General features: G+C 38.1%; 1 long non-coding RNA gene across 1 annotated transcript; it reads left to right on the forward strand.

The window, feature by feature from the left end:
- The first annotated feature begins 29,063 nt into the window (after nt 1-29,063).
- On the forward strand, nt 29,064-56,219 carry LOC107205303. Its single transcript, XR_001521912.3, has 4 exons — nt 29,064-29,354; nt 37,521-37,607; nt 47,815-47,891; nt 53,325-56,219. It is a non-coding gene; the product is annotated as an uncharacterized LOC107205303 (long non-coding RNA).
- Nucleotides 56,220-62,500: the final 6,281 nt, after the last annotated feature.

Below are 62,500 nucleotides of genomic sequence, written 5' to 3' on the forward strand. Positions count from 1 at the left end.
TTTTTTTTTTTTTTTTTTCCCCTGGTTGTTTTTAATCTTGGCATTCTGTTCATGGAGCGATCTTTGTTGCCAACATGTCTGCTGCTTCTCCATCTCTCACCCTTCAGGTTTCTTAAAATAGCTAAGAACACAGAGTTTCTAAGCCCGAAAAACACACTTACTGGGAAAAAGGGTATGCATGAAGTTAAAAAAAATATATATTTATACTGTAAGCCCTGCAACCTGGCTTCCTGCCCACGTTTGGGCATCTGTGCTGTCTCTGGATACCTCAACTGACACATGCCAGATCCAAAGAGGAAGAAATAAAGGGCACTGCTGGTTCAGTGCTGAGCCCATGAACACAGTGCAGTATCTTTGGGAGGAGGGGTTTGCCACCATTAGTCTGCTCATTATCACAGGCCTCTGGAGAGTAGGGTTCAGTCTTTATTATCTGAAATTAAAACTTCTTTCATAATACATACTGTCACTTCAAGCAGAATTCATTTATTCATTCTTTTCATTCTTTCACTGCAGAGTCTGGAGTATGTTTTCAGGTGAGTGCATCTTCAAGTGCAAATCCAAAGGAAGGCATACAGGGCATGGCAAAAGACAGAAGATGATAATTTAACACATCAGATAATTTAACACATTAGATGATAATTTAACACATCAAAAGTTCACATATCTAGAGTTAGTACTGAATTCATGGAAATAGAAACAAAAGTTTTAGAAGGGAGCATAGCAATTCCTCAGGTCTTGGCACAGAAGTCGAATTATCCTGTGACAAAGCGGATGGGTTTTTTGAAGGAAAAATTGAAATTGGAAGAAAAAATGCTGGCATACAGATGAAGAGGAAAGACAGAAGGAAAAATTCTTGATACATATGATAAGTTTCAGACAAGCATAGGGAGTTCAGAGGGTTGAAAGAGGAGTAACTGAATTCAGGATCCAAGATGTATGCTATTTAATTTCTCTGAACTACTTCTCTTTTCACCTTTTGAAATTTTCATGGATTTGACAAAGGATTTTATTTATGGTCAATGGAGATGAATATATGGTGAGAAGCAAAATGATGGAAGAGTATGACTAACCCTCTTTGTTGCCCTAAAAGACAGTCCTTAAGCACCCAACAGCAAATGAAACTCTGTCAAAAAGATTTCCAGTAGTACTGCTGCCCTTGGCCCATCCATTACTACCTGGAAACACTTGGCTACCAAGGTTTTTTGCCTTCACAGGGTTTATGCAACAGAGAACTGTAAAAACATAAAGACTGTCAGCTCCAAAGATATTTTTATCCTCTCTGCAGGATTCAAGGATATGCAAAGAGAAGTTGGCAGATTTATGGTACTGAGTTAGGAACTGGTTCTGCACCGGCTGAAGAGCTTGTTGAACTTGCACAACACATAGGGTACAGGCTGGGTGGGTTGTGCCATCTGCTTAGAAACAAAAGGCAAGGGAGAATTTCAACAGCTGTTTGTTGAGTCAGATACTCATCCCTGATTGTTTGTGCCACAGTGGCAGATTACTGCCAAAGAAATGCATCCCCTGTTGCTTAATACACCTGACCTGGATGTTATAAAGTTACACCTGCTGGAAACAAGCCTTATGATGTAGTGCTCATAAAATGCCAGTGATTCTGCTAGAGAAATGTTCTGAAATCAGCATGTTGAGCTCATCCTTGATTCTTTGTAGCTAATAGCGATAAAGCAGGGGGCAGTAGGGATTTATCCCAGCTATTTGTACAAGGTGATGAGCATGATGCTTATATTATATTCAGGTTTTCCCTGAGTATGCTCAGTTTTGTTGAGTATGACATACTGCATGTGAGTCACTCATATTGTGCATGAGTCATATGCTGAAGTGTGAAAGCAATGCTGTATCTCTGCCGTTGTTACCCGCTGCTCAGCTGCTGCCATACCACACAGCTCAAGCCAATTGAGCTCACCTTCCCAGTTTGAGCCAGCTCTCATCAGCTGCCTGAGCCCTATAAATGCGATCCATAGAGTTGTCCAACATATAACTAAAGCAAAAGCCATATGTGTTTGGGATTGGTCTTTGAGTTATGAGTCTGTGGGTTAGAACCTCCAAGAGTTCTTCTGAAAGGATTGTAAAGTGTCCAGAAAACATGTTGGCATCTACAAAGTGCATTCTAAAAATGGAAATAATTTATGTAGTCTTTTAAAGTGCACTCGCCTGTATTACTAAGTAGGTAAAATGTGTTTGCTTTCCTCACAAACCTGACATTTTAAAACTGCAAACCTACTGTATGTTTGATGGATTTCTTAATGATCAGGTGAACCAAGAGTGCTTTATACCTCCAAAGTCTGAGAAATTCTGGTGCAGTCACAGCCTGGAGGTCAAGCATTAGTCAAACATGGCACATCCATTGTGGACAACTGAAGTGGTTTCAGGGTTTTTTCCCAGATAAAAAAATAAGCCTTAAGTTTCAAGGTGAGCGTCAAGGAGTTACAGAATTTGTTTTGGCTGCAGCCATCAAGCTGTTCCCTGCTGTGGCTGTGGTCACCACAAAGAGCCCCTTTTTATTTGTGGCATACAGATTTTGTTCTAGTTAGGTGGTAATGTATACCTCTGGATTAAAGCTACTTAATAAAGGATATAAAGAAGAGTACAATTATATTGTACCTGTCATTTGTAAGTGTCCAGCGATTCTTCAACGCTGTGTGATTCATGGAGCTGAAAGAAATTATTTGCCTAAAAAAATATATTTGTGCTGATTCTGCCTGCAGAACCCCTTAATTCCTGTTACACATGTCAGCATATTATGACTGTGAGCTGTCAAATTCTAATGACTAAAATTTTATTTTTCTGTCTTTTCATGCTGTGTTTGAGAACTATAGGTCGGAAATAATTCCCTAGCTAAATTCTTCAAATGGTAAATTCAACTGTTTTTGTTCTCGCTTACTTTGTCTCTGTTACTTTCTAAATTTGTGTTTACATTAGTGACTTTCTCTTTTTTTATGTGTCTCTAAGAGGAAAAAAATTGATTTTCTTCCCAGAACCACTGTCCATTTTAGAAAACATAATCTTAGTTGACAGCACAAAGATTTGATGCAAAAATATATTTTTCATCCACTGATTTGATCAAAACATGGATTATTTAAAAGAAGAAGAAGAAGGAAGAGGCAAGGTTAGGAGGAAACAAAAACTTCTTACCATTTCATGTGGTTAAATAACCTTGACACTGGAAAATATTTTTGCTATCCTCCTTGAAACAGGAATTTGTTGACATAATGTTAAATAATAGAGATACAGGACTAATGCTAACATGCTTCAAATACTGCACCAAATAGCATCTATTGATCCACCTGTTATTATGCTTGTTACTGAAATGCTGTACGTAAAGCAAAGGAAACCAGTTTCCAATTTAAGTCATTAATAGATTGGTTTTGAAATTTATGTTATACATGTCCAACAAATCAAGAATAAAAGCATGTGAAAGGCTGTGTAGTCCCTATTGAATTACTTATTTTTTCCACAGTAAAAGCCTTTAGCTAGAGATTGACCAAAGAATTTAAAATATCTCATTATATATATGTCATTGTTCAAAGTGTCCCTAAATGGGATTAAACAATACTCACTCAAGAGTTTCCTGCAATGCCTATTCCCCTCCTCTTGCCCCCCTTCCCCTCCTCACCTTGACTTAAATTAAGGCTAATGATATGTTTTCAGTGTAAGGTAAAAGACGGATTTTCCTTGAATGACTTTCCAACATTTTCAAATCTAATTCATTATAAGTACTTCTATCAAATGATTACTTATTTCATCTCGTTGTCTTAGAGGGTTTAACTCTAAAACACACACGTTTGATATGGATTTAATGACCGTGTTATAAACTGAAGCAAACTGAAGGAGTATTCACCAACAAATTTCTGTTTGTGCTCAGATTAAAAATAATGCTGGGACAATTTTTCAAAGAATAATAGATTTTTTTCCTAACTGCTGCTTTTCCCCTTGTGTGTACTAGTTTGCCTTGGTTGCTGACTCTTCAATAAAAGGTAGAAGACAGCCTCATGAGCTTCCGAGGAGAGGAAGGAAAGGGCAAAGCAGAAGGAACAGTGGAGAGAGGCTATTTTTGCATAAAAGTCTACTTTGGAGTACCAACTCAATGACACCACACATTTTTAAACAAAAGACCTATTTCAAAAACCACTCTCCATTCCTAATCCTATGTTAAAAATACTTCCATAACCATAGGCATAGTAACACTAAATATCTTTATAAGGAGGGAAGAAGCAAATAGTTTTGGTTTCTCACCAAAAAAAAAAAAGTTGAGATAATTAAGGTAGCGAACATATTGCGCTGCTATATTGGTTCAGTCACCTGATCTGTCTCTCCGATCACTATTTGCACGATATACATGGTTTTGACGGGCTTGTGATAGACTGCTGTCTGAAATTCTTTAATCTGGGTCTCCTGTTTGGCAGTGCAGCAGACTTTGCTATTTTGGGTTTTTGAAACAGAGCCATACTCTGGGAGGATAAGAGATAACTGTGATTCTGTACTGACTCATCAGTATGAAGGAAAGCCAGGTAAACTCAAACCCGACTGTGGTCCTGTTTGTGCTGCTGCTTGTGCAGATGTGCAGCAGAAGTGATCCCACTGAAATCTGTGCTATTACACCTTCGTGCATGACTGGGTATACCTGAGAATCAGGCCCAAATAGTTTAAGGTTAAAAATATAACAAGAATAAAATAAGCATTAAAGCCTGCAGGAGGTGTGTGGGAAAATCCAAACTTTCTGAGGCTTTCTTCCAGGGGGTGAAACTGCTCAAGTCTGCCTTCGAGGACAGACTGTGTTTCATCCAGGAGTGGCTTTGGCACAGGAGAGTAGATTCTGCTGAGCCTGTCTTTGGCCTGTGTAGAAGGAGAGATTTATTAGCCACTTACACATAGCTGAAGTCTCTCAGCTCCCAGATTACAAAAGATAGCAAAGAAGACTGAGTTATGAAATAAAACTTATAAAAAACACCCCCAAATTTTCTGATTATGTATGAGGAACAAGGATGTGAAGAACAGTTCAATACAAAATACAAAAAACCCACTGAATCTATTTATAAACCTATGTTTTACTGTAATTGCTTGCATTTTTGCAAGCAAATTTGAATCATGTTGAATATGAATTTTGTTTTAGTGACCCTAGGTTGTGTGCAAGTCTCCAGAACTCAGTCAGGACTGAGGGATGGAAGTGCAAAAAGTGGGAGAACACAGGGCAGAATGGCCTTGACCCCTTGGCCTTTTTAGCTGGCTTTGTAGATACTTCCTCAAAACTTTTTTTTTTTTTTCTTCTTCCTATCTGGCATAAGAAAGAAAATTGAGTATCTGGCTTTTTATGCATGGGTCTGAAGAGCTGTATTGCTGAAGGCAGGTAGCATTTAGGAGGTAGGAGCTGCTGTTTTCTGGTTGCCTTCTTTTGTGGGGACTTATCAGGTCTTTCCTCTGTAGTGCAGGTGTTTTTTTCACCCAGAGCACTACAAGAGTGCTTTAAAACCTTAACTTAGCAAGGATTTATTTTTAGGAGATGAAGAATGAATCTGCAGCTAAAAGGGCAAGTGGAGTCTGCAAAGTTTATACGAATATGCTATCAGCAAGGAAGATCTCTAAAGCTGTCTGAAAATTAACTAAACACTGTTTTCCTTACTTTAGTTTGAGTCTGTTAGTAGTGGTTATCTCCTGCTTGTGTGCATAGGTCTATAAAGAGCCTCACTTCTTTTAAAGGGCAGGGTGCAACTGAAATCCTCAGGGCAGATCCTTTTCTTCAACACTAATGCTGGATCTGTCTCTGAAGTTAAGCTCATGGTGCAACAACTTGAACATTGTTTTGATGGCAAAATCCATTTATGACATTCCCCATTCGTGCTCAGTAGTTTGTTGCATTCTATATTGAACAAGACTAATTGTGACACTGTCCTGTGAAGTGTCTCTTTTGGCACAGCCTATCTTTAATCCATGTCTGCCACCAAAAAAAAGAGCATATTGTCAAGGCCTGCTTCTTGCTCACATCAGAGAAGCCTGAAAGCAATCAAAGAAAGCTTTCCTTCCCTCTTAAACAGAAATCAGAAAATTTGATGCAGGATTTTTTATACTGTTGTTATCAAACAGGAATAAAAGATTTTCAAAGGCTGTTCCTATAAAACAAGGTTACTCAACACACTTCTTTAGACTCCATGGTATTTCCCTTGCAAGTTAGGAAAGGTATAGATCCAAACTAGATTACACAGATTGTTATCAAAAAAAAACAATGGGAAAGAAAAAGCACACATGGATTTTGTACTGTATATCCTCCAAATCAACTGTGAATAAAATTGCCAATTTTCTTTTGTTGGAGACATGATTTTCTAGCAGTAAATGTGTAGGACAACAGCCTTGTGTTTCTGAAAGTGCCTGCAAAACGGAAAGATTCACAGAGTTTCCAATGAATGTTTCTCAAAATTTGCATGAAAGTGTGTAATTTGCCTCTTGCTAATAGTTATTTTCCTTCTTAAAATATTTCAGTCGAGTAACAGCAATGATAGTATGACGCAGGTTAGCTTTACAAATTTGTTTACATTTAGTATTTATATTGCAGTCAAGCGTAGCAGCTCTCCTCAGGGACTCATCTCTATTGCCAGTGCAAACTGCTGAGTGCTTTTGTCCTGCTCTGGTTCTTACAGCAGAGCTCTCTCACACTTGGATGGGAGAACAGATGACCAGGTCTGGGGCTCCTTACCTCAAAGACTTCATAAGAGCTGGTCCTCAAATGCTGCAGTGCAGCAAAGATTTACATGTGTTCTGAACAACCCATCCGAGTTCAAGTTAATCTTTTCAGGATTAAGATCCTGAAATTTAAATGGCAAACTCATGCAGCGTGAACAGCCAATAATCTATATAACCAGTCTGTAAACAACCTAAAGGCTGAAAGCTTCCTTCTGGCCTATGGAAGAAGAGAAGAGAGAAGAAGATTTGCTTCACTTAACAAAGAATGATCCACTAATCGTAAACAAAATGGGGGCAAGAGAGGACAGGATGGTGATCAGGGCAAGGAGAAACAAATCCTTAGTAAACAGTTTCATTTGCTCCAGTATTTCTTTGTTGTCAGGATGCAATTTATCTGCATGGCACTCAAAGTTGTCGAGAGGACGTGCTACAGAGGAAAATACATGCATGTGAGCTCTGAGGGAAGGACGCAAATCTATGAAGAAATCATAGCCCTAATGCAAAATTTATAGGATCTTATTTCCAAATGTACAAATTTGTCACAACCAAAGATGAGTTAAAGGAAGATGTCATGCAGGAGCAAACTGCAGAAAACCCATCAGCTGCTATCCCACGTGACAGACCCAGAGGCAGCTCCAGAGCCATTAACACAACTGCCTAGGGAGTTTGACAAGGAAAAAGATTCTGACACTGGAATAATATCTGCCACCACTTGGCTTCTGTGTCCTGTGATGCCAACCATCCTACATGGGTACTGACTATGCATATTTGCAATATTTATTCAGACAAAAAAGAAAGAATCAAAAATATGTATTTGAAAAATACTCTGAGAACATCTGATTTTATAGATATGACATAGTGAGTAACAATATTTCAATACATTGAAATAGTACTTTTGTGGGTCCCAGGCTTCCCAAAGCCTTTGGGAAGCTGACCCTCGGTTAGCACTAGTTGCTGAATTCTAGGGTGAAAATCATTCTTACTTAACCCAAGTGTTTGGTTTTCTTAGACATTTTTTCCTGTTTGCAACCAAATCAATAATCTGAAGATCAGAAAAAAAAAAAGTAGTAGTAAATAAGAATTAAATCTGGCAGTTACTATGTAAACATCACCAGTACGGTGGCTACTCGAAACCTTGGTCCTGCGCTTAATTGCAAGGGCAAATCTTCTCTGAACATTTTTTTTTACTGCTAACAAATTAAGCCCTATGGACTCCCTGTGGGCTAGCACCCATGGTTTCCAGCACCTGAGAGACAGACTGGTCTAGCAGGTCCAGCCCCTACAGACATTCCATTGAGTCTGTACTTTTGTAACCTTACTGCACTGTTTGTGAGAAAAGGCAAAAATGCCTGCAAATATCCTTTGAGCCAATCTGCAGTTTTTATCTGAACTCACATATGAATGCCTCAGCCACAGCAGCAGCATTTGTCCACCTCTCATCATCCCGGCAGGGAACATCCTGAAGGAAGGGACGGTATCTGTCTTCACTTCAACCAGTGTCTTCTTTGCACCTTTTGTGTTGAAAATGGCCCCTGCCTCTGCTCCCAAACCATTTGTTTTATTTGTTGCTCTGGTGACACTGAAAGAGCTCCCCGCTCGTCATGGCTGCAATTATGGTTACGGCTGAACCCCCGGTACTGGAAGTAAGAGTCTGGCCCTGGAGAATAGAAGGCTATAGCCTCTAGCATGTTGTTCCAGTCCACTGGCATCTTAACTAGACAGCATTAGGTTTAGCATAAAATCCATATTCCTAGCCTTGTGGAGAAGCGAGGCAGGTTCTGTTTTGTTTTTCCTTTTACCACAAACATCAAGCAGCCCGACACAAAGTTCAGGAGACAAAAGACTGTTTTTCTGTCGCTTTTTGTCTCTGCATATCTGTCGGTTACCTGTACCCTGCGAAGGGCGTGGTTCACTCTGTAACAGCAAGAGGTAGTGAGAGAATAACCCTATCCTGAGAATAATCTGAATAATTTATTATTTAAATGAGATTTTGTGAGGTAAAACGATGAATCCAGTACAGCCCCCTTCTGAGTTTTAGGCATTGTTTCTTCGAAGGAATAAATTTGCTTTGCAAAGGTTTCTTGATCTGCTGTAGATGGTATTCCTACTTATGCTACATAGTGACAAAACCTAAAGAGGGAGTCAGATGTGTGCTCTACAGTACTTGAGAATTTAAGTTAAATCTGTAATTTTCCCCCCTGCATTTCCTCAGAGAAATTAGCTATTCTATTCACTGCATAAATTTTCAGGTTTTGCTAGCACGACACTCAGGGTGTTGAATTTTTTATGACAAAAATGCTGTAATAATTGTTGAACAGATGTAAGTGTTGGAGAGTGGGCTCTGGCAGACCTCATGAAACCTCTATTAGCAATTTAACCCTGTCGTTACTTGAGTAAAATGGAAGTGGAAAAGGACAGAGTTTTGAACTGTTTCATTCAGACGTGCACAAGGGGCTCCCAGGTGGGGGGTAAATGACCTTTAATTAGATGTATTCCTAATGAAAGTAGGGATTTAAAAAATATCAGAATGAGCACTAGCTCTATACAACAGCACTATGAGGACTTTCTGCTGTGATGTGTGGAGCGAAGAACAATTCTGGATGGAGATATCCCAGTCCAGTGATCTGCGCTGCCTGAAATATTCATAGGACCTAATCCTCCAATTTTAGGTCAGTCTATGTAATAACCTCTCCTTCACTGCAGCTGAGTTAGCAAATGATGACAAGACAAAAACTTTATGTCCAAGAAACCAGAGGTGCTTTAGATTTTCCACACCTGCCATATTAAATACTTGGCTTTTGAAACCTCCAAGGCTTCAGGAAGGGAACTGAAAGAAAACGGCAGCCCAACAGCAGTGTAACTGAATACTCAAGGGAACTGCCTCTATATGTAGGTGATGTCAAAAGGTGGTGTTTTTCTGTAGCTTTGTACCTGAAACAGAGATTTTGTGTATTGTAGAATACACAGAAATTAGACATGTGCAGATCAACAGTCATACAGGCATAAACATAAACTCATACACATAAACACGCCCATCCTAAAAATATGCCTGCATTTGAAACTGGTATGTATAGAAGTATTACCTTGAAATAATAACCTGTTTTTGATGGAAGACAGTAATTAATAAACAATTACTTATGGAGTCCTAAGACCTTGTTAGGTGCTTGGTGGGGAGAGCCATACATACATATATACAACTGCACCACACAAGGGCAATGTAGAAGTATAGGATTGTTTTGAGATACTTTGATACCTAGATATATTCTGATTTTTTCAAGTGAGTGAAAAGGTTTGCTATGGTGAGTATCTGCTATTGCAGTTTCAGTAAGGAAAAGAGCTTAAGGAAAGCAATAATATATTTGACTCTAGAACAGCAGTAAAGATCAAGAAGACTATCTGTCCTGGTAGACATCCTTTGCTATCTCATAAATTAAGTTACTTTTCTTGGTTTTGGCTTGGTGTACTAAAGGCCAAAACTTAGTTGGGGTTTCTTTTATGTGTTATTATATGTAAAATCTGTGTTTGTGCTTCCTCCATCTGCTTTTGTTTTATATGCCCCTGCAGTGCTTAGGGAGGCATGGCGAACTTTAGTGCAGTGGCTCAGAAGTTTTGTGGATAAAAGCAGGTAAATTCTAGCTCCAACTTATGACACACACAATAGTATGCATTCATAGCACAAGCTACTAAAAAAATTAAAAATATGTAATTTTTTCCAAATCTGTGTATGTATGAGATGTGCTAACTGAACTCTAGGATGGCAATGTTTTCAAAAGCTGGAAAGATGTTTGAAAAGTGGGCTATTTCTTTATGCACCTTTATCCAACCAGCTATGTTAGTGAGTTAAAACAGAGGTATTTCCAGTGTACCTATGTATTCAGGAACATACTCAAACATTTGTAGATGGACTGCTTCAGAGACATGTTTTCACAGCCCTTCCCTGTAGCTTATTTGCAACCTGGCATTTTTTTCTGCTTCTCTTTTGTTGTTCTTCCATATGCTGTGCTCTTAGAGACATGTACAGTAAGTGATGTCCAGTACAAGTGCAGCAGAAAATAAAGTAATAGTCTAGAGAAAATGTCACTTATGGATTTGATTATCATTTAAACTTTTCTGCTATTACCTATATAGATGTAGCAACTCGAGTTTGTTTTGAATTATTTATTCTTATTCCTAGAACACAGTATTTATAGTTACATCTTCATTTCAGATTTCATTAAAGAATGGCTGTATTTTGCAAGGTGCTCAAAGTCTAAATGGGGGCTGTCTGTAGAGTGTCACTCTGTAAAACTGATGTGATGATGTCATAATTCATGAAAAAACACATGCAAAATTTGCTCCACCATTGAGTTCTCCTCCCTTGAAACAAAACTCAACTCCAAAATGTGACTTCTGACATTGCAAGATATCTTGTGGCTTCTGCAAATTTGGATGCTCAGATCTTATTAGAAAGTGCACATTTGGTTTTTTATCATTTCATTGGTCAGTGCTGAAATCTGGTCTCATTTCCCAAGCTTTGAGAGAACATTATTTCACCCAGGCTTTGCACATATTACAGCTATTTACATTATTTGTTTGAATGGGAAGAATATTTGAGAAAGCACGAAATGGATAAAGCTGGAAAGAAGTAGGATACCTGAATAATGGTCTCGCAAGTTTGAAGTTAAAAAACACAGTATCACTTTCACACACATTCCAGCCATGTAAAAAAGAGATGCCTTTGGTAGTCATCCTGACAGTAGAGGGTATTGCCCTTTAGAAGCCTATATATGTATATATATATGGTTTTTATTACTTAAGAAGAGATAGAAGAAATTAACTTTACGGATATATTTAAATAAATTTTGCTGTCAATAGTCAAATGTAAACAATGTATATTGATAGGAAAGAGCTGAAAAAATAGAATTAATCTGATATTTACTACTTGTATATTAAGGTCCCCCTACAATCACAGTTAGAAACTGAAAAACTAGAGGAAAGCTAGTGAGTAAATGTACTTGCCACTGTGGCAAGGGCTGTATAAAGATACTACAGATTCTGTATGAGCTTCTGGTATGAACAGATGAAGAATGACTTAGTTTTACTCAGAACAATAGTGTCACACAAGTGCAAGCCCAAAACTCTACCCCATGCTTCCTAAAGAGGCTTCCAGATAATTTCTGTTCCTTAAAGTGCAATACTGTGCTTGGACACCTGGATGCCAAAGCAGCTTGTTTACTGTGGGTTGGCACTCTGGAAATGAATCTTTAGTTAGCAGCAGTGTGAAGTGATGGGTAACATGACCTCTGTAAGGAAAGGTACTAAAAGGTACAAGGAGGTAGTAAAAGCTGGATGAAACTTTTCACCACAGATGCTGAAACCTGAAGTCTTGTAAGCAGCCAAGAGGACTGCAGCTATGGATTCACCATAATGAACTCTCAGTAACAAAATTCAATATCTTATGTGCTCATAAACTGGATGCCAAAGTGAGGCAGACCCTTTTCTTTTTCAAAAGCCTGTATGTCCCTCGCTTGAGGACTGAGGGAAAGGAAATATAGTATAATAGGTTCCTGAGACCAGGTCATTACAGAACTGTAGATTAGAAACTGTAAAAATAAGAGTCCTAAGGAAATGGCACTTAAGTTAATGAAAACCAGAAGGCTCTTGTCATAAGTCAGAGAATTAATTTACAGAAAATGTTCAAACTTCATTTTAATCATGTCATCTGCTTATAAAGGTTGACTGAGTGTTTAATACAAAAAAAGAATATATTCCCAGAATTTCAGCTGCAATTCAGTCCAGCCTAACTGGAAACTGATCTGCATTTTGAAAGCAGTCACTGATTTTCAGCGTTTATCTTTGACCTAGAGGAACCAAATCCAAGTGGGATTCTCATATGCAAAAATAAAGGAGGGTAAAATAAAAGGACTTCAAAATGAAGCCCAGACTTCAAAGGATATTGTCAGAGAAGCCATACACCGGAATGAAGCATGACATGGGATAAACCCCAAGATAAGTCCTTTAATTTGAGACTTTTGGTTCAGTATGCAGGTATGAGATCTATTGTCAAACACAACATTTGTATTGCTGTTTGTACTGTTATGGTCAAAGAAAAGAACATATAAGTAAAATGAATTGATCTTTGGTTTGGAATTTTAGGTTTTACCAATTTCTTATTCTCACCTGTGGTGAGTTTACCATCTCTTTTATTTGCCATGTTAGAAGGCTTGGTCTGTGATCTTGAACTTTGATTGTTGGCACTGCTTCTCACCAGTCATGCACTGACATTTTCCCTAGGCGAAATGCTTCAGTTGATCTGGGCCCAAGGGCAAAAAACGAGCTAATTTTTCTTCAGAGTACGTGAATCATGCCTTGCCTAAACTCAGTGTACAGCTGAGGTCATTTGTACCATGTGTAAAGCTCTCTTTATACCATTGGAGCGTGTCTGCATTAGAAGTTTATATTGCTGTAGTTACAACAGAGTAACTTCACCAGTGCAGGAGTTGGTGTAATTAACACAGGGGGCACAACAGCCCTACTGCCATTACTTGTAATGAAGACTAAAGATGGAGCTTTCAAAAGTGACTTAAAACCGCGACTTTCGTTGTACCACAGGTCACGGATTCATTAATCTCTCTTAAACCATTTCTACACAAGATTTTATCCCCACCAGCCAGAGTACTGCAGTCATATGGCTGTATTCATTGTACCAAAGTAGAGCCACAATTTCAGGTAAGAGACCCTATCAGAACTTATTTTTATGGGAGTTACCTAAATAACATATGCATCCATATTTCAGCAGTTGTGCCTCGTACTGAAACAGTGGAACCCTTCATATGAACAAGCACTGGAAGATTTTGATAATCCCACACATTAACATTGTTGCTCGTCTGGCCACATGGTCAGAGGTTTAGATCTAATCACATTTTGTTAGTGTTTTTTCAGAGGGAAGAGGGAGGAAACTATAAACCACTAGTATTTGAAAGAACATCTGAAATCACATGGCTTACTGGTTTCCTCTACAGACTAATGTGCAGTTGGCCAGCTCTGTCTTCATCAGCAAATGTCACTTAATTACAGGGAATCCATATCCAGTTTCAAAGAAAGGGAGAGTTTTTGCAAGAAGATAATTTTATTTCTACACGTTACTCTATTTCTGCTAACAGTGCTAGAAAAGCAAGATTATGGGGGTTGTGTGTTTAATCCAAAAAAGTAGATTTGCTGATATAACTGTCATTTGCACTGTTTATATTTAAATGTCCTTAAAAAAAAAAAATCATCAACATTTACAGATAGTAAGAGTGTGCAAATCAGGACACTTATCTTCTTTTTATAGACTAAAATCAAATTATTCCTCACATTTTTCTCAGTTACAGAATATTAGATTGCAGTGTCTGGAAGCTACTTGCTTTCTTGAAGAACGTATATTCCCAAACAAAAATTGAATACTATGTCAAGACTTTTTTGATTTTCTTTTTAAATTCTCAGCAATTATTATTTGTTCTAGTATATTAACATTGTATCATTCCTAAACCTTCCCATGGTAGCAGAGAGTAGATCATTTCCAAATCAGATTCTTAATTAATTACCTTGTAGCCTGCTATCTTAAAAATACAGGTCGAAAAATGGTATGTTAACCTTTTAATTTTTTTTTAACCTAATAAAATAACCAACTTGTGTTCTGACCTGTAATTCTGAGTCTGATTGAGTTTTCAATATACTGTAATTCACAGATTTTCTCCCCTCTAGCACTAGGTTTGTATCTGTCACATGGTTTTCAGTGTTCCTAATGAGCTGTTAACAAGCTGTCAATTACTTATGCAAATGAGGCAAGCAGAAATGGAGGGGTTGCTATACCTAGAGTTAAAGTGTGCTACCTCAGATTGTTACGAAATAAATCTTTTCAGTTTTAATAGCTGTCTGTGCCCATGCGGCTTGTGTCATGTAGGCACTTTTTCATTAGATTATTTACCCAGCAATAAAATGCTGCAGGGGACTTTGGGGTGATTAAAAATTTGAGTGGGGAGGGGAAGTCATTCAAGTGACTTCATTCTTTGCTGCTTTGCACCTTCTGCTCTTCTTGGGTCGGGGCTATGAGGCTACAAGCTGTCAGGTGCCCTTAGCCCTGTGGAAATAAATGACAATTTAAGACCTTAAGTCTGATCCTGGCAGACTATCTAATGAAGGGCCTTGCCAAGGTATGTAATGGAGCTTCACGAATATATAAATAGTGAAACTGGGAGCTGGAATCTTGAATTTTGGAGAGAAAGGAATGTTTTTTATGTATTCCCATCCTTCTAAGAGCTTTCTACACAAAGTTTGGACAGAAGAAATTTTGGACTTTTACTTGTGAAGTTTGTAAAGGAATTCTCTCCCCCTTGCTAAAGTCAATGAAATTTTGCCTTCAAATTCTTTTTCCCCTTGCTTTAGCTTTCAATTGATACTTACTGTAAAACATTTTGTGATATTTTGTATGAAGAATGTTACATAAAATGAAATTGCATTGTATTTATGACCAGCACTATAATAGCAGTCTATCAGTGTTTCTATTATAAACCCCTGTTGTTGAGGGCTTTAAAACTCACCCATAAAAATACACTCAGGATTGCAGCATGATCTACAAATGATAAACAAATACTTTTGCTTATTTTTGAGTTAGAATATGTGGAATCAAGACTGGAAATTAAAAGAGTGGGAGGTTTCCTCTCATATAGATAGGTATGTGTGTATATACATGTATACATTTTCAAAGACGGGGTAGAAGAATTTTTCCCATTATTTCAGAATTTATTATCAAAACGCCCTAAGAAAGTGAATGGATCACATTGTACAGTGTATGGATCACACACTTAATAAATTGATGCTTGTTTAATCTGCTGGCAGGATAAGAATTGACACCAGGTTCACCAGGGTAGGGACACCTCATGAGTAGAGCCTTGTAGCCAGTCCATACCCAAGAGCAGAAGGTGAAAGCGATAAATAAAGTTGTCTGTGTGAATTCCCCTCCCCCTTCAAAATTTTAATCACCCCAAAGTCCCCTGCAGCATTTTATTGTTGGATAAATTTGCACATTTAGCTAACTCAGATGAAAGGTCATTGGCATAGGTACTTTTCTTCTGTCCTTATGTCCATTATGTTTAAGGTTCAGGGACCTGAATTTTTGCATACTGAAGCCAGGAAACCTGGTGTGCAGCAGAGAGAAGTGTTCTGGTAGGAAGCCAGAAGGAGAAGAATTTGAGAAATATAATGACATGAAAAACAGTAAACAGAAGTGAATTAAATAAAAATCAAGAATGCCTTTTCAGATGGGAGAAACCCCAAAGAAACAGTCTGTGAGGGAATTAGTCGGCTAAGTCTTTCACTGATCAATCCCGATGGAAGCTTTCTGGTCAAAATGTCAGTGGTAACTTTATTTTCTGCTGGTATGTACAATAATCCTTTTGTTCCATCTGCAAACACTAGGGGGTAAATTTTTAGCGCGATGCTTAGGGATTTAGCTGTAGGACTCCCATTAACGATAATGGGAATCATGTAGCTTGAGCACTCTGCATCGTGCTGAATATTTACCCCTCAGTTCAGAGCACTCTCTCGTTGAATTTTTAATTATATTTACAGATAAATTCCATAACCAAATATCATCAGCTCTCAAGCAGATTGTTTTATTAAAAGGTGCAGATTTCCAACTTCATTTTGAGCTGCAACCTACAGTGATTGGTTTAGCAGCTGAGTAATTTTTTTTAAGTGTCTATTTAATAATGCCTGATTTGTCAGCTTCAGAGCATTTGGGAGAAAATAAATATTAGAAAGCATACCTGCATACATGTGTCAGAGAAATGCAAAATGTAAATATTCTAGCTTGTACTGAGCTTTCAAAAGGTGTGTCATGATCCAGCAATGCTCTTTCTGGGAGATATTGCTTCTGCATAAATCTGTGGTTAAAATCAGTAGTAGTGTACAAACACTCAACACTAATATGACATAGGTGGTATAGTTTTATTTGCATTTGTGAAGGTAAACAATAGGAATCAAAAAAAAGTTAGGAAATTTGCCCAAGGCCTAAAGGGTTCATGTAAGAGAGTACATTAGAATTCAGAAGTCCCTTGCTTCTATACTTCAAAATCTAACACCAGTCTAAACAGGTATGGAGAAGGTGGTGTACCCATGCTGATCTGCTTAGCTTCTCTCTGAGACATGCTTCCCCTTGCTTTTGCAGCTCAGAATTCCTGAAGCAGCTGCATCCAGCTCTGTTCTGACCCTGTTGAAATGTTCTGTGAAGTAAAAATGTTTCTACTGGTTTATTTCATGATTGTCTAGCAGTGGCATTACAGATACTACTCTTTGTTTTAAGATATGGGTGAGATTAATATATTTTCAGATATTTTCCAAAGGAAACTTAAAGTTAGTGATGGAGGGCTGAGGTTTGGTGCAGCCATTCCAGGGGCCCCCATGCCGGGCTTCAGCTGCTGTCAGCAGAGGTGTTATGAATAAAAGCACAAATTGTAGCATCATTTTAGTGCCACTCATGACTGATACATGTCACTTTGGCTTGTACCAGAGGACTAGACTGACACACAGCAATCCTGAGATCAAAAGAGCACTAAGACATTTTGACTGAGCCTTGTTGTCCACTCCAGTTTCTCTCCACATAATATTTAGGTGTCCTCAGCTGAAACAGAATTTTTAAGTGTGTGACCAGAAAAGCTTGCCTGCATAAGAGGCTGTCTTTGAAGAAGTTTTTGTTACTCTGTAAATGGACGGAAGAAAACAAACTGTAAATTTCTGCATCAGTCAATGCACAGGAACTGTCCTGATGTGAAAGTGCATGCTTTGACTCCTTGGGGAGTGTGGTGATTTCTGCTAAGGGAATACCTGCGTTTGAACAACTGCCTTGAGAGCACAGACCCTCCTCCAAGGGTATGTTCATTTAATCCTTTAAATTCACAGCAAACCACCAAAGTTCAGATAAAAAACACATGGTGCTTCCTTATCCTTTCCAGTAACCTACCAGTGAGGGAAGCTGCAGTGAGAGCTGCAGTGCCTCCATGTGCTCCTAGAGCTCAGGTTCCTACCAGAGTGGGACTGGTGTTCATTTGACTTTGGTAGATCATACCTGAATACCCACCTCCATTCATGGCAGCACTCTAGAATCAGGACTGATTCCCTCTCAAAGTCAGTGGAAATCCCTATTATGGTTGATAGCTTAAGATAAAACCAGAATATCCTTCGGGGGAAAAAAAAAAAAAGAAAGAATAGTGATCAGTCTCTCTTCCCACTGCTAGTGATTGACAAGGCACGAAAATAGCAGAACCTCCACAAAATTTTTCACAGGAAAACTTTTTTTTTGTATGCTAATCTTATATCTGAATATATACCCTAATTGTAGTATTCATATCTCTGCCCTTGGTAATCATCAGCCCATCCCTAATATTTCTTTTGTTCAGAAAAGGTAAACTCTTCTCACTTTTCAGTAGCACATTATACAAAGGGAACTTTATGGTATATATTACACTCACAAAGCAGTTTTCTCCATCTTGCAATCACTTAAAAAAAAAAAAAAGAACTTTCTTATCTCATCTTCCTTCCTGCATGAATGTCTGAGATAATCAATGAAGTTCCTGTGTAGAGAATAAATTGAGCTCGAATGGCTCCTCTTAAACTGTACAATCAAAGAAAGAGGAGGTTTTTGCTGATGATTTTGATATTCAGTTTAACTTTCTTCACAAGGCTGTCAGCTTAGTGAAAGTGAGGTCAATCTGACCACACTCTTCCTAAAGGATCCTCTTCTGAGCCATCTACTTGAGTATACATCTCCTGACAAATCAATGGCAGAACCGAGAGGCATGTACTTTGCCCAGAAACCTGGGGGCTGATTGTCCTTTGTTGTGCATCTTATGTAGTCATTTAGGTGAGTTCAGCATGGGTGTGAGACAGTGCCTGATAGCAATAGTGCTGTTTAGCATCTGCATCCCAGTGAAATAAACGCCTGCCTGAAGATGCAGGACAATAGAGATGCAGACATGAGTCCTACAACGCAAAAAAAACCCAGATCATGGCAAGTACACAGGAATTGTCACTCACTGCAATCACATGCACATACATACACACAGAACTCATTTTGGTGAGAGAGTGGTAAATGAGTGACTATTTCAAATTAAGTTTCTGAAGTTGCTGAGTCAGAAATCTGAGTTTTTTACAGAACAGATGTTGAGAAGCAATCACTTAGGAAATTATAGGAACTTACAGAGACCAAGAATCCTACCCTTCTCTCTTTCAGTATAATTTTGCATTTCTTGACCATGAGCATTGCTGAAAGCTCTGGAATAGGAGCTGTTGGTCTCCTGTGAATTTACAGCATAGTGGGACTGCCGCACAACAGCAACACAAGTAAGTATAATGAATGGGATTGGAAGTCCCCCCAGACATTCTTTTGCTAAATTATCGAAATTCAGACAATTCTCTCAGGAGTGAACAAAAGTTGTTTGAATCAGTTCCAATCTGTCTTTAGGGTTACCGCCCTCAGACATTTACCATCACGGGCCTTTCCTGCTCATGATGAGGAGGGAGCTGTCTGGAGGGAAGAAAACCCGAGAGCAGATCTGGAGTGCTGGGAAACTCGTTAGCTTTAGAGTGTGTCTTAAAATTCTTACCTGGTGCTGGTGAATCTGTGACTTGCACTTAGGCTTTGTTGGTGGATCAGATTAATCTGTTCATGGAGAAACCCTTGGCCCTCATCCTCCCCCTTTCCTCTCACAAGTTCTCTTCTGAACTTGTCTGCATCCTGACGTGAAATGAAGTGATGTGTATGAGAATAAGGACATTCATCCAGGGTATTATTCATTATGTTGCTCTCTATTAGCTCTCAATTCTTGGGAGTGCATTACTGCATTATTTCTTTTGCGCCAATGCTATTCCATCAAGGCCAGTGCTGGTTTACTCAGTTGTATCGATGGTTTCTTCTAAGGTGGCCTAGACAATATACTGCAATATATATAATTCTATGTGATTTTTAAATCAGACTTGCAAATAAATGTGTTCTAAAAATTTTGTGTCTCTTCAGTCAAATCCTATTGTCCATCATTCCTAATGATGTTTACTGGTTAGTAGAAAAGAAATAAAAAGTGACTTTTATACACATAAAAAAGACCAACTAAGTGAACACAATGCTGTAGGAAGCTTAGGAATGAGAATTTTGCTTTGACTCATACTGTAGAAAGCTTTTCTCTTGTTTTGTAAAAGGAGAAACAAAATACATTACATAAATTTGGAACTGTACATGTTACAGTACAAAAGTGTTAGAGTTACATGTGAACTGAAAAACACATTTCCACTTACTCTAAATTATATTGTACTCAAACTTTTTTTATCTGAATAAATGAATTAAAGTTTATTCCTTCAGTTTTAAGAGCATCAAAACAATGCTACTTTTCTGCTTCATGAATGCAATTTTAGACAGCTAAGATCACATTTCTCTTCTAGAAACGCTACAACATTTTCAACATTTTAAAATAATGTTGATATTTAGGAGGATTTCAAAGCTCTATTTAAAAAAAAAAAAAAGGTTTTCTCTCCATGATTATGTTCTTCCCAGGAAAAGTTGTCATTGCTGCAGTGCTCTTGAAATTTCTTTGTATCTCTTATAAGCAGTGAAAAATGCTAATGTTTTTCATAGCAATGTATATTTTCCAGTCAACCCTTCTCTGAATAGTGAGAGATACTCCATAACCTAAAAAGTCTCAAGCCATATTCAGGGGACAGCCTGATGCAGCCGGTGTGTGTAGCCAACCTGTCACTCAGAAGCAGAGAGGGCAAGGCTGTTTCGTTACTCAGCACAACTTGGAGGGGAGTGGAGCACTCTCAGCACACATTTCCAGCTGCCTGGGGGTTGGTCTGGTTTGTGACAGAAAACCTGGAGTGTGTTCTGTGGTTCCTGGGCATAGCAGTAGCACATCAGGCATCCCTAGAGAGAAAAGGTCCCTGGCACTCTGTGGGCAGGAGTGCTCCGTCCCAGCCGTTTCCTTCTCTGTGTTTTCTTACCTCTGCTCTGGGAACCTACAAGGGGCAGGCACACAAGAGGCAGTAATTCCGAGCAGCCATGTCAAACAGGGCTGAATTCAGGATTTGCAGAACTCAGGCTCCCTGTTACTGTCCAGGCTCCACCCTCAGGCCTGAGTGGGTGAGGTTTAGGAAGCTCCCTGCAGTCAAAGGGTGAGTTCTGACCTATCACTCAGCCCAGGCTATTTTTTTTTTTTCGTCTTGGGGACACTTTTCTACTCAAAGGTAAAACTCACATACTTTTTCATACTTAGTTTTCATTTAATATTTCATTGTATTGTGGCCATAACATAATGCTGTATCTTTATTGGAGTAATGAAGCATAGTAAGACAAAAGAGAAAAGGGGACTGATGCTTGTAGGGATAGGGGAAGAGCAGGAAGGATGCAGGATATTTATCAGAAAGACCAAGCTGAAAAACATGTAAATCCAGTTAACAGCTTGAAACCAGGTAGCTGCATTAGAGGAAGTGGAAATAAAGTCAATTAGTGGCAGGAGGCATTAGTTGAGGGTGTCAGCTGGTGAATGGCAACTAATTTGATGTAGTCTAATCACAGAGTTTGGTTATTTGATTACCAAACTGAGATCCAACCAGTGCTCCTTCCAGGGCAGTCACTTCAGGAAACAGAAGTGACTATAGCTGGAATTTCATGAGATCTGATCCATTCCTTAATTGAAATTAGTTTTAGATAAGTGTATCAGATGTGATCCAAAACCAAGAATAAAATAGTTGCTGAAATGTGGTGTGAAATACGGCTATTCAGGGAAGATGAATGAGGATGCATGAACAAGGACCAGGGATTAAGCCAAGCTGTGAATGAGCACATGGAGGTTCACATGCCCGTGCACCAGAAGTGAGCCTGTAGAGACACTTCACTGTCTCTGTGCTCTTAGTGTCCCTCTCTCCTCTATTGACACACACTCTCTATTTGGATGAAATGTGTTGTGAATGCCAAGAATCACCTCACCTTTTAGTGACCAGCTGATAGAGATATACTGATACATGTTGGAAGGTTGTATGTGCTTGGGAAGCCTCTCTAGCACTGTTTGCTGTCTGGCATTAACAGGAATGGATGGTTAGGGGAAAACAAGAGGAAACAGGAGACGTATAAAGTGATTTTTTTTACTGAAAATCAATACTTTAGCAATTTCCTGAATCAGAGGTTATATCCAGACTTAGGAAGCTATCCTCTACAAATTTATCTAATCTTTTCAAATCTGTTAATTTTTTTGGTCTCTTACCATGTTGCAGCTGAAAATTTAGCCAATTTTGTGCTCTGGGGAATAATGGCTTTGTCTATTGTAAATGTGGTTCTTGCTCACTTCATTGGGTGCTGCTTCCCTCTAATAATGTGGGAAGAGGAGTAATCTCTGCCTGCACTGGGAAGTTTTTGACCTTACACATCTCTGTCAAGCCCCCCTCAATCACCTATATTATACCCTAAAAATGTAAATTTCTCACATGCCCTTTATTCTCAGTCACACCTTCATTCCCTCTATCTTTTCTAGTTCTTTTTATATTTGATAACTGGGTCCAGGCTTCAAGGTTTTCCTCCATCCTCATCATTTGCTCATGCAGTCATTGTTGGTATATACACTGCAGGAAGAGGAAGCATGTTCATGGGAAGGTGTCTTCTCTTGCCATTGCATTCATGAAAGCATTTTGGCCTTTCTGGGGCTTACCTCAAGGCTGGACACGGAAAAAACCTGCCCATGTCATCAGCTGTATTTCTAGTGCCTGTGATGGGTTAGTGGAACATGAGACCACAGTGTAGAGCTCCTTCAAAGGACACATTTGATGCTACATTGTCTGTAGTCATCCGAGTCATGTTTCAGCATGAAGTTGCCCATCTTTGTGAAGAGATACAGACTCAGTGAGATGTTTTGAGCTAGACATGTGCCTAACTATGCTAAATTATTTTAAACTGCTGATGTAAAAGGTGGCCATGGCATCAGAGAGATAAGGAAGTTTTCATTCCTGCTTACTAGCACATATCGTAAGATCACGCAAAACTTATGCTTTAGAGAAACAGAAAATACTCTCCAAATGACTTTATGTATAAGGGAGGTACTCTGGTTTGCACTAGAGTTTAAAGAAACCCAAGTTCTTTTTCTTTACAAGTAGAAATATCAGCTGGGAACAAAGAAATGAGTGAAGGATATAGCCTAGGTAGTTTTTGCAAAGATTTTTTTTTTTGGGGGGGTTGGTTTGGAGATCATCAGGATTGGACCTTAGCACCAGCAACCTCCAGCAGACTGCAATGGCTCTACCTTTAATACACTTCCACCTCTGTGTGTTATACAGCCGTAATACTGAACACACGAGGCAGACAGATGCCCTCAGGCATTCCCCGTAAAAACTTTCATATCACAATGAACTGAATGTACCATTATAACACCACGTCTCCTCTTCTTCACGGTAAGAATTTTTCTGAAAACCAGGCAATGTCATAGAAATGTTATAATAGACACATCCAGAATATATGGGAGAGTTAGTTGTCCCCAGTGATATACTTAAGCTGTTCTTTCTTCTAGACAGAGAGCAGGTTAATTATAATTACCGTTGGTCAAATGGCCATTTTACTTTACATAGTTTATGAATGTATTACCTCAGTTATCAGGAAGAAAAAAAAGAGAAAAGCGTATTTCTTAACATCTGCTGGTAAAAGCTCCTCTAAGTCATTTCCATTGCAACATGCATTTTTGCTCTCCAAGAAACATGAACGTTTTCTCTGTCCTTAAGTCCCATAATTGTTTTATTGCTACATTAAAAAGTGTAAATAATCATTCCCCCTCCCTGTAATAAATTAGACGCAACCTGTCTAGCTCTGAAAATTAACATTTCAATATCTTCAGTCACACAATGACATCATATCAATATTTAAAATCATTTTATGCATGTATTCCAGGTTGTCCAACTTCATTAGGGGCATTCATCAGCCCTCCAGCTACAGTGTATTCCCATTGGAGTTGTAGGCCTCAGGCCCTACCAAACAGAAATTTAAACTAACTTGCCTTTTTAATTCACATTATTCTCAAATATTCTCTTTTTTAACCCCCTGCCATGACTAAGGTGTTTAGACCTGGCTATGATTTTGTGCACATTAACATTTAACAGAAAAAAATCTCCATTTTTATGTCATAATTAGAGTACCTGTAAATAATAGTCTTTCTCCTTGAATTTACCTCCTCTTTCCCCATCCATCACTATTACCTGGGTGCAGCAATAACTGTACTTCTTTTAATGTTGTATGCTAACTTAATAATTTGAGATATAGGTTTATAGGGATATGAGCTTGTTGGGGTTTTATGTTTAAAAATGTACAAACATTTCAAGCATAAGTTTCATTCTTTTTCATTCTTGCTCTTTCCAAAATAGTAAAAAAATAGTAAAAAAAACCCCACTTGACAAAAACCCCCACTTTTATACATCTAAGGATGCACAGCATGAATACATTTCCCTGCTAGTGATATCAAACTTTGTTTTATTAGTATAAAAAAAATTTCACCCCAAACAAACAAGGCAATTTTCCCATTGTTTGGATCTATAGGATGACTGTAGATATGCTCCCCAGGATGTTTAGTGACCTTTAAAATTCCTGGGTAAAGGTCACACACACTACACAGAACAGGAAAGAAAATTATTATATGAAAAACTTTCTTTGCTGCTGGTTAGAGAGTGTAGCTTTGGCTGAAGCCTCTCATTTATCCTCCCATAGATGTGTGGAAAGTCTATAAATAGCAATCATTTGATACAAAAAAGACAGAAGCATGTGGAAACAGCCACATGAAGTCAATATGAAGTGCATCTGAAGATGAAACAAGCCTGTGAAAGATACTGTGAAAGACTGAAAACAAAAACGTTGGATTAAATATGTCCGTGTTATTAGCTCTTCTGGCCAAAAAGTTCTGACCAGATCATAACCATGCACGTGGCCAGAGACCAGATAAGCTCTCACTGATGTCTTATGTTCCACTTGCCTTCAAAAAGGAAAGATGAAAAAAAGAGAAATTAAAAGAAGAGGAATAAAACAGTAACTTCAAAACCAGCTTTCAGATTTTTTTTTCCATAACTAAAGTTTTTTTAAACAACTGTATTTCTTTCAATTTCCTTCTGCTCTCTGCATCTCTCCTCCCTTCCCTCCATGCCTAGTTTCAGTGTTCTAGCAGCCACATTTTTTCTTATGTCACTCCAAACCTCTTCCTTTTTTCATTTTGTTCCTCTGACTTTCACAGCCCTCTGGATTGAAGACCTCTCTTCATTTTGGCATAAAATGCAGTCTGTCAAAGTAAAGGCGTTTCAACCTGTCCCAGTCCTTTTGGTGGTGGTACAACTAGTCATCATCTACATTTCATCCTTCTAGAAAAAAAACAGCTGCTGTCTCTTATGTTGAAGTCCTGGATACCTTACCTGTCCAGCAAAACACTGAGGCTCAGTTTCTCAAAGACATAGAAACCCAGGGAAAAAGAAAAATTCTCCTAAAAACACAATTCAGTGAGTCAGGGTCTTGCATGAAATTGTACTTTACCACAGGGAAGAAGCAGCCTGAAGTATTCCCACTGCAACCCAGAAAGCTCCACAGTGTTTTGTTTGGGGCTTTCTGTGGGTTTTTTTTTTGGTTGGTTGGTCTTTTTTTATATTATTATTTTTTTAAACTTAATTTTTATCAGATTAGCTCTTCAAAAGCAGCAGGAAAATGTCTCACTTTCCATCTGTGAAGTGCTCTCAGTTGTTCTGTCTCCTATTCTAGCTGGATTATCCTTATTGAGGAGTCTGCTGTGCCCACATATCTGCATTTATGATCTTTATCTCGAGGGCAATCCTAGAGTAGAGTACTGCTGATGACAGCACCCAGCCTGTGAAGACAGCCTGGAGCCTCCTTGTTTTCTGTCTATAATTACCTGACAACTGACCATGGAAGAGTTGGAGCTGCAGAAGGAGTTTGTGTCCTTTGGAACTCCTGGCAGGTACATGGCAATAAATGAGTTGGATTTTTTTCCTGGAGACCATGTCATGGTGTGGGCCCTTCCTTGTAAGACTCTAGGACAGACTGCCATGGACCAAAAACCTACAATCCCAACATACTGAAAGGAAAAGCTAATCCTAACATTCCTATTACCATCCAGGCCCTGTCCACAGATGTGAAAATAAGAGCTGAGAAAGAGAGGTTTGAGACTGGGAATGCCTCCCACTGTTTCAACAGAACACTGAGAAAGCTGATGGTGATGCTGGTGAAAACACAGTCAAGATTAGGGCACTGTTGCAGTAAATTATATAAATAAGAATAATAACAACAGAGGAAGACAAAGGGAAAGGGGCTTGTGAAATGATCACAGTAAGGAACAGGGTGTCAGAAGAAGAACGAGAACTAAGCTGGGAAGGAAAAGTATCACCATCACAGGGGATTAAGAGAGAAGACAAGTGGATAAAGAGGAAGAGATAAAGAGGAAAAGTCAAAGAATAGAAAGAATAGAAAGAATAGAAAGGGGTGGACACAGAAATACAAAGTAATGAAAAGAGGTATAATAGAAAAACTGGAAAGATATTTAAACTAGAAAAAGTCCAAAACTGAAGCTAAGTGAGAATAAGGAGGAGGGAAAAGAAAAAGTAATAAAATAGAAAGAAGGCCCAGCAAAGAAATAAATGCAGAAAATATATTTAAAATGAAAACAAAATTTTAAAAAGAGAAAGTGATTCTATGGAGATACAGAATATGAGTAATAACTAAGATTAGTTTTCTAATTTGTAAAGTACTGCTTATAAAAAGGGATGTATAAAAACTTGTCATTATTGTTGGTTATTTATTGCTCCTTGCTTCTTCCTCAGGCAAGCTACATTGATGTATCTATATCTAGGAATTGGGAGAGGATGATGCCCCTTTTGATAATAGTTGAAATAAATAAACCTTTTTATTTTCAGGCAGATTCTGATTTTCCTTTATGGTTGTGGCATCCTTGTAACTGAGACCTGCATAATGCAGATCAAAAGTTTGCTGCACTAATGAAACAATGTTTTCCTCTAGGTCTTTGGCTCCACATCCCCTCCGTGCCAGGGCAGGTATATCTCACACATGTAATACCTGTACACATCGTAGGTAAGTCTCTGCATCTGTGAGGGGATAGATATCATGGGGAGTAGTGTTTTGGGTCAGACTGGAAGTATGCTGGGAGAGGAAGGCATGTGGGGAAGGTTGCAGAGTGCTGGACTGTGCTGAGCCTGGCTATGGCCAGGGCTTTTTTGCTCTCTCATTTTCATGAACACATCATTCATTCATAAATTTTTAAAGGGGAAAGAATCATTGTTTAATGAACTTTCGTGAAGAAAACTGAGCAAAGGAGAAAAGAAAAGAAACACCGTGAGCTCCTTACTCCCTAGTCTTATGACCTGCATAACTCCAACCGTTGTGTTATTTAGACAGCCTTCATCTTTAGCCGACATTAAATTTGTATGCTCCCACATGGTTGACTTGCTACTTTTTTTTATCCATGCAGCTGGGATTCTCTGAGGAAACATGATGGGTCAGGAGGAGGAGGGGAGGCGAGGACAGCCATCTCCAAAATGCAGTAGATGTGCCTTTCCGGCTCTACACTGGTTGCACTCAGGCAAGCTGACGGGAATCGGCGGTGGCAGCCATGCGAATGAGGTCAGAGTTGGTTCCTCCGTGGCTTTTTATTCTTCCGAGCACTCTGAAAATGTGGGTGTGCATGTTAAAACTGCCCTGTGAGGCAGCTCTGACATGTGGGGCTGCCTGGCACAAACACAGCACATAATAACACAAAGTATTTGGCAGCGTTACAGGGCTAATCTTTACGTAACTGTTCCCGAACAACTTCTCTAGTGTGCTGAGCACAAACAAGCTTTCCATCAGCCTTTATCTGCATGCAGATTGTCTTGTGTCACCTGCTTCTCTGCTGAGCAAATACTGGCTGTGGTCAAGGCAAAGAAAACCATCTTTTGCATTTGGAGCTGACTCTCCTTAAATTGCCTTGTTTTCCAACAGGCAAACCGTAGGCAAGTTTGTCAAGAATGCCCACTTTTATAGAATTTTTCCTCATAAGCACAAATGTATGCTGGAAATTATGTTGTGGCCTGTTTTCAGAAGAACAGTAGGAAAATAGGGCCTGATTTTTCAATTGTTGCCCCCCCTCTTAGCTTAAGCCATAAGGGGACAGATGTCTTTTATAGTTAAGCCACCGGTGTGGGACTTTGAGAACTTGAGACTGGAATTAAAATGTTGCATTCCTTTTACCCTTTGCCCCTCTTGTCAGATTTTCATGTAAGGTCTTAATGATTGTTTCTTATGGTTTTGTTGCCTGGTTCAATGTGGTCTGGTCTCCATGAAGACTTCTGTACTACAGACAGCACCACCAGGGCAGACATTGACAATAATAAAATCAGGGAAAGAAAATAAGGGCTGGATCTTCCTTCAGATCTTTAATCAGTGCTGGTAATGGGTCTCCTACTCCTGCATGAAGTCAGTCAGGTGCAAACCTTTTCTTTGATTGTCAGAAGATGAGTGTTTTTTGCTTTCTTCCCCAACCTCAGGTACCACCATCCATCCATCTGCCCAGTACCACCCAGTGCCACCTCCCCACCCACAACACTCCTTGATTTGGGTGCTCTTTTCACTCAGCGCTGCGCAGCCACAACACATGTGCTGCTGCGCAGCAAAGCCATGTGGCAAATATATAAAAGTATGTACGTTTCTGAATGCTGGAAGAGAGCCCTAATTCTGTTGGCAGCAAAGCTGACTCTCCTTCTTTCCTCAGAGCGGGGCCCGCTGCATTCCTCGGTCCCACAGACATAAACCCTGCCTGGATTTCTCCCAGAGTGGCGGCAGGCTGCCAGCCTGCAACTTCACCCTCGCCACTCGCTCCAGGAGGGGCAACGCCTCTGCCTCAGAGCTCAGGGAGCCCAAACTCACTGCTCCAGGCTCATCTCACTCCGAGCTGGCTTCAGGCTATCCAGAGCCCCTGCCCTGGTTCTTGGTTTAGTCTTAGCTGGTGAGGAAAGGTTCCATACCAGGAGGGAGGCAGAGCAAAGGGAGATTGCCAGACCCGAATGTTCCACACTTGCAAAGATGGTTTCTAAATACTGAACTTTAAAAATAAGTTGGCTTGCATGTGGAGTGGTGAGAAAGGGGAGATCTTTCTATTTGCCTGCTGGGATTTGGAGTCTATAGTTTTATAGGGACACATTTCCAAGTTTTTATCACCATCTATAGGGGCTAGAAAACACTCTCTCGTGTTAAACGAAAGCTGAAATCCCCCTAGTCCTACACACTGACGATCTGGAGCTTTAACCCTGACTAAATCACAACATCATCTTTAGAATCAGCCCGTGCAAGATGTCTCTCACCAAAGAAAGAAAAATCCATACGGAAAGAGTTGTTAAGGAGTCCTGAGCAAGTGCAGCTGTTAAGGGAGCAGTCACTGAGACACAACCAGGAAGGAGGAGAGGCATTTTTCTGTGATGTGAAGGAAGTTCGTGCAGCCAAAGGTGAGGAGACAGGGTCACTCTGGTCTATTCCCTAGACCACCCTATTGCTCCAGCAATGTATTGATTTGTGGATCTCTGCAAAGCAGACAGACCAGGTCAGAGATGTCCCTACGATTCTTTTTGCTCCCTTGAAGGTATGGATTTTTTCTTGTTTCACCTACTTTTTCTCTATTTCACTTTCACTGTGTTTCAAGGCAGGAAGCTGTTAGTGTTATTTTAATTATTCTCCTTTTGTTTTAAATAGGACTTAATTTTTAAATAATTTGTGAGTTTGCCTACAGTGGTAAAATGCTTTTCAATTTGCTTCCAAAAAGAAATATTTGCTAAGAAAAAAAATAAAATAGAAACTGAAGTGCTCTATCCTTTCCAAATGCAATGCTTCACTTTTTTTTTTTAACTTTTTCTTTTTTTTTTTTAATAAGAGCACTTCATTTTGGAAGTAAATAGGGTGCTCTGGGCACGGGCACCACAGACCAATTTAGATTTCCTAGATTGCTTCAATAATCTGAAGAGTACTCCAGTAATTTTTAACTATTCTCCACCACATGCCTTCAAACCCATTCATTTTTTAACTGAAGTGACTACTTAGGACAAACTCTGCTGTTCATTTGAAATTGTTCTATTCTGCATACCCATAGACTTCAAATTCCAATATAGAAACTTAATACAATATTTTGCTGTAAGACTGTGTTACCACTTAATGCCATAACATTATTAGTCAACATTTTTTATGCACTGCTTCCTGTCTGAAGCAGGGCCATGTCACCACAGCCAATTGGCTGCAGGAGACCAACCCATAATTAGCCAAGACAGTCTTTACATTTTGGATTTTTTCATCTCAGTCCTTCATCTGCATTCAGCCTTGAGATTCAGGTTTTTTTTTGTCTTTTTAATCTGGAGATCAAAATGTTTTTGCAGACAGTTAAAACACACAGTACCTTTATGGCACACATATTTGCAGTTTGGGTAGGGAGTGAAGTGCATCACTATAGATCTCACAGAGCATCATCGGTGGCAGAGGCAGGAAATAGTAAAACATGAGCAATTTTAATCCTTTTTTTCCTTCCGGTTGCATACACTCCTCTTGTGTTATATAGGGTACAGCCCTTCCTGGCACTTTTACTACTGTATCTAGACTGTTGCTGTTCTTCAGGGAGTAGTTATATTTCAAACACCACCCCAAAGAAAAAAATCATGAGCTGTCTGTTGAGGATTTCATGCCCTAATTCCTCCCACCTTTACCTTGCCTATAATAACTAGTTATTCTAGTTCATATTTCTATAAAAGCACATCTGCATTTCTAAGAAATACAAGCATATTGTTCCAGGGAGGCTCCATGCTGCCTTAACTAGTTAAGGCTTAACTGTAGGGCAGTGCTGTATACTTTGCAGTCCACCTAATGTCTCATTCAATCATGATGGAGCATTAAAGTTATTGGAAGGCAGCACAGTTTGCATTGATCTGCTGCTGGCATGTCTTTTTGCTAAATGAGTGCCCATCTTTCACAAAAGGTATAAAGAGGGTGCAGAGGACACATGAACATGCCCATGACCTCTGTGGCAGTCCCGTGGTGCTCCTGGGGAAGCAGCTGCCCTAAGGCTGGTTTTGCAGTGTCTTCATGCTTGCAGGGAGTAGTTTGGTGATGTGTTAGCAACAACATTGCTGAGACACTAAAGCCAAAACCATGGCTTTTTTTTTTTGTCTTACCATTTTTAAATGGAGGTAGAGAACACTATGTATACATAGCCATGGAGGCCAAAGCTTCTGGTATGAATTAAGGATCTTTTTGGATCACTATGGTATGACCCTAATGGCAAACTAGGCTTGAGACTTACACTCCAGAATATGTCTCAAGTAATGTTGAATGTATTTTGCCATTTTCTTCAGCTGAATTTTGCAGTATTCAGCTGCTACTGAGAATTTAAATTAAAAAAAAAAATAGACTATCAGAGTCTGAGTAATTGACAGGCAGAGAAAAATATTGTTAAGATAAAGATGCTGTTGCCATTTAATAATTACTAATGCAGTCTGCATAGGAAACTCATGCTTTTTTTCTGGAATCTTGTAGACATAGATTTTTTCTGTATTTAGATATTTTCTATTCTTGTCTTACAAGATTTCTTTCTACATTTAATGTTTCAAGGAAAGAAAGGGCTGTAGAGATAGATTGAGAATACAGAACTTGAACTTGTGTGGTATCAGGATTTCAGCTGCATGTTTCCTCTGTATGGCTGTTGCTCCTTATTGAAAAGGCTGTACTGTTGTCAATGTAACATTTCTTGAATGAAATGCTAACTTGGTCCTGTCCACTTGCAAAAACTAAAGATCTCCCAGGTTAAAGAGTGGTATCTTAATCAATTTCTGACTGGGAAATTGCATTCTCCGTACTTATGTTCCCTGAAATTTCAATTGGATGCAATCTTTTTCTTCACTTAGAGGCATCCTTTTGTATGTGTTAAGTGCTTGCTCTGTTTCAGCTCTGATAGAGCTGATTTTCAAGAATAGAAATTTCATCATATGCACAGACCTTTGTGGTCTTTTGAAAAAAAATCTCATATCTATTAAAGGTATGCTCTCACTTATTTACTACAATATTTTGGCATTAATAAGAGAGAGGCAGAACAATGTTTTCACATAATTCAATTAATTTTGGAGAAGAAATCAAGCACATTTTTCTTTCTCAAATAATGTTTCTAATGTTAGGGTTTGGGTTGTAGTAACTCAGTTAATTCCTCATATAAATATTAAGATAATATTATTGTTAAATTAAATTTTCTATCCATCTTATTCTAAGATCGAAGACATAGATTCAGATAACAAAACACAACATTTTTCCTGTATGATTAGCTCTGCAGAACTCCGTTTTCATTTAATATTTTACTTTTTTTTCTTTTTTTAGTAATGTACCTCAATAGACATCAGTGAAGAACTGTGTATAGCTCCAAAGTAAATGAAGCAACTTCTTAGGCCAGAGCTTCCTTCTGAGAGTTATATATGGAGGCAGCATTTCCTAACATAATGCTGTAGTATAATTCATCCTTGCACCTGTCCAGTTAGCAATAGATCCATCCAAGCATGCGATATAGTGTAGGAGGATTCCATTCTGCTAGATTAAATATTCAGTTAAACTAACTAAAGTGTCTAAGGGTGTATATGGCAAAATATCTCATTGAGCATAAGTTGAAGAGAGGAGGAGGGGATGAACATGTCGACAACCCAGAGACAACTCTGTGCATTTCATTTTCCTTGTACTTGTAAATATACATAGATATATTTTTCAATCTAACATATAAAATAGGAATAAACTCTATCTATTCTGTAGAAATACATTATTCTATATATCAAAACAAGAGTCATCTCTTCCTGCTGGACACATTCATTTACCCTGAAGTATCAGTAGATTCAGAGTTATTAGGGGACAGGTAGCAACTTCAATACAAAGAAACAGAGGATACTGTCTTCCAGTTTCTCAAAAATAATTAAGATATAGAGAAACTATACAAAATTAATCAACTTTAGCCTCCCAAATGATGCTTGAGTTTTAACTGTCTGCTCTATCTTTAACTGCCTCTCTGCCAGTAACTAAATGAGGAAAACCTGATGGAGTCTATGCAGACTTTGAGATGTTTTCCACAGGAGAATAGTTTAAATGATACAGGTTCTAGCATGAATTTCCTCTTTGTCTCCATCTTTGAAAATACTCCAAACCTGACTGGACAAGGTCCTAACTAACCTGCTCCACTGGCTCTGCTTTGACAATGGGGTTGGACTGGCTGACTCTCAGATATCCTTATCAAACTCAACTACCCTGAGATTTGGTGACTGTCAGTGGTGAGAATGATGAAACTAAAGAGTAAAATGGAAAGTATTTCCTTGATTTTATTTTGTTTTCATTTTGACAGAGTCTGTTTCTCTAGACAGAAATGGTCCCATAAAGAGGAGGGAACATATGAGGTGGGAGGAAAACCGTGGGGGCAGAGAAAATGTGCCTCAGTGATAGGAAGAGGGACACAAGGTGGAACTAAAGCTCAGTTTGGGGGAAGCAACCTGGTTGCAGAGAGGTGTTAGACATGGCCCATTTTGTCAAGCAAGAATTGTTATAGAAAATTTGGGAATCACTGGTCCATTACCGGCTCTGTTGGCTGAATTGAACCAGAGGAAAAATATATATTGGCAAAAGGAGCCTTTTTTCTTCAACTACCTTTTTGAGTGGCATAAGCCATGCCAGCAAAGGGATTCTTGCATGTATACAGAGGGTGTTGCTCACATATCTGTATCAATTAAGGGTGTGATTTTTTTCATGCTTGTGACTGAAGCAGCTTTGTCAACAACATTTTATAATTTAGACCTGGCTTGAGAGCTGTCCTGGCTCTCAAGCAACTGCAAAATGTTGGGAATTTCAGAGTGAACTCCCATATTGTTGGCAAAGAAATAAAAGGACACAAGTGCAGCAGAGTAATTTTGAATAGATTTTTTTTTATTGTTATTCACAGCACATAGAGAATTTCTTTTTCTTTTTTGTTTGGAAAGGTGGTGACTGAAGAAGCAAAAATAGCAGCTGTGCAGCTTCATGGCAGGACATCCACTGAAATATAGGCTTTCTTTGTAATCAAAAGCCAAAAGGTTTCTGTTATGACCATATCCTATCTAGAAAGGGCTTGTGATAGAGCTGGACTGTCAGACACTTCCATTGGAAGCTAAGTTTACACTGGTACAAAAAGCTGATAAACTGATACAACTTTCTGAACAAGATAAGTATAGAGCAGAATATCTCTTTTGTAGATAAAATGGCATATATGTCAGGAGAGTTGCAGCCATAACAGTGCTGGTTAGGAGAGGAAAGTGTGGTTTCTTGCTCTTTGTCTTCTTCACAATCTTAATCAACCGCCAGGCTGGTGCATGTCTCTGTGTAATTTATTCCACTCTGAAAAAAACCCCAACTGTATTTGTGAAAGTCTTGTCATTTATTCTTACCAGAGATCACTGTATTTTGGTCAGAACAACAGCTCTGGCATGGCCAAAGTGATAACTCCAAGTACTGTGACATAACAGTGTTTAAAAGCTTGATTTCCCCAGAGGACAATCCTAAAATCCTGCTGATACAGAGAAGAAACAACCTTCCTTCCTCCCTCCTCCTCACGCTGGCTCTGGAACTTGTTTGATGCCCCAGCAAGCTGCTTCAGCTTACTAAACAGACAGAAAATGAATGCAGCAAATACCAATGCAGCACTTTCTGCCAGTTTAGTGAAATAAATTGGTTAGCTTAGAGATCAGGTGAATACTCAGTGTCTCTGCAGAGCAAGAAGCAGCAGTGTATAGCTGAGAGCAGAGGAAATTATTGGAAAGATTCTATTTCTTTTCTCAGTATTAGACTGATTTAACTGTCTTGCCAAACTTCATAAGGCTGGCGAGGTCACAAAAGGATTAATCAGTTCAAGAATGTCCATCCACACTGAAGTATGCATTTGTTTAGCTGATTCTGAATATCAGAGCTCTAAGGCTTGTCTGCACTTGAAAGTATTTCACAGTGTGGCTTGACTGGCACTCTCCCATTCCTCTGAAGAGATGCAGTTTATGAGAGTCACTTGCTGAGGCAGCTCAAACCCTATTCCAGGAAAAGGACTTCCTTTTGATATCAGCATTACCAAGTCTGCCTTAGGCTCCTTGTTGCCACAGCCATTTTGATCAGAAAAGGCTTTTTTTTTTTTTTTTAAGGCTTGTAATCAACAGAAATGCTTATCATTCTGGTAAAACAGTGAAATGGAGACCAAGTTAAAAGCAGTGTACTTGGAGATCTGCTGGATAAGAAAATAAGCATTTCCTTGATCACACAAGGAGTTGTCTTTTAGATGGGGTGCTTAGAATTTAGCAGTGGACTGGTTACTTACAGAAACTGATGCGAGTTATTTTCTTTTTGAAAAGCTATTAGCTTTTTTATTTTTTTAATTTTTTTGTAAACTGGTGGACTGTCAAGCTTCAGATCAGTAATCACTGGGATTTTTTTTAATTGCATCCATTACTTCACTGCTACATTTTATATTATGTATGCAAAATCTAACCTTCTTAAATTTTAATTTATGAAAAAAATAGACTACTCCAATAGAATACTTGGGCTAGAAGTCCAAATTGGGGTAAAAGAAACCTGAACAGAAAAACAATTTGGAGAATAAATGCTGGAAGGTTGTTTCTTTTGTGAGTCACAAGAAGTCTTTAGTAGGAAAGATCTTTAGTAGAGAGATGCCCCATGGCAGGGTAATATTTGTGAGTGCTGAAAGTTACACAGATATTAATACAAAGCCATATGAGCAGAGGCTGAGGCCTCTTGGTCTGTTCAGCCTGGACGAAAAGGACACTGAGGAGAGACCTCAGCAGTCTACAGCTTTGTTTTGGGGTGCAGGCACTGATCTCTTCTCTGTGGTGACCAGTGACAGCACCCACAGGAGTGGCCTGAAGTTGTGTCAGAGGAGGTTTAGGTTGGACATCAGGAAAAGGTTCTTCACCCAGAGGATGGTGGGGCACTGGAACAGGCTCCCCAGGGAAGTGGTCACAGCACCAGCCTGACAGAGCTCAAGAATTGTTTGGACAATGTTCTTGGGCACACTCTTGGGGATGGTGCTATGCAGGGCCGAGAGCTGGAAACAATGATCCTTCTGGTTATTTTTAAACTCAGGGTGTTCTGTGATTCTGTGATTCCATGATTCACTGCATGTCAGCAAATTTCTTCCTAACAATGCACAGTCCATTGCTCATTATTAGTTGCTATGTAGTATTCATGCATCTAAAATCATCCAGCACAGGAGATTTTGGTCAATTTTTCTGTAACAGCAGTGACTAAATTTAGTGGATACTGTGCTTGTTATGAAGCAGAGGTTGGGATATTTCTTACCTTTACCAGAGGGGCTCTTTTAACCTTACCTTCTGCATCATAAATACCATGTGCTTAGAGAATAGGAGTGACTAGTGAAAAGCTGAAACAAACAACCCACAAGCTGAAATGGTTGGATGAACTATTCAACAAATACCTATGAAAAATAAAAACAAAATCCATTTGCAAATTACTTGTTAATCAAAATAACCTGAATCCTTAACTGGTGTAATTTGTAGCTAACAGTTTGTGAAGCTGTAATGGGCAAAAAACACTTGAAAGGGATGAAATACCATGGCTGATTTTAATTGGATTTTTTTTTTTTTTTTACTATTAATGCACATAGAAATATTAATTTGGTTCTCATTATGAGTGAATTAGCTGAAAAAATATTAGGCAGTGAAGCTATATATATAAAATATGTATGTATATATATATATAGATATATATGGATATATATACACACACATATATATATATAGATATAGATATATAGATAAATATGTATATGTGAACTTCTATGTCTTGTTTGGATATTTTCAAACCTAATGGCCCCATTAACTGGTGCAGCAGAGATTTATAGTTCCCAGGCACTTAGAGAACCTCCCAAAGTCCCTCAGAGATAATTTGTGATCACACTTCCCAAAGCCCTTATTCCCTATCAGAGCTGACAGATTGTCACTGATTCATTTACCAGGGCAAAACCACCCTTTGCCTGTACCTTCAGCCATGTGCATCTCAAAACAGCAGTTCCCAGGCTGTAGACATCCTCCAGGAGTTTTGCACAAGGGTATAGAAAGAATTCTGCAGAGAGTAGCTGAAGATTATCATCTTACTACATCTGGGTGGTTGCTCTGAAGACTAGAAAGTTGAGTTCATAAGTCTGGGAAACACTAGATAGAGACCTGTTTCTCAGCCTTCCTGAAATTTGAAGAGTGCTATCAAAACCACCCAGTATGTGCATGCATTTAAAAGCTTGTATTGTGAATCTTATGGATATGCTAAAGAGACAAAAATGCCCTTAATAATACCACTGTGGGTGCCATTTGAACAAATATTTATGTGGTTGTCTGGCAGATGAGATCTTTGGAAGTGTAATTACCTGCTGGCTGTGAAAGCAGAACTTTTATTGAGGTTGGGATGTTAGGATGAGAACATGCTCATTCATGGTTTATTGAATAGTGTGTGAATCACTGTATTCCAGTCTTTAAGATTTGCCCTGAATCACTATTGAAGAAATAACCAAAATGGAGTAAGCCCCATTGTAAGATGAAATTGTTCTATTTTTCACAATCTCTTCAGTTTCATTTAATCTGTGTTTTCCTGTTTGGTGTAAACCCATACTGTCTTTCTAAGACAAGGATGGGAACTGCAGATAAAAATATACACACTTTTCTTTTTTTAATTTTTGTTTTATAATTTTTTTTTTCCTTAGGACTGCTGTGAAGTTACAGTCGCAATATAAAGATGACAAGAAGTTCAAGACAAGATAAAGGACCCCAGTGAGATTGGACACTGAGAGGTGCACCAGACTTCCTCCTTTTGCTTGGCACTTCTCTTTTTATTCTTTGATTAAAGTCTTTTTCCTTTACTTACATCCTCCATTAAGATGTCTCAGTGTCATTTAGGGTGTTAATTGAGAGGAGGTTTAAGCTCATCAAGGCGATTATAAGTGATAGTTAAAAATTTCTATATATGGCCTATGCTGGAATCAGCACAGTAGGATGCCATTTTTCTTTTATCTAAGTGACATTGGTAATAATAGATGAAATTATTACTAAATCGCAGCTGCAGAGATGATATCATGATTTTTTTGTGTAATCTTTGATGAAAAATTAATTTTTGAGAGGGATAATTTAAAATGATTTAAATAGTATTATACTGAAGTCCTTACTGGTAATTAACACCAATCTTGTCAGAAGTGAATCCACTTTTGCAGCTGTTTCTAAAGATACCTACAGTATTTGTAACTTTTCTGGGAGTGAAATTATAGTGTTTGGACTTTATTTTTACTGCATAAGGACCATTAAGAGAAAGGGATGTTAATAGAGAAGGCTTTGTTCCCCAGCAGGGCCAAAGTCTATTTCGCATTTTCAGTGTTTCTCTGTGCGTGTATTTAATTAGCTATGCTCAGCATGTAAGCAGAGTTCAGTGTATGCAAAGTAGACTTTACATGGTATTTATATGTATGTATTCTCATGCCAGTGTACACACAGATATGTATATCTTTATGGGTTAGCTATATAAGTATACACAACTTTATTTGCGAGGGTTTTAATTGGTTGAACAGATGGCTGATCAGAAATGCTTCTTCATCTTCATCAGTGACTCGTCTTTCTTTCTTTGCATCGACTTTCATCACAGTGGCAAAAAAGTGCTCTAACGAGAAACAGCTGAAAATAGATTTTTCTTTGGTACTTTCATCATGCTTTAAATGACAGAAGTGGATTTTTTTGTCCTATATATAAAGACCTGCAGGAGAAGGTTAAAAAAGGAAATATAGTGAAATCTAAATAGAAAAATTTGAATGAGAATATGGGAGAGCCTCAGATTATTCCTCTTATCTTCGTATTTTACTTTCTTCTTTTTTAAAGTACATGCTGATTTTTGACAAGATATATAGTCGTGGTTATTCACGCCAGCTACAGTACCTGCCAATCAGTTTTTCTTTTCCTCGAGTTTGGTGCAGAAAGGGGGAGGGAGGGACAGAAGTTGAAAGATGACACAATGGCTTAGAGGACTGTTACTTTAGGTATTCATTAAAAAAGGAGTTACATGGCCAGCTTCTGCTGTTTCTGCAATTTTATTATATTCAAATCAAAGTCTGACTTCTGTAGGCTTTATAAAGGAAACAATGTGCCTTATAAACAGAGTGCAGGGTTCATGTAGGAGTGGTTCACTTACAAGCAGATTCATGGCTTGAGTTAATGTATAGATACGTGAATAATCTATCCCATTTTTAATTTGAAAGAATAAGTTATCTGCTTTTTTTTTTTTTTTTTTTCCTCTCAGTGTTGAGGTCTTTTGCAAACAGCTTTTTTTTATTCTCTGAATTCCTGTGGATATATTGCTGTTGTATCCATTTTGCAAATTGGTAAACTGAGGAATGCCTTGACTGAGGAAACTGAGAAAATCATACAGCTAGCTGAGAGTCAAAAGCAGAAGTAGAACTCATGTATTCTGCTCTCCTCTCCTTTTTCTCCAGAAGCAGACCAAAACCCCTGGAAATGGTTTACAAAGGAAAAATTACTCTTTGCGTATTTAACTCTGTTTGAACTGAATGTGAAAGAAATACTCCACGATTTCAATGAAATGACCTGGCTTTTTTTCTTAGTAGAGCCTAGTTTTCATAGGCTTTCTCCTCATAAATGGAGTCAGCAATCTGCCCCTGTGCCCAGTGCAGCTGTAGGACCATAGTCCTTGCCAAGTGTATGGGGGGGCCCAGAGGAACAAAGAAGTGGTGAAGCCTGATGCTGCACACTGAGGTTTTTCATCAGAGGGAGCAGCAATAGAGGAAGACTAACATTTTTCAGGACTGCTGGTATGGGTCAATCTAATTCAGATACTTTAGAAATGAAAGGAAAAAAATATGTAAACAAGAAATTTCTGGAAGTTAAAAATGCATAGGGTGCAGTAAGTACCTCACAAGCATGAGATATGGTAAATTTTAAATTCTATTATTAAAAGACTTTCTGAGAGGGAGATTGAAAGTAGAATTCAAGGATAAGTATACATGAGCACCATCTGGCTCTGTAGTTTCTGTTCTTTAGACTCGGACAGTCTGGAGATAGAGAAGACATTATTAGGATTATCTCCTCACAGTTTTGATGCAGCTGCTCATGTGATTAAAACAGAAGTCAAAAGTTGTACCGGAATTTTCTTTTTCTTCCAGAACAATTACTGCAAGATAAGGATGATGCTTGTGTTCTGGAAGGAGAAAGAAAAGATGCTGAGAATAAGAACAGCAGCTTCAGATTTTTTGAGCCCTTCTTTTCAGATTGTGACCCCTTGTTTGCAGGCTTTGAAACCCTGATAGAAATGGTGTGGGTTTGGGAGGAGGTAATCTTGGCTCAGGAGGTCCGGCAGATGGTGTTGGCAAATGGCACTGCAGGCTCCTGCAGCGTGGTGCAACACTCTGGAGGTGGGTAGGGGAGCAACGAGGTTGTAGGAAGCAGCTGGTGGCAAATACACTCAAGATGGCTCCAGTGAACAACCCCAAACAGCCTGGTAGGGTGGAGAAGGAGCAGAGTAAAGCTCAGAGCAAATGAACCAGCACTGTGGTTGTCCCTCTTCAGGAGGATGTGTGCAAGGTGAAGGTCAGTAGCTGACAGAAACATGGGTCATGCAGTGCTGTCCTCCTTGCCCTTACCCTTTGTGGGATAAACCTTTCTTTTCAGAAGCTGAAGGTCTTAGAACCCAGAAAGGCTGACATTAAAAATACCTATCTTCATGACTGGAGGAACTCAGTTCACTTCTATAGTGGTGTAAATCCATAGGCTCTCCACTGAAGACTGTGCCACATCCTTATGAACGAAGGATACCTGGGAGGTGGGCAGGTGGCTGAGCTGCCTTTCTCTCCCTTTCTTTCTATTTCCCTCTTTTAATATTAAAGATGACTAAAATAATCCAAGAAATTAATATTAACGTTTTCTGCCTCCAAACAGTTTAGTAGCATGGATGAGGCAGTTCTTTCTAGTCTATTGATGCTGATAGTTTTTAGCTAGAGAAGATTTTAGGTGGTACTTGGGGATAAAGCAATAGGATAAAACTAAAACAGTCAAGAAACTTCTGCTTTGATTTTTGATTTTTGATTTTGTTCAAATCAAAAGGGAGGTGAGCAGAAGGGGACCTGCAGCATTTATTCATCAGGTAGCACCAGCTTGGAGCTCGACTGTTATGGGTGTGAGTTTGTGCAAAACAGCTTCACACAACTTTGCCCATACATCTTCAGCCAGAGCTGTAGTATTTTTCAGAGCTGTGGACTTTTATCTGCAAAGTCTTAAAAAAACATGATTAACTTAGTTTTATATATATTGCAAAATGTTTTCCAAAACAGTGAAAACAAGCAAGAAGAATGACACCGGTTTCCTAGTGCATTTCTGCACTAGGTTAGTATTTACCTTGCCTTCCTATCTCATCATTATTGTCTTTTAGTCCTTAAGTGTGTCTTCTTAAGAAGTGGCTACAAAGCGAGTGGCTACTAGATATTCAGGCCAGACATGGGGAAAGTACACAAAAAAGCACTCTTGGTTGGCTGAATAGGACACCCTCGTTGCAGTCCTTGAACTGGAGTCCATGCCAAACATTCTATGCTGTTGCTTCCAAGATGGTCAGATGGGGGCCTTATAAAATAAGACAAGATTCTCCTTTTTTGCCAGTGTCTAAGCATGCTGTCTCCATACCTGTTCCAGGTGTTGATGTAAAGAGCAAGGTGACTCTCTTGCACATCATGCATAACTTGCTCAGTTAAATGGAATTGGATACGAATTGTCACATATTTTGCTGTTTAAAAACAATGCTATGATTATTCAGTCCATTTATAATTAGAAAGATGGGCTATTGGTTAGAAAAGTCCTTAAAACTGAACTTCTTGAGATCATATCTCCATATATTAGGAGTGTTTGAGGGGCAGGGGCATTTAAAGAGTGATTTAAACATAAACAAAGGAAAAGTGAATGTGAGTATAGATAATGTTTTCGATATTTTATTAAATGTAAGAAAGCTTGATAATTGTGGGTTGGGTTCTCCTACCCCCCTCCCCCCCCACCTTTTTGTTCCTTCTCTTTTCTGTTATATATCTGACTCCATTTACTATGATCTATGCCTGAATTGCTGGTGAAATTATGATATCATAACAGTCAAAAAGATAAAGGGAGGAATGAATCAAGGAAAGTAAAGGAGTTTTAGTGGTAATTCATGGTACATTTTGTATTTTTCTTTTGTTAACACTACTGAGCAGTACTGCAGTATAGTAATATAACCTTTTGGAGAGGGTAAGTTTAAAATCCTTCCCCATCCTCTTCAACCATGCTGTCTTTTTATATCACTAATCAGTTCAGTGATTAAAATACAGGAAAACCAAACTGAAATTTAAAAATAACTAAAGAAAAATATCCTCTAAACCTCACTCAAGTAATAGGAATAAAATAAACCTTTTGGCATTCTTCCTTCATTCATCATGAAATATATGCTTTATAAAACTATCTCCTGGCAAATTATTTGTAGGTCACTTTTTAAAAGCTCCTGAGATAGTAATGTATCCCCTGAAATGAAGAGACATATTTTTTCTATTCTTTATATGAGACATGCTTATGCTTTAAAAATATTTTTGCAATGGGTTTAAAGAATGATAAAGATGTTTAGGTATATTTGGAGCCACAGCACTTTCCAGTGATCTGAGCTGCAGACACAGAAAAGTGCAAAAACAACCTTGAAAATGCTTTGGCAGACTTCACATGTTAATCACTGCAGAATGGCTTAAAAATTAATGAACAGAATGCAATTGTTTCTGTATAAGTGCCTCACTCTTGGATGTAAGTGAAACAGAAATTCAGTGTAGTAGTTTTCAAGAAAATGATTAACATTTACATTTATCAGCTGAAAAGCCCCAAAATGTTATAAAAAGGCAACTTTTGCAAAGTAGAGTACTTGCCTCCCTGGTAATAGGCAGCTCTTAGCTATCTAAAGTCAGCCTCTTTCCCTCTCCTCTTCCTTACCAGAACAATTGTAAGGCTGACAGTAATGCTAAATTCACGTATGTTTTTCTTCTTGTTATGCCATTAAGATGAATCATTTGCAGTTACACGATATTGCTTCCTTCTTTTTAAAAGTATTTTTTTATTTCACAGTTGTACTCCACTTTTTAACATACATTTACTTTATTTGTTATTTTTTAACTTCAGACATAGTACTAAAAATCTTATTTATTCTAAGGCATTCAAGAAGAGAATTTAAATGCATCACAGGATAGGTAAGATGTACCCGAACACTCATTGCCAGCTACAGTCCAAAATATTGTTGTTCATTGTTCCCTTCTACATATTCAAGAGATACTTGATCAAAATGTATAACAAACATGAAAACATATAAAAGCTTTGAATTTTCTATGAGGAAAAGAAAATATGGAAAAATAGTATGATATTGTACTCTGCTTAGGGACACTGGTTAGGGTATTTATGCTGGAGAAAATAGCAAAATGCAGAGAGTCTGACTAGTTTCTTGGAATCTTATGTTTAATACTTCTTCAGTATGGAAATCATGCAAAATTACTTGAAAATGGCTGTCAAGTGTTTGATCATAGCAGTATAGAATCCCCTAGAAGAAAAGAAAAAAATCCCAGAAAAGTTTTGAGAAGGTTTGAATATCAAGTAACAGACTGGGCTGCTGTCTTCATACTTCTGGTGCGTTTTTAACTAGGCTACCTTGTGTTCTTTTCTTTCCTTTCCAAACCCAGTATTTAAAAGTCCCATATGGCAATAGATATTGCTGGAATAGAATGCATACTGTTCTGGAATCAATTTTATCTGAGTTAACTTTCTGTATTTTAGAATGCAGATGAAATATTTTTCCTTCTCTACATTTTCTTTTGACCTGGTCCTTGTACCCTCTCCATTGCCTTGCCTGCAGCCCTCTCAATGGGTATTTATGTAATATACAGAACTTTGTCAACCCTGTACAGCTATAGAAGGGGCAGGGGGAAGGGGAGTAGTATAAGAGTCATTCTGCCCAGTGGCATATATGCTTAGATAACAGACAAAGGAGGATTGAAGGTGACATACTCTGTGTGATAACACCAGACCAGACCCATTAGGTATGTACTCTTCATTAACAGGACAAGGACAGGAAAGAATGTGAATAGAAAAAGCAGAATCTTGCTTGGAACTTGTTGATGCCAGAAGCATTATTTAACTTTTGAAGAATGAAGTTAATGTTTAAACTTAATTTTCCCTTGTGATCTGAACTGATGACTCTGCCTTTTACTCATAGCCCCTTATCATAGGAGTCTACTCATGCTCAAGGTCAAGGAAAAGATATGAACAAGGATACTGTTAGGGAATAATCCAAAAACGTGCTTGTTTTACTTCATATCCTGCTTAGCAGAGACTCCACTGCTTGTGACTGACAGCTCTTTTCAACCATTAGAGATTTTGTGTCAATAGGTCAATAGATTTAATATCCTGGGGATATCCCCTTCAGATTGCCGATCGGCACCTTACAACAGCCAAAGGCCTGACCTCAGACCATTTTCAGATTTAAACTGAACCAACTGGATGTCAAACTAGGACTTTGGGAGACTAATCAGAACAAGGTGCATGGTCTGCTAGTACAGCCATGATCTGAACTGGGCAGATGTTGAGTTCACATTCTGCAATAAAACCACAGACAAAAGAAATACAAATACAAATACAGACAAAAAAAAATATATTCTTGAGCTGTTCTTTGCTGAAAAAAGGTGTTTGCAAATCTACACTAATACCTACAATTGTGCCAAAGCTACATATATTTGGAAAACAAATTGTGGGGAACTACTTATTTATTTCTTAATGTATTTTTAATAATGGTTTTGACTGATATGGAACATAAGCCATGTGAATACTCTCTTCTTGTACCTGATGCCATATACAAAGAAGATGTAGTAATACTAGTGACCAATGAATCATAAAGTCTGAAATTTTCTTCCTATCCATATTTATTTCAAAATATTTAAAAAGTGATTATAATTTCCAGTTTTGTTGAGAAATCTTTAGTCTAGCCAGTTTTTAACTTGAATCAACACATAAGTACAGACATTTGTCAGATTCCCTTTCTTATGGTTTTCTTTTTTTTGTTTGGGTTTGGTTTGGGTTGGGTTTTTGGCTTTTTTCTCCAAGGTGACATTTGTCTTTCTGGCTCCTTATTGTAAGCCATCTGATGGTGATTTTGAGATTGCATTTCCACAAGTTATAGGAAAATAAGTGGAAAATTAGAGAGGGGTTACCCACATCAGTTTCCTGCTGAGAAAGATACATTTCTGTAAGCTAATGTACATTATTAATCAACTGACAGTACACATAGATTGAGACATTACCATTACTCAATGTATATCACACTCTTTCCTGAGTCCAAAGGAAGGTCTTGTGCAGGGTCACCAGAAGCTCAAGGGTGTGTCACTAACAGCTTGATGGGAATTGGAGCTCTTAGAACGAGTAGCACTGTCACAGGAGGATGTTTTTTTCCTGTTCCAAATGGATCTCCAGAGCTTCCATACACTAATTAATGATGGAGGCTGCTGTTGTGGGAAAACAATATAAAGGCCCAGATTTTCTGCTGCAGGCAAAGAGCAAGGGGTGCTAATTGGGAGGGAGGTGTGAGCAAAGATGCCACCTTGCACTGATTGATCATTAGCCAGCTTTGTCTCTTGCCATGAGTTAGAGCAATATGAGGGTGACTGTAAATTATGTGGACTGTTTGTGGCACCAAAGGGCCATTATGTTGGCTGGGCCATACTGGTGTGTCACATATACTTGCCAAAGTCTGTATTTTATCTGCTAGGGAGCAGAAGTGGAGAACATCATACTTTGGTTTGGAGAAAGGCCTAAGGACTAGTTTGGACAAGTGGAAGGAAACATTAGGTAAAAACCTGAGCTCTTAATTGAGATTTCTGCCTTGACTTCCTTGACTTAAATCTTCAAATGTTCAGGTGCTTAGAAACTAAGGACTCTTTGCAGGAGGAACTGAATGGAAAATAAGCTCTCTCTGAATATAGTAGTGCTTCAGCTTCTACTACCAGAGTGCTGCAGGTAGTCCATCTCCAGAGCATCCTATGCAATTCATTAGGCTGCAGCTCCAGAGCAAAATCAAACTTCTCAGATGATTTGCTGCAGAAAATCCCTTTTGAGTATCTGCAGTGTCCTTTTGACAAGCTCCTTTATGTGCTGGTCTTCCTCCCTGTTAGCTTTCTTACAGAAGTGACAGGATTTGCCCAATATATATGACCAATATATATAAGTCAAGGGTAACATGAAGAGGTAAAAGGCAAAAAAGGAAAAAAAAACAAAACCAAAGGCCAGTTAAAGATCTGGAGTTCTCCCTTTGAGTATGATTTATGAGATCTAACAGAAATGTGAGCTGTCCTGTCAGCTTTGAATTTGATTTTTTCCTGATCATATTCTATTGCAGAGAGTCAGCACAGAAACAGAGTTGTTACTGTTCCTGCACGTTATGGTACTTTGGCACTAGGCCACTCCATGCATACATGCCAAGATGCTTTTATAAAACCATTAAAAAAAGCAGTACTAATTAGATATTTAGAGGACTAAAAATCCTGAAGATTAAAATACCAGTAAAGCAGTTATGACCACAAGTGTGTTTTACATAAGTAAGCTCATAAAGGGTTTTCTTCACTGTTGAAAGCAAAAATTATGAGCCCCATGTTTCTTTCATAGTAGAACAGGTTAGACTATTAAATGCTTTTTATGTGTACTACTATTCAATATATTTTTTTTTCATTTATTATCTTTTCTCACAGTCATATTTAAAGGCCCCACCATCATACTTGTTACTGCACACACAAAAATATAATCTCTACCTTAAATTGCTTGCAATCTCTTAACCTTTCAGTTTAAAAAGGTGTTGCAAGGCACATTTTAAGGAAGAAGATAAATACTGTCAAAGATGTAGCAGAGAATGAATGTGGGCATGATCTGAAAAGTTTTATTTAAAATTGTTTGTTTTCATGGAAGTTTCCATATACTGCAAACTTCAAAGTTCCCTAGCCTTAACTGAGCAAAAGAATGTGTCCAGGGTGAGGAGGGTGAGGAGGTCTACTGTGTCATAAATGGCTTGGAGAAGATAAAGGTGGAAGAAATATTCAAGGAGGAACTAGGGGTCAGTCAATGCAAGGAGAGGAGAGCAATTTAAAAACAAAGAGAGAACAGCTGCTTGTACTTCCTCACAAAATTTTGACTGAGTGCTAAAGAATATTGTGGGCCAGTAGGAAAAATAGCTTCAAAAACGATCAGAGAGTTGTGTAGGTCAGGATGAAGTTACTGTGTCTTTTTAGGATTATCAGACAAATTGACCTGGTGTAATGGTCTAAAATGAATCTGTAAGTTGCCAAATGGATGCAGGGAGAGAAATTTAGGGAACAACCATTCTACTTCATTTCATCCCTAAACATCTGATACCATCAATAGTCTAAGGCGGGGTACAAAGGCATTTGTTTGGTCCAGTTTAGTAGCTCTTAAACACAAAATAAAAACTGTGCTAATCTCAGATATTGTTGTGGCTGACATGTGAATAATTGCAATAAAGTTTGGTCCTTTGGTGTACTCTGGATGCATTTTAGAGACTCTAGTCTAAAGCTGAGGGGTGGTCTGAGAATAGAAGTGCTAACCTTTCACTGCAATTGTAAGGCACAGCAAACACTCCTGCCACATGACATGAGAATGTAGTCATGGATCTGTTCCATCCATCCTCCTTTCCCCATTTAATTTTTTTCTATATCCACATATACTTTCTCTGGTTCAGAGTAAATGTGACTTCCTTCTGAAATATGGCAATGAATCCAGGAAACTGGACAAAGCGTTTCCTTTGTAGCAACATTTGGCCACAATCTGTATTAGACTGGTCTTCCATCTTTGTGTAGAATTGACAGGTCCAACAGGTCTAAGATTGGTAGTAGATCATCTCTTGGCTTGTTTGGGCAGTATTTATTGTATGTTACCAACCAGCTCGTGCTTTGGTTTTAGAAAATGAAATGAGAGGCTGACTATGAAAAGAGAGTCCATTTTTCCAGTTGTGTGCAGAGTACAGCTGAGAAACAAAGGTGAGTATATTTCTGTTATGTGTCCTGATTTGCTGCTATTCTGTTTGATATTCAACTAAATAACCAAAATGCAGAGTATAACTTTTGTCTGGGCTGTGGTGATTTAGCCTTGCCACATTTGCACTTCCACACTATCAGGTGCACGTGAACACAGGCACACACAGACACACATACAGGCACAGAAAAGGCAGGGGGAGAGGAAGGAAATTACATAATTATGAGAGTAACAGAAAATGAAACAATGGGGTTATGATATTTTTACCTACAGTGGTGTCTGATTCAGAGACTCTTTGCTTTAAATGATATTTATCATCAATGTTATCCTGTGTGGTTATCTCTCTGTTTTGTTCCTCAGATTTTGTAATCCTCTTTCAGTTTGATACCTTTTCTGTAGCTGCAGGGTATAATATAATAAAAATGGTATGCATCCATCTGTAAATTGCACTTAAGCTGATATGTGCACTGTGTGTACATATACATAATATTTTTAGATAATATATAAATGTGATACATATATAGGCATATATATATACATATACATAAATTAATACTTTGATGTATTTAGCATCTTCAACTAATTATACCTTACAGTCTCATGTTAATTCCCATTTGAAACATTTGGCACTATTCCTCCTAATTCATTTATATTAATGAGGGGAGGATCCTCTGAGCAATAATCAGTTAAAAATCATGACTAGCTTTGTTAATAAATACCAGATTGGTACATGATACTGTATTGGCTTGTCCTTAATTAGGAAGCACTGGAAGGAGTACCAAGAGGGAAATACTCATAAATTTTTCTTTTAAAGTCTAACTGCTCTCTTTCTGGTATTTGCATCTTTGAAACAGAGAGAAAAATGATAACTTTGAAATATTTTAATTTTCCTGTACTTAAAACAGCTTATATTTAATTAAGATATACATTTGATATAGAAGTTTTTCCAGTCAGGTCCATATGAGGAAAGAAAAATCAAAAAAAAAACATCAGCAACATTGCTAAGTATTAGGTAATTGAAATACTTAATTTAAATATTAGAAAACTGGAAGTTTTATGAAGCATTTGGGGAGGCTGGATGGCTCAGGGAACTAGTAATGAAATAGTAAAGTCTTCATTTCTAGGTGATTGATTGCAATTGCATCTAGGAAAGGCGAGGAAGTTGTTCCTGTAAGCCTGTGTGCAGCAGTGGCTCTGCTATCAAAGTCGGGTCTTACCCTCAGCTGGCACTCCAGGAGTGAATGGGCAGATGTTAGCAAGGACAGGCATTCAATATCTGTGGATTCTGAATTTTCTGGAATAGTAATGGCTAAGTTTCTTATATACTCAATTAATTTCTCCTGACTTTTTAATCTCAGAATCCTTTAAAGTGGCAACTTTTTCTGGCATCACTTACTGTGATTTCTTTCCCCTCATGTCTTCTAAATACTTAACATCACTGTGGGCTTGCCAATGTGCAGTCCACTGGTGCTTGTTTATGCCAAATACCTCCAGCATATTTATGCTTATTTTTTATATATATTATATTTATAATATATATTATCAATAACCAGTATTATGAGTTATTAATACAAAGAAAGGGTAATTATAGATGCTTAGTTTTTGAGATCTACCGACCAACAGAAAGGCAGGCACTGACAGCCCTGTTCTATGCAACGGGGAAAACTGAAGTAATCTCTTTTTGTTATCAGAATCTTTTGAATAGTTTAGTGCTTTGAAGCCTGCATCATGCCTGTGCTGATCTGAGCTGCAGCAGCACTGACCATGCTCCTGCCAGGACAGTGCTGCGGGAGACAACACAGCTGGAGAGAACACAGCAGTAAAAGCCTGTTAATTGTTGGTCAGATGGGCTTCATGGTCACCTGAAAGGGAACTGGGCTAATATTGCTTATACACCCCCTTGATCTGAAACTCTATTTCCAGCCCACTGTGGCATGTCCTTGCAGGCCTTCTTTTCTCCACCTGTTTGTTCATGTCTGTACCTCCAGAAGAGAAGCCCCTGCACTCTGACATCCATGGTGGTGGGGGCAGTGGGAGGGTTAGCTGTGGGCAGGCATTTGGCACTGTGCTTACTCTGGCTAAGCACTTCTGATCTGGAAGGCAAGAGATTGTCCTGTAGGGCTGTCAGTTTGTGAAGTTGTGCCTTCTTTTTCCCCTCCAACATTTGTTTTCCCAGTGTTTGTCCTGGAAGCAGTTTGGGGCAGACATTTGTTCTTACATAGTATTCATGCAGCTTCTGACACAGTGAACTGGACCTTCCTTTGGACCCCAAAGTATTGCTGAACAGTGAAAAGTCCTGACACGGTAACAAGAGGAGAAAAACCTTGAGGTCAGTGTGCAGAGAGGGGAGGGACAGCACCTTCCCATGTGAGTGAGAGGAATGATCTCCAATGACAAGCCCATTGAGAGGGGTGGGGTGGGGACAAAGTCTTCTGGTGTAGCTGTGCTTAGGATGGACTGAGCCCTTGGCTGGTGGCATGGGATGGCAGGCCCTGGGCACTGCAGGAATGAGTGGAGGCAGGACTGTGATGACAAGGCAGAATTGCTATACAATGAAACAGATCTGTTTCAAGAAACTGGTTTTTAGACATTTACCTGTATCAAAGTTTCTCCAAATATTTCTTAGCCCCCACTACACCTTCTCCTGTTATGTCTTTTCCATCTCTGTTGTCTTTACTTACACCCTCTTTCCTTTTTAATGATTTCCTATCTCTTGAATCAATAGTTTAGAAATGCTGCTCTGTTTAGGATCAGAAAGGTCTGAGGAGATTTTTACTGAAAGCAAAAAAAAAATTTATAGGTCTGGGTTTTGTCTCCTGATATATAACCAAATCTGATGTCCTGCTTGCCTCCTCTTTCACTGGTGTGGAGACACAACATCAGTTTTCTTTCATGTTGTGAAAAAAGACCGGGAGAGAAGTGCCAAGGGGTGAGGGAGAAGAGGGATTTTTGGAGCTGGACAGTGTGGGTAGTTGTTCCTCTGAGCACTTCCCAGCCTAAGCATCTGCCTGAATAATCAGTAATGTTTATGACTAAAGAAATAAACTTCATTGCAGTCCCAATTTCAAACTCTTTTTATCAATCCTGAGAAGAAAGTCTTACTGTTTGTCAAAAAAGTGTAAAAAAAAACCAAACTGGGAAATTAATTAGCTTTGGCTATCTTAATTTCTCATATAAAAGATAAAATATTTCTAAAATAATAACCTCAAAACTGTTTTAAAAAAATCCTTTGATGGGATCCTTTTATATTTACCAGAGACAGAATGATAGCAAATGTATATAAAACAGCTCCTTTCAGATGCAGGTAAGCTCCTATTGAAAAGAGATAAAATCCTAACTGTTTATGCCTGTGTTTGATGATAGTGCAGTTGAGTATTGTGTTATTTAATAATGTATTCAAGCACCTGTTTAGAGAAGGTATATTCCACTATGGTCCAAAATTAAAATAACCCCATTACTTTTCAGGGTTTCATTCATAATTCTTGTATCATACTCTGATTAGAGTATACATTGAACCTCAGATGAGCATTACCTAAGGCACATTGAGTTAAATGCACTGTATAAACTAGGCACAAACCACAAAGCTACCTTTAACTTGCACAAAACAGCAAGTGGAAATTGATTAAAATATGCATTCTACTAATATAACGGCTGGTCTCAGTATAAAAATTAATTAATGCTAATAGTACACAATCAAAACTGCTTTTAGAAATCTTCTTAGAACATTAACTAAAATGTTCATCTTTTTAATGCATTTGACTGAACCTCTGAGACTAAAAGCTTTGCTTCTTCCATGCAAATGTGAAAAAAAAATCACAGTCTGAATTTTCAAGTGGTTATTTTATAGCAACCTCCCCCAGCCATTTGCTTTTGGATTTCTTGTTAACCTGAGCCTGGTCCCAGGCCATGTGTGAGGTTGTACTATTAGCTACTACAGATTAAGGTGGCAGCCCTGGGAATCGAGGCCAATAACATATGCAGATTGAGCCACAGAGCAGAGAAGGAGATAACTAAATGAAAGAAGGGGAAAGGATACTGTGTTTAAAGAGGCAGCACAGCAATATTCTGGGCTTTCAGCTCCCAGTTATTCTGAACATAAGGAGTATGTTCAGAATATTTGTCAAGAAAAAAACCACAAAAAACCAAACTGAAACAGTCAACCTTCAGGACACTCTCTTCCTCTTGGTTTGTTTGTTTTTTACATTTGGGCAAGATATTTCATGTCACTGAGATGAATTTTCCTCAGCTGGTTTAATTTCTAAAATATAAAACTTTAAAGGGTCAGTTCTGTTGGCACAGGAAGGGTCTAATCCTCTGGCTCATGAGATCTTGCACTGGGAGAGGGGCTTTGGTATGGCCTCAGACTCTGAGCCTCCAAATCAGGAAATCCCTTTGGATAGTATCAAATCTGTCTGTATCATTGGTGCATATCTCCAAGAAAAAGGGTTTAATAAAAGTTTTCAGTTATTTAATATTAGAAGTGGGTTTTATACACCCTTTTTATACGTATATAAACATAAATATATATATACAATGGCACACACATAAGCATAACTACATTTATATATATAAACTTCTATTTATTCACAGGTACTGAGTTGTTATCTTTCTTGTGTTTGTCCCCTCTCCTTCCTGTTCCATCTGACTTTGCTCTCTATTTTTTTCTGTTTCTCTGAATACCCCTCAAGCCTTTCTGAATTTTAGGTCTGATTTTCCCTCATTGCTTGAGGTGCCTCTGGATCTTTCTAAAGGTGCCTAAAAATCAAAAACCTTGTTTGGCCTTAAAGACATGCTACCAAAACCTGCAGAAACAGCAACAGTTTATATTGTAATATGTATTTGTCTGGACCTTATCTGCCAAGAGCTTCAACAAGAGTTCTCAAAAACCTGGAACACTGACATATATAGCTTTTCACTGGTGCGGCACCCATCAGATTTTTCCCATTTATGTTTTTAGCAATGGTTGCAATGAAATTTTATGACATCACCAAAAAACACAGCCAAATAAAAAAGAATCTTCCTTTTAATGATGCAAACATAAGCAAACCTCTCTCTTTGTTGATGCATTTAGCAATCTGGGCAAACAGGAATCATAGATTCAGTTTCCAGCTCCTACATGAATTGGGGAAGTTTGCTTGGACTCCTCATTTGTCAGCTTCTCATCTTCAGAGTTAAAAAACCACAACTTGTTTCTCCTTTGCTCCTTCTCTGTTTTGTGAAACTAGTTTTGGTTAAGTTTTACATTTCCCTAGGGAAACTTAGGGAGTTGCATTGAGAACAAACAACCTCCTGTCTTCAACAGCTGCTCCCTTCTGCTTGTGTACTGTGTCAGCTTCACAGTGGCCAATTTGCCATCTTCTCTGTTTTGCTCTGGGTACATATTTCATTGCCCTTTACTTTCTTTACAGGTACAGCATATTGTCTTTGTTCTCTTCTAGGCTTACAATGACCTGGGCCATCTGAGTCACAAATATCTGTCACTGCTGTCACAGAGATCCAAAGTGCTGCTCCTCTATGGAAGGATACTCTCAAGGCAATCACTGATGCTGTCTGTTCTGTCTGTTCCAGGCTTTTTTCCACTCCTTATACATTTTAATAACCAAACCATTAACATACAGAAACATTTCATCATAAGCCAGGTGAGAGGTAGCTAGAATTTTTTTTTTTTTTAAATTTTCATTTATTCTAAGTTTCAAAGAAAATTTAAAATTACAAAATCTCAACAGATGACTTAAGGAGACATTATTAATGGGAATATTAAATAATTAAAATAAAACCTTTAATGTAATTGCACAAAGTATTCATTCACCCTTCCAAATAGAGTGGGTAGTTATAAGTTTTGAGAGGACAGATGGATGTGTGCAAAGCCATCTAGCTTCCTGGGTAGCTCAAGAAATCAGTAAGCTACCTAGAAAGACACAGATAACTGGACCTGTGGGATACTCAGGGCTAAGTGATCCTAAAAGGAAGACATCTTTCTTTCAACAGTATTTACAGTCACACATTAGAGAAATTGATAATCATTAAGAATTATCCTTAAGGAGAAAATACAATCCATGGTTACATACTTTACAATTTCTCTCTGGGGATGATGAATTATTGGTAGTCATGAGAAAGGTTCCTTCCTTTTCATTACTTCAGAGCACACAGAGATGAAGTTGTAGGTGATGAACATGTCTAAAAGATTGGTGAAAGCCCACTGTGATGGGGTGAGCAGCAAGGGTGGCTTGAATATATTTGAGAACTGCTAAGACACTCACTTGCTCTTCCAATTACATTAAATAAGATTGCTAATAAGTACCTCAATTGAAGGAAAAATTCTGCTTTAAAATAAGTGCTTATAGCATAGGTACAAGGAAGAAAACATTTGATCCAGGGAAACCCTGTACAATGTGGATTTTATTTGGAAGTTTTCCTCGATCTTATCACAACAAATTACATAAAATCTAATGTAGGGGTAGATTACCCAGGAACATCATAGGTCCATCTAGTATACTGTCTTTTAGAAGTAGCTTGTAGTGGATATTTAAAGAAAGAATTTCAGAAGAAATCAAATATAAACTCTCCTAGTATAGTATTCCAGTTTCCGGAAATATGATGTGCAAGGGGATTCTGAGCTGAATGGGATATCAGATGTTGAGAGACAGACTTTTATTTCATGGTTTCCAACTGTTCTCTGAAAATAGTTACGTTAGTAGCATCTAAAACATATTCTTCAAGGACTTCTACTGTTATATCTAAAAATACTTCCCTTAGTTTGTTCTAAATCTGATATTTGATATTTCACTTTGGACAGTTAATCCAAATTACTTTGTCTTTTTTTTAAATTATAATATCTAGTATGACTTATGATTAGTTATATTAACTTCAGGGTTTTTCCTTTGTGTAGATTTGCATTTTATGTCACTTGCCCTTTCATCACTCAAAGAAAAGAAAGAAACAAAAATAAATATTCATCATAGACTGACTATCCTGGGAGGACACCATTTGGTGAAAAGTATTGTTTCTTTCTGAAAAATTAATGAGATTATAAATAAGAGTTGAACACACTTCTTATTTAGATGTGTTTTCCAAGTTTTTGTTTGAAAAACATGTAACATCCTTGATAGGAAGTAAACATCTTTGTGTTACAGTGCAGAAAGATGTGCAGATGGTAGGGGAAGGTGCCAGCTAAGGTTCACATGATCTGGTCATGGCCACACAGCTGTGCAGAACTCTCCATCCAGAAAGAATCAGGATGTTGGTCTGAGAAAGACCAAAGGTGTTAGTATTTTTTTTATGCTAAAAACAAAAATAGAGGAGGAGAACTAGTCACAATTTTATTCATTGCTTTCAACTTTTAAAATTAAACATTCACAGTTTGTGGTCAGATACTTGAAGTACATATAGATGCTTCTGTCCTCACCTGGACCTGTGAGTGCTTTTTGACATGGCAAAATGTAATGTTTTCAGTTTAGTACCTGCAGTATAATTAAACAATTAAATACTAGATTTCATATCAGAAAGCATTTTATTACTTTATTTTGCTTGAGAAAGCAATTAATCTGTTGGAAAAGCAGATAAAGTATATAGTTTATTGTTGTTATTGGCCCTATGCTGTCTAAAGTTCTAGAGAACACTTTATTTTCAATTTTACTGAATGTGTTTTCATACAACATAGAGTGTTACTCGTGCTGCAGTGCACAATGTCTCAACATATCCATATGCTTATAGGTCTCACAGTCTCATAGTCAGGTGTAACAAACTTATGGATTCTATACCATAATATTATTTGCTTTGATACTTCATCACAGACACAACGAACTGTTTACAGTCATTTTAACTTGGCATTCTACAGATAGCTCTTTCTCCTGTTTACAAACAAGTTACATTACTGTAATGATTCTGCAATTACATAAAAAGATTACCAGACCACTTGAAAATCCCCTACTAGCATTCTCATTTATATTAGCGTACCATTCTCAATTAGAGTAATGTATGTCTGATGATTCACTTTACTGCAAAACTTAATTTGGATTCCTTGTTAATTCACATTGTGTCAGTGTTTAGCACCAAATATTAATAAATGCCTCTGATTTTTTTTGCCAGAAATAAAAAATAAAGTTAATCAGACTGTTTTGTGGAACAATTTTTATGTACCAAAGCTTATTATTTGATTGCTGTAAAATAACCCACCTTCAGGAGGCACAGCACATCTGGTTGATTTTCTGAGAAGGGATAAATAAATTTCTCTGAGTAAATGGGTAACACTGTTGGTCACAGAGACATCAGTGGCATCCAGAAGTGATCATCTCATTGCAGAGGAGAAAGTAAAGAAGAGAAAAAAGTAAAAGATGCCCTCATTTGCAGAAAGTTATCATTTCAAGCTGATCATTAACTTGCACTCAGGACAAGCTTTCCATCTGCCCTCATCTTCAAAGCCAAGTTATTATAATGGAAGCCACCAACAGGCTAAGGAGGGAAGGAATTTAAAAGTTTGCGAGAAATGTATTTTAAAAATCTGTTTAAGACAATGTGAAAAACTGCTCACGTACATACAAATAGGTGAAAATTCTTTTTCAGCTTTATTTACCTGAGAATGAATTTCAGTTTGAAGAGGCCTTTATGTCGTTTCAGGCAAAGCACCTAAGATATAAGCAATTTTCAACAAGAGTACTACACATTTGTCTTTATAACAATTTGTATGTAACAGCTTTTATGCAAATGATGCTAAAGTGGCACCTTTTTTCTAAATTGGACATTTTTATGGTTATAATTTTCTTCTGTAATAACAGCAAAAAATGGTTGTCCCAGTGGAGTTGAGCATTTCATCTCTAGTGCTGTTTTGTGAAGTTGGAATGACAAGTTTCTTTCATTTGCACAAAGAATGACAAAAAGAAGTATTTTTTGTCATTCTTGTCTGACTTGGTTGAGGCAGTTAGACTTGGAAGCAGCACCAGTCCCCTGACACCAACCTTTTCTCTGCCATCAAGAGTGGTATCATAAAGTCATAATAAAACTTAAAGGAACTAAAAAATATTGCATTCTCTCTGTTTCTGCTCTTTGAAGGACATAAATCACTTTGTTAGTTTAAGTAGTTGCTGCTTTGGTGTGGTCTTTGGCATTGATTCACACTCATTCTCCAGAGGTCAGACAGGTGACTTTTACAGACCATGGTTTTAGATTTAATTAACTATGATACGATAGAATTTATGTATTTCATGCAAACATTCCAAGGCATTAGTATAATAAACCAAGTAAAATAGGCAGGTTCTTGTTGCTTAATTGACTATGCAGTTCTGCAACAGTGATGTGAGAAATTCTGGGTCTTTAACAACGATTAAATTCTATCCTAGCTACCAATTAATTAGTGATCTGTAACCAGGAAACTTTATGATGGATGATTTTACCTCCATAAAGTGATAAATTGGTAGACTTTAATTGAGACGTACAATAAGGTTAACAAAATCTAATTGAAATCTGATACTTCATCTCATAAAGTAGAATCTCATAAAATATAATTAAATGTACCATTTAGTCAAAAACCCACAAATATTTATTTGAATGTGAACAGCCAATAAATGCTGAAGCCCCTTGTGTGTCTCTCTCTAAACTATGTAGGTAATATCTATATACCTTCTATATATAAGCTATAAATTCGAAGTTTATTTTTAATCAATCTTCCTTAGTACTGATTTTTATTTCTGTTACTGAAACATTACCTGTAGTGCTCCTTGGCATTCTGCACATTGGCCTAGTGTGCTGTGTTTGCTTGGACAGAGTTAATTTTCTTAACAGCAGCTAGCATGGGGCTATATTATAGATTTGTATTGAAAACAGGGTTTATAATACCAAAATGTTTGCGTTACTGCTGAGCACTGCCTGCACAACATCAGTGCCTTTTCTGCTCCACATCCTACCCCACCAGTGGTATGGCATGCACAAGGAGCTGCACAAGGGACACAGCTGGGACAGATAACCCCAACTTCCCACAAAGGGACTCTGTGCCACATGACACAGATGCTCAGCATATTAAGCTGGGGAGAAAAGAAGGAAGGAGGGGACCATTGTAGGGATGGTGTTTATCTTCCCAAGCCACAGCTATGCCTAACAGAGCTCAGGTTTCCCAGTGATGGCTGAACGCCTGCCTGCCCATGGGAAGTGGTGAGTGAAGCTCAGCCTGTCTGTATATCCAGGATTACCCCATGCCAGGTGCAGAATCTGGCACTTGTCTTTCTTAAACTTCAAACAGTTCATGACTGCCCAGTCCTAGAATTTGTCAAGGTCTCTCTGCAGGGTCTCTCTGCCTTCAAAGGAGTCAACAGCTCCTCACAGTTTTGTATCATTGACAAGGTCATGTAGTGAGTCTCCTTTGAGTCCTGTGTCCAAGTTGTTTATGAACAAGTTGAAGAGAATTGGTCCTAAAATGGAGACCTGCAGAACCCCACTAGTGACCCGTCACCAGCCTGATGTCACTCCATTTGGGGCATGTCATAGACCTAACCTTTATTACTGTAATAATGAACTGAAAGATTAAGTTCAGCCCTTCTTTTTTTTTTCAGAGTGCTTATAGTCTAGAATGGTTTTCCCTAGAAATACAAGGTATTCTCTCTCTGCTCAACAATTTCTGTTTTTGAAGTGCCTGTGCTTTGCATTGTACCTTCCATTTCAGCTATACAGTATCTGAAAGTATAATTGCTGAACTGCAAGAGGAAACCATGACTTGAAACATCCTAGAATTTCAGCCAAGGCAAAGCTTCAAAGCAATTAAAGCCATAACTGTGTATGCAAAAGGAATTTCCTGAAAATGACTGTAGGAGGAGTATATTGATAATTATAGTAGAATGTTAACACTGAAATTTTGCTCCTAAATTCCCAGAATAAAACTCTGTTCCGTCATTAACATTCCTATAAAGACATACTGGCAACCTGCATCCTCCTATCCTTAAAATAGAAAAACAGTGGATACAGCTGAGTAGGTGAAATGTTCTGTATGCTTGGGGCACTCACAGAAACCATGTCTTGTTTTTAATCACTTGGATTACTTAAATAATTTCACTGTATACCATCTAATTTATAAATATCTGCTTATGAAAAAACACTTCTGGTATTATGGGGGGGAGGGAGTGGGTTAATTTACATTTTAGAAGCAGAAATGTCTTTTTCTCAGCACAATATTAATTAATAAATACTTCATACATTTAATAGCGCCTTTCATCCAAAGACCTCAAAGCATCTCCAGATTTTTGCAAGTAGGCAAACTGAGGCAGATAACTACTAAGCAGCATTTGCAAGGTCATTCTGTAAGTTCCTGGTGGAGCTAGCAATGGATACTCCAGTGCATTCACTAAGAATCCTGAAATCAACCCCTCTGGCCCACTACACTTCATGAGCAAATCTATGTATACTAATAGATTATTAATGCACTGACAATAATGGTTTACTTGGTTTGACATACCTTTAGGGCTTTACAATTAAGGAAATATGTGTTAACATTGGTATTAAAATACTTTTTTGTCAAATATTCAGTGGAATCAAGTTAACAAGTGCTTGCCTTACTGTCCCTGAAAACTAGTGAGGAAAACAGCTCATATGGGATGTGGAATAAAAGGGCTGATATCACATAAAAAGATTTTATTTTTTTTTAACTCTTCTAAATGAAATGTTAAAAAGAGTTTGAAACATATATTGAGCATCATTCAACAAGCAGGGCTGAAAAAGAACCCAAGTTTATAAAATATATTTTTTAATTTAGTTTGAAAGTCCAAATCACTTCAGGTCTTGGCATCTGAATCATGACCTCTTTGTACTTTTCTGGTAACATAAAAGCACCTGGAAGTGTGAATATATGGTAATATACTCATCTGTGATGGTCTAAGGAGATTTAGAGAAAATATATATCTCTTCAGTGTTGCCTTCTATATTTGCTATTAATTTAACTCAGAAAAATTAAGTGATATGAGCTCTTCTGATATTGTTTTTAGTTTCATACACTATATTTACATCTGACTAAAAGACTTTTTGGTGCAACCTCTGCTAACTGGAATGATCACTGCATCATGAATAATCAAATGAGATTAGCCAACTGTGTCCAGGTCCAATTGTCCTCTTATTGTCTACAGAAAAAGCATCCTTTGGTTTTAGACTACTTTATAGTCCACTACCATAATCCCTGATAGCCTATCACCAGAAAACCACCTGAATTCCTTCTTTCTTTTTTGTAAAATATTGAATGTTCTTTATCCATTCTTGTTTATCTGCTGCCTGTCTGTAGCATGCATGAGAGTTCACTATCCCTGTCACCCTGGTGTGTTTTGTGCTTCGTTAATTATGAAAATCACATGGTGATTACAAAGCCTTCATGTGCAAATCAGAAAACATGATGCACACAGTTTCACATTGCCTTTTACCACACTCATCGGTAACTGCAGGATCTCAGGAAGACTGCTTACAATTTGCCTTGAAACATTATTTCTTGAAAGCATTCCTTTCCTATAGCAAGGTAATGAACTGAAGGAGGCACAGATCCTCATCTCCATAACCTGGGTGTAAATTAGGAACAGCTACTCTGAGATCAGTGCAGTTGCTCTGAATAAACAACAGAGATCAGAGTCTGGCTCAGGAACTTTGCATACTCACTATTAAACTTGGAAAAGGGAACTCCTGTCTGTCTCAATTTCCCAAGTGCTATCTGTCACTAACAAGGCACACACATATTAATTGTGTGTTTTAAAACTTTGTTTGGCTGAACTTGTCATCCTAGGCTAAAATTGTGTGACCTAACTTGTAGTAGCTTTTGCAGTGAAGGTATCATTTACTGTTGAGTATATTTTACTGTGCTGTTATAGATCTTTTCACTCAACCAGCTGTCTAACATGTTGAATAGTCTTTCATCTTGTCAAACACTTCCATTCCCCTTTCTACAGCTTTCTCAGCCAGCATGTACACACCTAATCAATCTAATGCCACTGTCTCCAGACTTTAAAACCAAAAAGCACTGCCCAAACTACTTTTTTAAAGAGACAGTCATCCTTTTCCAGTATATTCATCATCAAGAGGACAGAGAAATTGTTAAATGAGAAGAAACACATCTCTGAAACTGTTACTCTAGGTCCAGCCTCAGAGCTTGGGTTCACTCACTGAATCTGTCATTCAGTAAAGGCTGTTGGGGGCTTCCCTTCACACTGATCATGTATATGTTAATGTAATTTAATTTAATAAACATCTTACACATGGAACTGAGTTTAAATCCTCTTGCTTTTGCTTACTTATACTTTTTTTTTTTCCATTTTTAGACAAACAAGATTAGTCTGCCTCAATCTGTTCAATGCCATTTTTTTTCTTTTTTTCCTTTTCCTTATCCTTCATCAATGGGAACTCCATTAGTAGATTGATATTTACATCATACAGGAGGCAGGTGAAAAAAAAAATCCATTGGCATTGCTTTCAGGTGGCCCCTGCTATGTGATATAGTGTATACCTTACATGGTATGGAGTATTCATTAGGGCTGTTTTTATTTTTATTACTTTTATTTTTATTAGATATATTACCTCCTGAGACTGTGTGAAGTGAACCATGTCACTGGGTGAGATTACTACTCAGTTAATAGCAGTTCTGAAATCAGTCAGTTGGGAATAGGCTATGTTTCAAGAACCTCTAAAATGTGAATATATGTGGTGGGGGACAGGGTAGCTTTCCAAAGGCGGGGGGTTTTGCTTCTGTTGATGGATTCTCTTGTGGAACATTTTTCAATTGCATGCTCATTTTTATATGTGCTTTTAGTTAAAAGAGATAACAACACCTGAAACAAACACTTTTATAGCCGGCAGGTACACATGAAATGGAGAGGCCTGAACAAACAGGTAGAGGTGCTTTGTATTTTCAGTCTGATTTTGAATTACTAAGGATGGAGGGAGGTAAAGACACTTCAACCTTTAAGCCCCTTTGACATTCACGAAGTGCTAAAAGTCAGCTGGGGTCTCTGCTCTGACAAATTTGCATCTCTTTGAATATGACGCTTGAAAAGCCAAGCCGCTAGATTAAATTTTGCCATGGAGAAAATGAGAAAGGCTTCCATCTCCCAGGTCTACTGGGAGGATCTTTATGGTTGATTTACTTTTTTTAAATAAATGTTTCTTTATGTGTTTTCTCTAGTTTGTGTCCAGCCTTCCTCTATCATGCATGCTGTAACTTCTGCCAGTTATATCAGCCCACAGTAAGTCAACCTGGGCAGAGCACAAGGTGAAAGAATATTTCAATCTAAACGGTATACCCTTTCTGTGTTTTCTGATTAAAATTTGCAAGCAAAACCTTGGAATAAACTATACCTGACATGACTTCTGAAATAATTTACGCCGTTTATAAACCATGGGCTAAATCCTATAAACCCTCCCTCTGCCATTTGTATGCAGAAGGGCTGCAGGTTTGCAGGAGTGGGCCCCACTACGTAGCTGAAACCTTACAATAGAGGACAAGAGGCAGAATAATGGTTACAGGGAACCCATAAAAACATTAAACTGATTACCTATTGAATAAAATCCTCTAAAGTATGAATTATCTAATGAGCTGCTTCTGTGCTTCAGGCTGACTTGTCCTGCATTAAGTTAACAACGACACCACAGACTCCTGTGGACC

The sequence above is a fragment of the Parus major genome, chromosome 5, assembly GCF_001522545.3.
Source record: "Parus major isolate Abel chromosome 5, Parus_major1.1, whole genome shotgun sequence".
Taxonomy (NCBI): domain Eukaryota; kingdom Metazoa; phylum Chordata; class Aves; order Passeriformes; family Paridae; genus Parus; species Parus major.